The following is a 72,089-nucleotide window of genomic DNA, read 5'->3' on the forward strand; positions in this document are numbered from 1 at the left end:
TCTCAAATACCTAGGTAGAATTGTACCACACCCAGGAACAAATTGTTAACCCTGTTCTTAGATTGATTATCACAACCTCTGGTTCTATTCTGTGCTTTTAGGTGGTACTCATTGTTTCTGGAAGGTCTGAAAATAACAGCACACTAGGTCAGAGGTTCTGAAGTGCCTGTTTTCAACTGGATTAGTAATCACTGACCCTACCATCTAAGTTACAAAACTATAGAACACTCATAATAAGAAAATGTTGAATGTAAAGAGTGTTTTAGTAATGCTTTTAAGAAAACAGGTATGTCAGTATCAGTGTGATGGGTATACCTTCTTCTCATTGCTGAGTCTATCCTTGGTGTGATGTTTGACAATGGCACACGTAAATGATTGGTGGTTACTTTATCCAATCACCATTCTTCATTGATTGGTTCATCGTCACCAATCAGAAAAAGGGCAGGATCATTTTATGGACTTTTAAAAGCCTTATTAATGACATATATATGTGTCCATGTGTTTGTATATTACAATGATTAAAAATTAATTATAGGTAGATGTACTCCCAAGTTCTTTTTATTAGTTAAACCATAACCTAAGTATGATTCTACCTATTCCTCTCCACCAATTGAATGTTAGTGTGTCTTTCAACTGACGTATTGAAGAACCAGTAAATGGTGAACCTCTGTTCCTGTCTGCAGCTCTCCAACCGATTAGTGTGCAAATAAGAGATGCTTTTTGAGGTTGGTGGGCAGTAGGGAGGAAGGTTATTATGAGTGTTAATAACATTTAATTTATCATTATTGTAATGATCTCCTGTTTAGAAATCTTTTCATTTCAATATATTTCATTTGTAACTTGTGACAGATAGTTTAGTTCACAGACCCCCCCTGGTAAGTCTCTACAGACTTCCAGGGGTCCATGGACACAAGTTTGAGAACCCCTGCACCACGCTGACTGTCAAATAGATTTATTAAATAGAAATTGGTGGGTGGGCGGGGGCATGGTGGTGGGAGTTGGCGGTGGACTTCTTATATCTCTGGCTATAATGTTGGCAGAACTCCTGGAGAAGTGGCTTAAATGGTCATTTTTATACATTTACATCATTAGGCTGAGGATTGCACCAATCTTCTTCTGAAGTTATGGTGAAAGATTAGGAGAATTCTCCAGAAATTCCAGGCATAAGTGAAAAGTGGTGGTTAAACAACATATATTTTTGCAATGATTTTTAAACTCTTGTGTCAAAGAAAATAACAAGTAGCTCACAGCTGTGTTCTATATATGATATCAGTGATTTTTGCATGTAGTTGCTTCATTTCCTTTACCCAACATCTGGTATCTGGTCCAACTCATTCAACATTGCAGAAAGACTTGTTGATTTGAACAAGACCGGTTGACAAACACATTCAAAAAATAACCAATCAAACAGATTTCTTTTTAAAAAGCTGTCAAATTTAAAAGAAAACCATCAATCAATGTAAATATTGAGCAGAGTCCAAAAGATGCTTGTCTTTGAATTGACTTGCAGGACAAACTAATTATAATCTGTAACAATTTTATTGTTAACCTGGGCTATGATTTCTATGGTTTTAAGCCTAATGCACCATCATAGAATTAAGGAGGCCAAGACCATGCTCAATCACAGGTAAATATCCTTGATAAAAAGGCACTTTCTATTGTTATTAGATGAGTTCCAGTAGGCTCCACCATAATTACAACACTTTTTATCTCTCTGGAATGAATAGTACTTTTGAGTTTAATCAAAAAGTTACTGAATAGCCTCTTTTATACTCTAATAGATTTGAGAAAAACTCCCACACATTTTGCGGGGCATGTTGGATATTGACCTTTCTCAAATGAAAAGTGTGCCCATTTTAAATTGATTCTTTCTTTCTTTCTCTTTTTACATCCATGACGTCTCAGATCATTCCATGCTCTATCACCTGCATAAGTGACTTGCTCCTTGACCTCTTGGACTAGATTTTATCGACTTTGCAGCAGCATGGAATTGCATCTGCTTCTTGTCCTGTTGCGCAAACTTTGTATCAATAATTTGTCACTGTCCAGATTAGCGATAGCACAGAAAGCTTGAAATTTAGCATTATGGAAGTGGTAGGGGCAAGCATGAGGCAAATCAAAGATTTGTAAGGAATGGTTGATGATCTTCAAAGCCTAAGATCTCCCCTTAAGTCGTCAATGTGAAGGAAAAAATAGTATGAGTATAAAACATTAGGCTGAATTTTCACTATGGAGGATCCGGGTGGGTCCTGAACACACCCCAGGGGAAGCAGTTGCTCTTTGACATTTTGACTATGGCACCCTCTTAATTGGCATTAAGGGCAGTGGGCAGACTCTCGAAGCTGGAGAGCCAATCAGAGGCCTTCCAGTTTCAGAGAAATAGCTGGCTGTGGTAAAGGCTTGAACATGCACTCAAACAAAAATATGCCCTCTCAACAATTTTGTCAAAAAGGTAAGCAGGGATTTATCTTATTTTATCTATTCTATTTAATGGGACGTGGGCTTCGCTGGCTAGCCCAGCATTTTTATTGCCCATTCCTAATTGCCCTTGAGAAGGTGAGTTGCCTTCTTGGACTGCTGCAGACCATGTGGTGTAGGTGCACCCACAGTGCAGTTAGGGAGGGAGTTCCAGGATTTTGACCCAGTGACAGTGAAGGGACAACAATATAGTTCCAAGTCAGTGTGGCTTGGAGGGGAACTTGCAGGTGGTGGTGTTCCCATGCATCTGCTGCCTTTGTCCTTCTAGGTGTTAGAGGTCGTGAGTTTGGAAGGTGCCATCTAAGGAGCCTTGGTGAGTTGCTGCAGTGCATCTTGTACATGGTACACACTGCTGCCACTGTGCATCGGTGGTGGAGGGAGTGGATGATGAAGGTGGTGGATGGGGTGCCAATCAAGCAGGCTGCTTTGTCTTGGATGGTGTCAAACTTCTTGGAGTTGGAGCTGCACTCATCCAGGCAAGTGGGCAGTATTCTGTCACATTCCTGACTTGTGCCTTGTGGACAGGCTTTGGGGAATCAGGAGGTACTCTCTGCAGAATTCCCAGTCTCTGACCTTCTCTTGTAGCCACAGTACTTATATGGCTGGTCCAGTACAGCTTCTGGTCAGTGGTAACCCCGAGGATGTTGATAGTGGGGGATTCAGCGATGGTAATGCCATTAAATGTCAAGGGGAGATGGTAAGATTCTCTCTTGTTGGAGACGGTCATTTCCTGGCACTTGTGTGGTGCGAATGTTATTTGCAACTTATCAGCCCAAGCTTGAATGCTGTCCAGGTCTTGCTGTATATGAGTACAGACTGCTTAAGTATCTGAGGAATCCTGAATGGTGCTGAACATTGTGCAATTGTCAGCGAATCTCACTACAGGGCCCCCCACCCAGGCAGACAGGGAGAAGCCTCTGTACCTGCTTGGAGCATTAGCACCCTAGCCTGCCATTGGGTGCCTGCTCCAAGCAGTTGAACAGACCCCGTCACGTCAGGAAAATCTCAATCAGCCTCCTTAACTTAACACGAACATGACTCATGGGGGCAGATGGCCGTGCCAGGCCCTGAATCCACCTCCCCTAAAATGACCAGCATTGGTAATGGTGTCAGGAAACCAGCACACAAGCTGGCACCGGTATTTTCAGGTGCCTTACGCCTCTGTTCCTGATTATGGTGGGGCCCAAAAATTCTGCCCATTGATTTCACTCATATTAGTGACTGGATAAAAATACACCAAGGGGCCTGCATGAGGACTACAAAAGTGTTCACTTTTTTTGTACAAAGCTCCCTGTGCTATTGCAGTTGTCTGATACATTTGTAAGGTTTACTGCTCTGCTGCAGCAAACACTAAGGCAGTGACAATATACTTTTGGCATCAGGCAACATATCCATTTATCCTCTTTTTCATCATCCAGCTATGCAACCTAATGGTGAATGTTGACATCGTTTCTTCTTCAATCACCAACCCTGACTCTTCCCAGATCAAAATGAAAATTAATGCTCCCTAGGGATCCCTTCTAGTGCTTCAGAAAGTACTCTAGGATCAATTACTTACCCTTGGAGTAGTTTGGGGTTCTTTAGGCCTTCACAGAGCACAAGCTAGTGATCCATAAGAATTTGGTAGAAGAGAGCCAGCAAGAGCAGAAAAGGGCTACCTGTGATGTCAGGTGACACGTGTGTTAAATCCTGGTGTTTCATAACATAATGGATCTTTCAATTTACCTGGTGATGACAACAGAGATATGCTTAAGAGGCTGAGACTTAACAAGGAAACATATGCAGTGTTGAGCCTTCAGACATCCCTCTACATAGCACTGAACATCCACTGGCACAGACAGCTGTCATCAAAGTCAGCGTGACTAAAATGTTTTATGTTTTAAGCTCCTCTCACATAAGTATTGGAAACATCAGGCAATTACTTGCCAACAGATGTATCTAAGAAGCCACTGTTGCATTATACAGAGGGCCAATGACCTCATCACTTTCACTGCTGATCAACGGCAGCAACATGAAAGGGCAATAGATTTCTACAGGACCACTGGCTTTCTCAGACCCCAGGTGGCAATTTCCTACAATCATATTGGTGTTTGGATCAGGCATCTGTCATTTTAATTCTCCTCCCCAATCCCACTCTGACCCCTCTGTCCACAGCCTACTGCAGTGTTCCAAGGAAACTCAAGGAACCTTGAAGAACAACATTAGATTTGTTGATTAAGCACTTTACAGCCTTCTGGAATTAACAATCTGTAATCTGAATTACAATTTCAGATCCTAACTGTTGCCTCCATTTTTTCTTTTACTTTCCTGATTTTGTTTTTTTTGTGTACTGTATTTTTATTTTTGGACGGCAGCTGTTGGTGATGATTCTGCTACCCCATTCACACATCTTTTGGACACATGTTTTGTTTCTTTGCTTATCCCATTACCATCTCACTTTGCTTTGCACCATCATCTCTTTTGTCTTTTAATCTCTCCTGCCTTCTGTTGTAGGGTGTTGGATACCATTTGGTAGGTCTTAATGAAGTCTATGTAGTATTAAGTAGGTTAACCGAATGTATTTGTTAACTACAAGAACTATGTACATTTACATAGTAAAGGGCTCAAGTTAGGAGTTGTCTCCATGCTTGCTGGTGCACACAACTCTGTCCAACACTAGACTGACCCCTAGGTGCAGGTCATGTGTTCTCTTACATCGCTGTATGGCCAGTACTGTACTCAGTCCCACGTTGACCCTAGATGTGCCAGACCCTTATACTACACCTCCTCTCCTCTTCTAAGTCTTTATCCAATGTATTTCAAGTTATTCTAGTTACCAAATGTATTTACATTGTTATTACCATCCTATCTCCCCCCTTCAAGTCTCTGAATTCATAGGTTCAGGCAGTCTGGAAGCCATATAACCCTTCCATATCTCATTCAAACTACTGTCAAACTACCACACTCACTTCCATCTGGTGATACATTGGCTCCACACTAGTACCAGCAATGGCCACTGCACCCATTGGTGCTGCTGGTATTGGAGAGCTGCTGGCCTCTGATAGGGACTCCTTGGGGTAGGATATCCGCCCTATTGGTGGCTTAATCAGATGGGAGGCCTGATGCTGCCCAGGTACGACCCTGATTAAATAGCAGTTCCCCAACAGGTGGGTGAAACTCCCAATGCCCACATTAAATCTCAGCTGTTAACTCTATTTCTCTCTCCACAGATGCTGCCACACCTGCTGAGTATTTCCAGTATTTCCAGCATTTTATTTTAGATTTTCAGAGTATTTTGCTCTTGCCAATTGATCCACTGTGAGTGATTCTGAATCTTATATGACCCAGTATTTTGGTATGGACATGGTATATGTTAGCAGCACAGAGCCATGCAAGCCAATGTTTCCTTGGAAGCTGGCATGATGACTTCATTTTAAAACAATTATCTGTGTCTCCCTAATTTGAAAGGGAGTTAAGACTACATGACTGGCACCAGGCAGAAGAGGCCAAGTCTTGTCATTCAGCCATGTTAATGACACCTATGTGCAGATGAACAGAAGCTCCTGAACATATCCATGATACCTGGATAGACCAAGTACTGTCTGACGGTACAAGGTCCCTCTCAGCCTCCATAATCATTGGTGTCTGCCACATTTTCCACAATGCTCGCCTGAAAAGAGATCTGAGCATGCAATTTGATGACCAGGATGACAAAGCTGTGGCAGAGTAAGAGGTTGAAATCCCATTGACAAATTAGCAATAGCTAATGCCGTCCAGGACCGAAACTTTCATACCCTGTTCGCCAATCTCAGCTTTTGCTGGTCTCCTGTTTACAGAAATGAAATACAAATAAACACTCAGGAAAGTGTTCAAATTAAGTGTAGTGTATTGTACTTGGATAGCTAAATTTGATAGCTCCTGAAAATGGACACGGGGATCTTGATTCGTGAGTAACATGCGCCTGTTGATTGCAAGCATGCCAACTTCACGCTGCCCACTCATTTTGTTTCCTGCATTGTGTTGTGAGAAATTGTTGGAAGCTTGACTTGGCACAGTATTAAAATGGTTTATTTCACATGTGTGACACCTAACCTACCATTCCTAATAAGCGACTTCTTTTCCAAAAGTGTGAAATTAGTTGGCGGCAGGATTTTGCTTATATAGACTGATGGGATTTTAGTGACTCTAGACCTCTCCAGGTTATTCACCGCAAAGACTCTGCACGTGAGCCAGCTGTCTGTGAAACTTTGATAGCTGATTGATACCTCTTACTTTAAGCCAGTGTATCCCATATCTCGTATGAAAGGTAGTGTGTGTGTGTGCGTGTGGCCGGGGGAGGGGGGATGATGGGGGGTGGCGGCACAGTGGCCAGGTGTGAATAAAACTGGGGTTACATGACACCAGAGCGTATAGGAAAAATACATTAAATTTGCTTTAGTCATTATTATTCATATCTCACTTGTGTGAAAATAAATGTAGAATTTTCCATATAAATTCCCATATCAAATTAACTAAATATTAGGATTATTGCAAAGCCAGGAAGTTAGCAAGGATACAAGTGAGAGATTTAAAGCAAGAATCGTGTTAGATTGAATTTAATATTACAATAAACCTGTCAGGATTTTTCCTTAGTGCTTGCCCTCCCCCTCCAGCACTAGAAAACTATTTGCCACTAGTAATCCGATTCCAGCTCCTCTCTAATGTTTATATGTCTCAAGTTTGTTGTAAAATTCAATTTAATGGCAATCCTTATAGAAACGTCTCCCATTTCAGTTGGGGCACAGGCCAGGAGCGAAACAACGCAATGAGATAAGCCGAGGGAACAGGTTTGGATTCCTGCCAGCTGGTGGGAGTAAGAAAATGCAAGGCTCGAGGTGAGAAGGAGGTTGTGGTGAATGTGAGTCCCGCTGATGATAATTTATAAACATAAACCTAAAAATGAAAGTAGTGGGGGCGGAGACCAAAAAAATCCCAGGGACGCAGAGGTCACAACAATTTTAATAGGAGGACATCAGCATCTTTTGGAAATGCCCATTTCTGCACCGCAGCCAGCCGGATTAACAGGCTGCCTGGTAACTGCGGACAGGGGAAAGCCTGCGGGAGAAAACCTCCGCCCGGGACCAGTGGGATGGTTCCCAGCAATGAGGAGAGGTCATGTTCGGTTGTCAAGGGCTCGGGAGTTTGGAGCCCGACAATTCGGTGAAGGGAGGAGGGGGTTGTTCCAGGACAGGAGTGGGTGTATTGGCAGTAGAGTTGTTTGCTGAGCCGGGAGGAGCATGCGGCTTGTCCTGGACCACAAAGTGTGCTCTAAAAGCACTTACGAGGCAGCATCTCTCGTCACCATGTTGCTGCTGGGTTCTGAACACTGGGAAACCCAGCCTGCAGCTCGGAAATTTAACTCAGGATCTCAAATGCTCTGTAGGACTCGCACTCACCTCCATGAAATTGGCACAAGCAGGCAGTGGAGAGGTCAGAGCCGCGCTTCGTGATTTTGAGATGTTGCCCCCTCCCCTCCCAGACCATCTCTTTTCCGTTGTGGGGCGGGCGGTAGGGGGTTAATATCGACACCATTTCGGACAGGAGTTTGAAACACAAATGCCCCCAGTGCAGCAGCTTAAATTTTAAAAAAGTAACACATTCCAGTTTGTTTTAGGTTTAGGTTTAGGTTATCTTTTCACAAAAAAGTGCAAGGTCATGAATTGTTCAAGAACGGTAGTGAAAATTGTTCCTAGTGACGTTTCTTAAAGTAATTATGCAACACACATTTGTGAAGTTACAATGGGTTGCAATTTATCAGCTTTTATCTTTGGTTGAAAGTTGGATCACTCACTAATATTGTTAACTACATCTCCTTTGTGCATCTTTAAATAAAATTGTTATTTGAATGTTTTCTTTAGGTTCAGTGTAGATATCTAAAACCTATGCAACTTTCCAGGTTACAGTACTCAACTGACCGACTCAGACAATTGCCAGCTCTCATGTAGACCATTAGATGGCACTCCTGCCACTATTAGTGTTTTGGGTACCTATTTTCTAAAATTACTTTCTAAGTACATTATAACTTTGTCTGCATACTTGAAAAAGATTTTGTTTAAACTTGGCAAACCAGTTCTTAGAGAGTGGAGGAATGTATGGAACAGTTCATTTGATAGTGAATTTATATATTTACAGATAAAATAGTAGCTGCAACTTTCAGCTCAAGGTGAGAAGTTATTAAATTGCAAATACTGATATAATTTTACACATATATTGTGTAATCACTTTCTAACAGGCTTCAAACTAACACAGTATTAAAACAGAATGCATTTCAGCTGCTTTGGAAACATGCCACCATAACAATAAAAGCAGCCTAGGGCAGTTGGATGTGGTGTGAAAATGTGGATGGGGGTAAATGGGATATTCTGGACCCTGGATTCTAGATATAAGTTCCTTTAGTTATTCAGCCACTCATTGTCAATATAGAGAATAATGCATACAGGATATTAATTACCACTGTCAATATCGAATCAGATGATTCAGACGGTATCAGCTGTATTAATAACAATATTTTAAACTGCAAATAAGTCATTCTACTGACTCTTCTTCTCCTTACACTCCTGCAGTGTTGAAATGTCTTTATTCTAATCTAATCTTTCCCAGGACCTCAAAATTGTGAATCTCCCTATGATCCTTAATTTTCCCTTCCATCTATAACCACACATATTTTTCAATCACACCTTGGTATCTTTCCTTTTATTTTAAGCTTGGTGGTAACCAGTATTTTGGGTTTTGTCATTTACCTGGAAGTCTGAACCCTAGCGTTAAACAGCATCCTTGAAATCATTTCTCAGAATTACTTACAATTATTGAACATGTATTTTCAAGTTTATCTGGATTACAGCAGTGCTATTATTAGGAACCACAACAATGAGTGCCCTTCCAGTTTTGAAGCATAATAACTTATGCATAACAGGATGAACAATTGAGTCAGCAAGTTTTAAAACAATAATCAACAGCCATTACTGCAAAATTCTCTGTTCCTCTGTTAATATTATAATTGGTTTTAAGGCTCTGTGCCAGCCTCACAAAGTCAGGGCATTAAAACTCCTTTCAGTCACCTCTGCTTGGTTGTTGAGTAACCAACCAGGAAATAAAGAAGAATGATTATGTATTGATATCAAGTTGTATAATGTGTGTCTCATTCACCGTCATTGCTTTTCTACTAAAAAGCAAACTTAGGGTCAATTTCCTCACGGCTGCTCACACTCCACAGCCACAATTGTCAGGTATGCAGAGAAAACCCCACATGCATGCACAAAATGGAGTTTCCACGGCACATCAGCAAAGTTACAGCAGCAGAGCAGGAGGAGAAATTTCCTGCATCAGCACAACCAATACACTTCAAAAGAACAGAATTTAAATTGAAAGCACTGGCAAGCACTTTAGTTTTCTAGGCTTAGAAATTTGACAGTAATTAAAAATGCAATAGTTTCATAAGCTATTGGACTGACTTCAATATAAGGCCCATTTTCTCATCATCTAATTCTCCAAGTCCCTCTCCATCTTTATTGTTTTATTGATGTGGGCATAACCAAGGCTTTAAAGCTACATTTAAACAAATGCAATTTTTCCTTCAACTGGCCATTTGCTATTACAAAGTGAGTTTATATTTATCTCCATCATATTTTATTCAGATAGAGCTGCTATTACTCTGAAAGCCTCAATATGCCTCTCTGATGGGTTTGTGTAAAAGCATTATTTGGAATGGCACTGACCCATGAAGACCCAAGAAGACACATTTGTTTTATTCCTGACCAGTGCTGAGTACGATGATAGTAACTCTGGTAGTTGGAGGGGGCAAGGCAGGAGAGGAAAAGAGTTACAGATAGAATCAGTCTCTGGGATAACAAGAAGAAAAATAATCCACCAGAATTCTCTCTCTTGATTGTTAAATAGTGAGCCTTGTTGGATGAGCTTTTATCTGGAAACCGTGTAAAGACGTGATCAATCTTGACAGTGATGACAGTATAACCCTATGCCATCCATTGCCTAAGTTTAACATGAGGGATATCTAATCAGGTGCTGTTCCCACTTGTAGAACAATAGCACAGGATGGCTTGTTCCTGGAGAAGAGAGATAAACAAGGAAACTCAGAAAAAGGAGGATAAAAGAATGCCCTGTGTAATATGTACCCCGCAGCCTGGAAATGATGGAAAATTGTATAAAATCAACTTGTTTTCTTTAAATCATATCTATCCAATGCCCTCTATACTTAGGTGTTGCACCTTGGTAACACAGCATTTGACAGCAAATCTTTCTGGACTGAGGGAAGTACACTGAGCTGATAGCATTCATTTCATCTGAGACAATGCATACAGGCTGGATCCCATTCTTTGCTTGGCTGTCTAGAGTTTCTGGGGGTGAGGTGGAGGAAGTGAGTAATGAATCTTTGCTCCACTCATGGCGTGGGGTGGTATTCTCTAAGAAGTAAAAGTCTGCTTCCCTTTCTCCATGAGATGGTATGCTCTGACAAGAAACAGTTATGCTAAGAGCTGGCAGAACATTCTCAATGTTGACTTATGAGCATTAAGTTAGGCTGGAATTTGAAATACAATGCTTAGCTGCCAGAGTTAAATGCACAACTTTGAAGAAAACTCTGTTGGGATCAAAAATGAGCTAAGTTGGGTGTGAAATTGCTCCTTGGCTGGAGCACAAAATAACGAATTGGCAGCCTGTCTCACACCCCACCCAATTTTCCTTTTGGATGGGGTGTAAAATGGGCTGATTTGTTTTCGCCCATTTTGTGGTAGCATCAAAGTAATTTCACCCCCATGAACTTGTGAGGTGTAAAATCTTAAGGTACCAGTCGTAAGTACCAATTGAAAAGGGGACAGACACAAGGCAGGATTTTGTGGTGAGAACAGAAGTTTTTTAATCTGCTTTTTGACTCTTTTTTATGATTATCGTGTAAACATGATAGCAACACATCTCTTCTTGACTAAAAAGTGCTGTGCTACCTCATAATTATTTTATAAGCACCCATATTCAGATGAACAATCTTTATTTTCATGCATTCTCTGTGCTTTCTTTCAAGAAACAATTTACTGATTTTCATTCAGTTCTGTTGACTGTATGGCTTTGCTGGTCCTGAACTGCATGGAACCACTTCATATTTGTTGGTTTAAGAAATTAAATTTACTTTGTAATGTTGGTCTAGTGACACATGAGCAATCTATTAAAGCATTTGGGCATCATACCTTTTTTGGCCGATGTATAACTAACTATAAATTCAGTTTATAAAATAAACAGTAACATATTGGATGTATTTGATAATGCAGTATTAATTGCAAGTGAATTACACTTACAGTACAATCCTCTAGTTCCTGTCACATAACGAGGGAAGTCTTAGCTTATGAACCCTACTGGATATTTGCTTCCTTCTGACAATACCATTTTTAAAGCATTCAACAGAATTCACTTGTTAATTCTGCAACTTTTACAAAGGGCAAGGCTCTAATTTTGCCATTTGTATTTATACACATGGTGGTACTTGTCACAGCACATAACTGCCTGAAATTACTATTGGTCAGGAGGTTGGGGGAAGTGATTTCCCACTGATCCGAGTTTCCATTGACCTTCCACCAGGAGATTGGCAGAAATTTGGAATATTCTCTGCTATTGTCTTTTTCTTTGGGACATGTAATGGAGGCAATATCAAAATTAACATTTAAATTCTTATTTAAACATATTTCTGTTGTGTATTACTGTGAACACTGCACACTATTCCAAATTGTGTAAAGGGATAAAGTGGCTAAACCCCTCTCTTCGATTAAATAAAGACATTTCAGAACGACTCCCCTTATGTACTTAACATTCACAATGAAGAACTTCTCAAGGAAGCAAGCTTCTTCCTTGAACAGAGGCCTGAACAATCCCCATCCACCACTACTCTCCTCCGTCTGGCTGAACTTGTTCTCACACTGAACAATTTCTCCTTTAACTCCTCTCACTTCCTCCAAATAAAAGGTGTGGCTATGGGTACCCGCATGGGCCCCAGCTATGCCTGTGTCTTTATGGGGTATGTGGAACATTCCTTGTTCCAGTCCTACTCCGGCCCCCTCCCACAACTCTTTCTCCGGTACATCGATGATTACTTCGGTGCTGCTTCATGCTCTCGTCGGGACCTGGAAAAATTTATTAATTTTGCTTCCAATCTCCACCCCTCCATCATTTTCACATGGTCCATCTCTGACACTTCTCTTCCCTTCCTTGACCTCTCTGTCTCAATTTCTGTTGATAGGCTGTCCACCAATATCCATTACAAGCCTACCGACTCCCACAGCTACCTCGACTACAGCTCACACCCCGCTTCCTGTAAGGACTCCATCCCATTCTCTCAGTTCCTTCGCCTCCGTCGCATCTGTTCTGATGACGCTACCTTCAAAAACAGCTCCTCTGACATGTCCTCCTTCTTCCTTAACCGAGGTTTTCCACCCACGGTCGTTGACAGGGCCCTCAACCGTGTCCGGCCCATATCCCGCGCATCCGCCCTCACGCCTTCTCCTCCCTCCCAGAAACATGATAGGGTCCCCCTTGTCCTCACTTATCACCCCACCAGCCTCCGCATTCAAAGGATCATCCTCCGCCATTTCCGCCAACTCCAGCATGATGCCACCACCAAACACATCTTCCCTTCACCCCCCCTGGCGGCATTCCGTAGGGATCGTTCCCTCCGGGACACCCTGGTCCACTCCTCCATCACTCCCTACTCCTGAACCCCCACCTATGGCACCTCCCCATGCCCACGCAGAAGATGCAACACCTGCCCCTTCACTTCCTCTCTCCTCACCGTCCAAGGGCCCAAACACTCCTTTCAAGTGAAGCAGCATTTCACTTGCATTTCCCCTAACTTAGTCTACTGCATTCGTTGCTCCCAATGCGGTCTCCTCTACATTGGAGAGACCAAACGCAAACTGGGCGACCGCTTTGCAGAACACCTGCGGTCTGTCTGCAAGATAGACCCAAACCTCCCTGTCGCTTGCCATTTTAACACTCCACCCTGCTCTCTTGCCCACATGTCTGTCCTTGGCTTGCTGCATTGTTCCAGTGAAGCCCAACGCAAACTGGAGGAAAGGCACCTCATCTTCCAACTAGGCACTTTACAGCCTTACGGGCTGAATATTGAATTCAACAACTTTAGATCTTAAACTCCCCCTCCCCCCATCCCCATCCCGTTTCTTCCCCCTCCCCAGTTTTAAAAAATTTTTTTTATATAGGTTCTTCTTTTCCCACCTATTTCCATTATTTTTAATCTACAACTAATACCTTGTTAGTCTTTCCACCCCACCCCCACTAGAGCTGTACCTTGAGTATCCTGCCATCCATTCTTAATTAGCACTTTTCTTAGATAATATCACCACCTTCAACACCTCTTTGATCCTTTTGTCTGTGACATCTTTTGATTATCTGCTCCTATCACTGCTTGCTTGTCCCCACAACCACCCCACCCTCAACTTCTCTCTCCCCCCGCCCCCCACCTTAAACCAGCTTATATTTCACCTCTCTCCTAACTATACTTCAGTTCTGTTGAAGGGTCATGAGGACTCGAAACGTCAACTCTTTTCTTCTCCACCGATGCTGCCAGACCTGCTGAGTTTTTCCAGGTAATTCTGTTTTTGTTTTGGATTTCCAGCATCCGCAGTAGCTTTTAGCTTTTTGTTTTTAAACCCTTTAAGGATTTAAAGACCTTTATCGTTTGAGAGAAATTTAATTTAATTCTGAAGTGATGTTGAGCAAAACATAAAGCAGAACATAGTGACAACAAAGTCTGAATACTGTAGGCATGTTGGCTGAGAATTGAACTATTTTCATGGCTATAGACTTGAAGAAATTAAGTAAAATGGTAACCATTTCATTGATGTCTAACCTTGCTCATCTTTCTTCCACTTGTGAAATCTGATGAATCTTCTTAGTTAATTGTTCTAATGTGAATGCATGGCTTTGCATTGAACTCTATTTGTCGATTAGAAATTTCCACTCAAAATACACTGTTCTGATCAGGTGAGGAAGGGTCAAATTTTTGCCCTCTTTTCCCTCCTCTTTTGACCACACCAGGTTTTTTGTTTGAAAAGGATATGCTTGCCAATTCAGTGAATATTTAACTGTTTACAGGCTGTTATCATTAAAGAATCAATCAGGCAGCTTTTCTTGAGTTTAACAAAGAAAGAGGTTAGCTTTTTATACTTAAACCAATCTAAGTAAAATAATAAAAGATGCTCTGACTTCCGCACGCATATGTACACACACACACACACATACACAAAGCTCAAACACACATACAAATGTAGATACAGAGTGTAGAAGGATAGGTTGGTCAAATTAGAGTCCATAAAAAAAAGGGAATATACAGTCTGTAGTTTGGTGACTCAGCTGGATTCAGGTGGAATTCGATGGGCTTGATGTTTCTGATTTAAAGATAAGGACAACTGATTTGGTTGTTCTTCTGGAGATAGTAGTGCTGGGTTATATTCTTTTAATTATTTTATTCTCTCTGCAGTAGGGTGTCACTGGATGGTCACAGTCAGCAAATAGGGTTTGAAGCTTGCAAGGTGTGTTGGAGAGGGATGGAGGCAGGAGAGACCCCAATTGGGTCCTCTCTCTCAGCGTCTCAGCTTTTCAACCTCCGTTCTGCAGAGAAACTGGTGCTTAAACATACAAAGGGTTGGCTTATCATGTGATCTCCTCTCTCCAACTCCCCAGGGCATCCACATAAGGTCATTGTCAGTGTATTCCAAAGGTAACTTGATTGGATCATGTCTGGGAAGCTCTCCTAGCCAGGGTCCCATTGCCTAAGTGATTAGGCTTAAGGGTTCATCCCCAACAGTTGAATGCCTCAGGAGATTGCCTTAATGCCTTGCTGATGGGACATGAGGTGTGGGTCCTTCACATTCCCCTGAAGTCATTATCTTTGGGGGGTTTTGCAAACATTTTGTCCCCATTCAAATGGATTAGGATGTGAAATGTACAGTCATGCAAATTGTGGTAGCAATTTTTGGTTGCATGCTCAGTTCACCTTTAATCTCTGTGTTTAAAAAGTCTCTGGGCAGAATTGTCCCAGATTTGCGCTAACTGCGGTATTGCGCAGGTTTTACTCTCCATCTACAATAGCGGCTTTTCATGCTGTATCGTCCCAAACCCACCGCATTAATTATGCATTCCCGGGAAACGTGCCATTTCCATGGTGGGCAGGCTTCTCATTCACCTGCCACGCCATCACCGCGTCTCTTCTTTAAGCCAGGCACCATATTTAAAGTCCAGCCATGTGCACACCTCTCAGTGCTTCCAGCCCACTACTGCAGCAAAGAAGACATGGCCCTGAAAGGCAAAAATACTGCTGCCCCCAGGTTTAATGGCGCATCCCTCAAGCACCTTTTTGATGCAGTGGAGGCTCGCCGTGATGTCCTCTACCCCTGCATTGCTGCAGGAAGGGCAGCAACCTCACTAACCCGGCTTGGGAGGCGGTGGCAGTGGTGGTCAGTGCCAGCGCCCTTCAAAAGGGGACAGCAACCCAGTGCTGCAAGAGGATGAATGATCTCCTCCATTGCGCCAGGGTAAGTCACTCTTCTCATCACTCTCAACTCACACGCTCACAAACCCATCACACATTCATAGGGCCCTCACTCACTGCCGGTTCAAGGGACATCACCATTCACTCCCTCGCAAACACTTTCATTGTCCTCATCCAGTCCATGGGATCACTCACCACTTACATTTGCCAGGCATATTTATCATCTGGCCTGGCAGGCATCCTGCTTACACTCTCTCCACCTCTATTCATGCAGGGCAAGCTGGCACAGATCAAGAGGGAGAAGTCACAGACTGGTGGAGGAATGCCTGAAATCAAGGTCCTCATGCACTTTGTAAACAGACCCATCCAGTTGGCCAATGAGGACCTGGACTGCTCCTGTATTGATGGTGAGGTCGGCGCTGCTCTACCAAGTGAGGATCCAGCAGTGGAACATCCATCAGACAACGATGCTGAGAGTGATGTGCCCTGTTTCACAGGCCACTGCCATGCACTAATTATCTCCCCTTGCTTCTGCAGGCACATCTGCCAAACAGCCAACAGAGCCCATGATCCAAGGCCTCTAATCGAGTCCTGAAGAAACCTCTGAAGAGGAATCTGGAGGCACCCTCCTTGATGTCCTGTCACAGCGCTCACCCACACCCTCCACCAGTGCAAAGACACACATTTTGATGGGACCTAGCACATCGCACTGTCTGATCCACAGCAGGCGGTGGCAGGGACTTCCCTGGTGTCCGGCACTTGGAGGACTTCTGGGGCCTGAAATTTGCTGAATCCAAGTCAGATGATGAGCCCCTGGACTCGTCACAGTTGCTGGAGCTACAAAGGCAAGCTTGGGAACATCAGGAAGGGATGTCCACTGCACTCCTCAGACTGCAAGGCATGATGGAGGAGTCTGTCCACCTTCAGGCTGAGGCAATAGCACCGGGATGTAAACACGCCAGGTCAACACTGGTAGGATGGCGGTTGCCATGGGACCTTGGTCCAGGAGGTTGCTCCTGCATTGCTGCATGGGCTCAACTCCATTGTTGATACCATAGTTGGCCTCCAACATTGTACACACGAGAGGGGCGCTGGGCAGCTCAATCTCACTCCAGCTACCCCTCTTCCTCCTCAAGGAGTCAACCTGGGACCCCCGGGCACCCATAGGGAGGAGGATCTGCAGGTGCACACTCCAGGTCCATCCATCCAGGTGACTCCGAGAGTGTCCGGCCGTCCAAATCCCCTCTTCCTGTGACTTCAGCAGCTTCAGCTCCACAGGTTGAGGAGGGTGCCACTGCCACACAGCATGACTCCGAAAGCAGGCCGGGGCCCTCCAGGTCTCGGATCTCCAGAGGACGCCTGCCACGGTCATCACAGACAGGGCATCACAGTCAGCAGGCTGGCCCCACCTCCATGTGGATAGTCGGGGAGCACCAAGACATAACGGCTGGGTTAGGAACGTTAAGAAGATGTACCTCTTTTGGAGTCAAACAATTAAACTAAAGTAACAAAACCAGCTACAAATTAAACGCAGACCCTAAGTCAGGGTCACTGCAAACCCAAAGACAAAATTTAAAGGAAACTTACAAAATCAAACCAAAATGTGATCAACAGGGTCGATAAAGCACCCAGCCCCTGCGGTGCACACCGGGCACGGACGGCCTCGAGAGTGCCGGCAGACACCGCATGCTCCCTCTTCAGGGACACCCAGCTGTGAATGTAGCCGCGAAAGAGGGGCAGACAGTCGGGTCAGATGACCCCCTCGATCACCCGCTGCCTGGACCTGTTAATGGCCAACTTGGCCAGGCCCAGGAGCTGGTTCACGAGGAGGTCCTCCTCCCTCCTGGCCCCCCTCCACACCGGGTGCCCGTAGATCAGGAGCGTGGGACTGAAGTACAAACAAAACATTAATAAAAGGTTTTTTAAATAACTGAACAGGGAGTGCAGCCTATCACTATATAAGCATGGTTCACGGACTCCACAAGACCACAAAAAGGGCAGGTATCCTGGGAGTCCGTGAACCTACACATTCTGTGGTTATACGGGACTGCTGCGTGCAACACCCTCCACCCCAGGTACCCGATGGAAAGTGGGAGGACACCTCTGTAGAGGGTCCCCCAACGGGGACCTCCTCTGCCGGACAGCAACAAGGCACACCACGGCGTGTCTGGGCGGTGGGAGAGGGCAAGGAATTGAAAGGTGTGCAGCAGCAGTCTGTACAGGAAGCCCCTCCGCGCCGTGCCAAAGGGCACGGAGGGCATTTCCTTGAGGCAGCTCATATTGCGGGGCACTGGCTCCCGAGGGAGGGTTCGGGGCTTGGGGCCAATGTGGAATTCCGTTCGAACAGGGGAACGTTCAGACGGAAGACCACCACGCACCTGAACCACCTCAAGGCCCAGTATGACTTCGGGTCCGAGCACGACCGTCCTGAGGTCTTGAATGGCATCGGCCGCGAGCCGGACGCTCACAGACGCATGATGCACCAACTCCTGCGGGAGCATCCAGCCCACTCCTCCGCCACCCAGCATGTCCCCGATCCTGGTCAACCCGGCAGTCAGAGCCCTCCTCTCCGCCAGCCACTGAAAAGGATGGAGGGGCGGATTCTGAGCAGCGGCTCTCTGACGATAGCCGCTACTCCTGACAGGGGAGAGCTGCGTCGCAAGGCGACCATGTTCCAGACTTTGATCAGGTCCTGGTAAAAGATGGGCAATGCCTGCAAGGAGCCACGAAGGCCTCTCAGATCTATGAACAGGAGCTGCACCTCATACTTCAGGCTGTGCACCTGGCGGAAAAATTACATCACCAGGGCACGCCATCTCAAAGAAGATGTAACTCTTTCGGAGTTAAAACAATTAACTAAATTAACAAAATAAGGGGTAAATCAAGCACAGCCCCTAAGTCAGGTCAGCTGTAAAACCAAGGACAAAGTTTAAAGGAAACTTACAAACATTAAACCAAAATGTGATTAAAGGGGTCAACAAAACACCCCAGTCCCCGCGGCACCCACCGGGCACGGAAGGCCTCGATGGTGCCGGCAAACACCGCGTGCTCCCTTTCCAGGGACACCCGGCCGCGAACGTAGCCGCGGAAGAGGGACAAACAATCGGGCGGGACTCCCTCCTCGATCGCCCGCTGCCTGGACCTGTTAATGGCCAACCTGGCCAAGCCCAGGAGCAGGTTCACGAGGAGGTGCTCCTCCTTCCCGAACCCCTTCCACACCGGGTGTCCATAGACCAGAAGCGTGGCACTGAAGTGCAAACAAAACAGCAACAGAAGGTTTTTTAAATAACTAAAAAGGGAGTGCAGCCTATCACACCCTATATAAACGTGGTCCACGGACTCCACAAGACCGCAAAAAGAGCAGGTGTCTTGGGAGTCCGTGAACCTAAACATCCTTCTATTGTAGGGGACTGCTGCATGCAACACCCTCCAACCCAGGTCCCCAATAGAAAGCGGGAGGACACCTCCATAGAGGGCCTCCCATCGGGGGCCTCCGCCGCCGGATGGCAACAAGGCACGCCAGGGCGTGTCCGGGCGACCGACAAGGGCGAGAAAATGAAAGGTGTGCAGCAGCAGTCCGTACAGAAAGCTCCTCCGCACCGTGCCAAATGGCACGGAGGGCATGTCCCCGAGGCAGATCATATTATTGCGGGGCACCAGCACCCGAGGGAGTGTTCGGGGCTTGGGGCCAATGTGGAATTCCGTCCGAACAGGGGAACGTTCAGCCGGAAGACAACCGTGCACCTGGGCCACCTCGAGACCTAAAATGACATCGGGTCTGAGCATGACCATCCTTAGGTCTTGGATGGCATCGGCTGCGATCTGGACACTCACTGACGCGCGACGCGCCAACTCCTGCGGGAGCATCCAGCCCAGTCCTCCGCCACCCAGCACATCCCCGATCCTGGTCACCCCGGCAGCCACAGCCCTCCTCTCCGCCAGCCACTGAAAAGGACGGAGGGGCGGATTCCTGAGCAGCGGCTCTCTGACGGTAGCCGCTACTCTTGACAGGGGAGAGCTGCGTCGCGAGGCGACCATGTTCCAGACTTTGATCAGGTCCTGGTAAAAGATGGGCAATGCCTGCAAGGAGCCACGAAGGCCCCTCAGATCTATGAACAGGAGCTGCACGTCATACTTCAGGCTGTGCACCTGGCGGAAAAATTACATCGCCAGGGCACGCCATCTCAAAGAAGATGTAGCTGTACAGCCTGGGCATGGGTGTTAATCACTTGTACACACTGTTCACTTTGTCAATAAACTCCAAAGAATGTCTCCCTGCCTATGGCTCCTTGTTCTGATGAGTAGTGTTTGTGCCACTCAGATGTGTCTCAGCCCAGGGCCTCTTCTCTGTGCTTTTTGCAGCCTTCAGATCAAAGTGATGGTCCAGCCTCACACTCCCTGGACACATTACTGATGCCTGCACCTCGACGGTGCTTGTCATGGCTGCCAGAATGTAGTGTGCAGGTGTCACAGAGTGTAACTCTTTAAGTCCCTAATTCTCATTCTCTCTATGTGCTCTCAGCACCCTTAAGGTGGGGCTGGCCTCCATCTCTTCAGCATCTGTGTCCAGTGACGCTGTGCTCCTGAAGGGGTCAGTGCTGAAGGTGGACAAAGGATCCGATGTTTTTAAAGTTTCATGGTTGCATTTGTACGATGTGACCTGATCACAGGGTGCAAGCGAGCTGCCCTTGGCCAGACAGGAATTAGGCATTCTCAGAGGCTATGTGAAGATCTATAGAGTGTCCTCACTACATGTTGTCATCATCCTCCTGCTATCGAGCGACTATTAGGGCCTGCACTGCGTTTCCATAACAGAAGCATTCTCACAGAGGGTATGTGCACTTGCATAAGCCGGACTGGAGTCAAATGTTTACAGATGCAATGTGAGGAACTATGGGGTCACCTCACTGCATGTCTTCACCATCCTCCACAAATCTAGCAGCCCTGAGGGCCTCCTGAGCGTGCCTGCCTTGTCTGGCCAGTGCGAGGGCCTCATCACTGTCATTGTCGCCTTCAAGGACCTCCTCACCCTCATCCCCATCGGCGGCGTCCTCATCGAAGGAGACCTCCAGCTCCTCCATCTCCTCCTCATCCAGCTCCTCTCCCTGTTGCAGTGCCAGGTTGTAAAGGGCGCAGCAGGTGACGACGATGCGTGACACCCTCTGCAGACTATATTGCAGGGCTCCACCAGACCGCTCCAGGCACCGGAAGCTCATTTTCAACATCCCGATGGTCTCCTCCACCAAGGTGCGAGATGCTGTATGAGCCTCATTATACCTTCACTCTGCTGCAGTCTGAGGCCGCCACACGGGTGGCATCAGCCACCGCCTCTACAGGTAGCCCTTGTCCTTGAGGAGCCTCTGTAGATCCTGGAAGACTTCTGGGATCTGTGGCTGAGAATGTAGAAGTCATGCACACTCCCTGGAGACCGTGCACAGACCTGCAGGATGCGTTTGTGGCGGCCGCACACCAGCTGCACATTCAGCGAATGGAATCCCGTGCGGTTGACATAGTTGACTGCAAGTTGCCACAGAGATCTAAACGCCATGTGAGCGCAGTTTATTGTACCCTGCACCTTTGGGAAACCTGAGATCTGGGCAAATCCAATTGCTCTTGCTTCCTGGCTGTCCTGGTCCCAGGTGAAATGCACAGAGTTGTGTGCCTTCCCCAAGATGGCATCCGTGACCTCATGGATGCATTTGTGGGTGGAGGCTTGTGATATCACACAGGGATCACCTGTGGAGCCCTGAAAGGAGTCACTGGCATAGAAATTGAGCACCGCAGTCACTTTCACAGTCACTGGCAGTGGATACCCTCCATGTTCCTGAGGCGCCAAATCCTGCAGTAGCTGGCAGATGTGACTGACCAGTTGCCTAGACATGTGCAATCTTCAGCGAAACTGGTTCTTGGTCATCTGCAGGGGTGAAAGGTGGCTTCCATAGACCCTGGGTGTCGCTAGGGCTCACTGTGGCTCTTGGCCAGCGTGTGCAGGAGCCCCAGCCGCCCCTTCTTCATGAGATTGCTGCTCCTCCCTCTGCACAGCCAGGCTCCTCAGTCGCTCTCTTCTCAGTCTTCTTCACTCTCTGTGAGTCATGAGGCGTACAGCTAGGTCACCAGGCTCCATGCTCTTGATGTTGTACTCCTGCAGGATGAAAGAAATAGATGTGTGGATTAGCATGGGTGTACTAAGGACCTCTCTTGGTTAAGTCTGAAGGCCCCTTAATGGAGAGTGCTGGCCATCATTTGGATGGCTAGAGTTTAGTGCGCTGCACAGCTGCCCAAAACCTCACCCGCCTCCACACTCCATCCGACCGATTTTTGGCAGCTTTGTCCACTGGACTGCATGCTGTGCTCTCAGCTCAGGCACAGGCATTCTCCTAAACCACGATGCAAGGCTGCACTGTTAGCTTGAAAAATGAGGGAGACTGGTCCAAAGCGGGATGATGACATTGCAAGTTGCTGTGAGCACCTTCACCAGTGTCTGCTCCATGGCCAGCTTTAGCAAGGAGATTGTACAATGTGCCCAGTCGTCCAACTGTTCTGCAGTCCACTAAAATGCTCATTACTTTGCAGTCTGTGCCCGAGGGTTGAAAAGCCCTTGAGCACTTGGTGGCTCTTTGATGCTTCTGCATTACTTGAGTGAGCAGATATATTCAAATCATATCAATGTGGCTGCGTCTGAACTGTCTCAGCTACAAAGGAATGGTCACTTTATACAAGGGTGCCCTAATGCATGGCCACTTCATTCGCCCTCCCCCCAACATGTGCTTGTGCGCTATCTTCAACCACAAGGCAGCCAGTGTCCCCCTACCCCAACAAGCCTCAACCACTTCGAGGCACTTGACCCCCCCGCAATGCGCCTCAACTGCAGGGCAGCCCTCCCCCCGCCCCACCAATGCATCTCAACCTTGAAGTCCAGCAGGTGACCCGGGCGAGTGCTCCGCAACATTACTGTGTACTCACCCCCAAGTTCCCCTCAAAGTGCAGCCTGTGAAGTACATGCCTTTTATATGCTGTTGTGAAACATGTCAGCATGCAATCACACTGACGTGAGCGGACAATCCAGCAGGGGGTGTAGGGAGACGATTCCGGTGGCCCAGGCTTATAATAATATGAATTGTATTATAATGTTTTTCACGACGTCCGATGGCGGGAAACATGGCTCGCCATTGGCGGGCAGAGAGGACGATTGCAAACTGGTTTCACATCGTTGTGAAACCTATTTTTGGCCTTCTGGCCATATTGTCCGCTCACACCACTGAACACGCCCGATGCCAGCAAGCACGGAAAATCCCGGCCTCTGTTTTCAAAAGTTCAGTTCAGGTTTCCAGTCGATAGATTAAAAAGCATTATTTGACATAAAGCACATTTTCATGAAAAAATGCTGTCTTCTTCCTGTATAGTTCCTTTAGTGCATTCTGTGTTTTTTTTCTAATTTTCCCTACTCTTTCTCTGTTCCTCTCCACCACCTTCCCTGCAGTCCTGAATTTGTTGACTGTTATTAACGTAGATGTTCATGAGTACATTCCAATGCTATGACCAGCTGGCCTTTCAAAACATGGAGCCCAACTGTAGCCTTGTGACACAGGTTGAGATCAGCTAACTTGGCATAAAATGAAAGTTGAGTCTTCTAGCCTGTGTGGCTCAATAGCACACCCGACAGTGGGAGCTTGCTTGTGTGATTTTTAACTTTTTTTTGTAAAAGATGAATAGTTTTAAGTTGGTTATTTATAATTTTCTGTTGCTACAAAGGGTGCCAATAAGTTACACCAAAGGGAAGCAAGTTGGCTATATTCATGGCAAAATGTGTCAGTTGGATGCTTAATATAGTTCACGATCCTGGATAATAAAGTTGATCCAGAGCAGTGCACTTTAAATTAGATACAAACTTAGTTGCCTTGGGCCAGAATGAAAAGAATTGTTTTTGGTAAAAATACAGCTTCAATATGCACTAAAAGTGTGTTGATGAGATTGTGGAACGTTTAGTGTCCCAAAAGCATTGCCCAAAGTTTTATCCTCATGTATGATAAAAATTAAAGATTTTGTCTCATATATTGTTTAAAGAAAGAAAAGGTCTCTACAATTGGTGGAACCAGATTCAGCAAATAAGGCAAATGGATCGTTAATTAAAACTAAATGTTATCAGATAATATTCGGGTGACTGCCACTTAATTAACAGATTCAGCCACTCCTTTACATAGCTTGTGATGTATCAAAATGCGAGATTAAATTCATCATAATCTCAATGTCATTTTTATAGCCACTCCAATGTGTCAATTTTTGCAATTATACCAAATATTTAAAAAAGTCAAATTTATTTGTTTAATAGGAATGCTTACAATCACTAGAGATAGAGATAGAAAATCTTAACCGCATTTATTCTGTAACTGAAACATTGGATGGGATTGAATGAAACTCATTAGCAATTTTGGGTGCAATTGAAAATATTTGTGAACTGCGACATTTTTTAGGACAATACGATTGTCAATATATAATCCACGAAAAGAAAGAACTATTCTCAGATTACGATCTCTTAAATCATGCTTTACAGAGTGAAATGTTAAAAGGTGGGTTTGCTTTTTCTGCTCTGCTGAACACAAAAGGCATCTGATTGAGTGCACAACACAAGTAATATGAGTAAACCCCAGGAGTCAGCATAGGGTAGATCAATTGCTTCATGTGTTTTAGATCTATAGTTACCAAAACATGTTTAAAAAGAAGGTCTCTATCTCAAGATGAATCAGCATAGCTGTCTAGCTAAAGAACATTACAAAGGGTTGTAATGTCTGAAAACAGACCCTGGCTATAGTTTGGGTACAGTGTTTCAGTGGCTGCTTTTCTGGGACATGGTAGAGTTCAAATTACAACTGTTTGGAAAAAAACATCTAAATTTCTGACATGTAGATTGTTTTAAAAAGCAGTAGTGCATTGTTTTATTCAGTTATACAGTCTGAATGAAGAACATGGTAAAGTGAGATCTATTTAGCCAAACTCTTTGAAACAAATAGCATCCTGTTTAACATTTTATAAAATGTATCAAAGTATGAATTTTCACAGGGAGCAAGAACTGGCATTGCTGCATCAAAATTTCAGGGGGTTTTGAATCAGTTCATGATGACACTGATTTTAAACTCTTAAGCAAGGCAATTGCAGGGTACAAATCAAAGTGAGGGTGGTGAGAAAAGTGATTCAAAGTTACACTGTGAATCCCCATATTGTAGTTAAATAATTTCAGCCAAACAGTTAGGATATATCTGTTGAAAATAAGGAACCATGCTGTCTACCAAGACAGTCCTTTCTGTGGATTTTGAGGAGGAACAGGCCACAAACCACTGTCCGCAAACAGGACTGTCCTGGTAGCTCTATCGCTTCAGCCTGTTCCTGCCCCACTGAGCTTATTTCTTCCTATTTTGACTCTATGGCTGGAATTTTCCAGTCCTTCAGGCCGGCAGGATCTTCTGGTCCCGCTCGTGAGAATGGAGACTTCAATGGCTCGGTTCCCCCTGGCGGGGCCGGAAAATTCCGGCCTATGTTTTCTCCCCTTGTCCAGTCTCTTCCCACTTACATCCGTGACTCTTCTGATGCCCTATGTCCTTTCAACAATTTCCAATTTCCTGGCACCTCCTCTTCACTATCGACATTCAACCTCTTTCCCTCCATCCCCTACCAAGACAGTCTGAGGCTCTCCGCTTCTTCTTTGAATGGAGGCCTGAACCATCCCCATCTACCACCAGCCTCCACTGCCTGGCTGAACTTGCTCTGTCATTGAATAATTTCTCCTTTAACTTGTCTCACTTAACCCAAATAAAAGGTGTTACTATGGGTACTCATGGGTCCTAGTTACCCCTGTCATTTTGTCGGGTATGTAGAATATTCCTTGTTCCAGTCCTACTCAGTCCCCCTCCCCCAACTCTTTTTCTGGTACATTGACGACTGTATCGGTCCTGCTCTCATCCGGAACTGGAAAACTACTTTTACTTTGCTTCCAATTCCCACCTTTTGCTCACCTTTACATGGTCCATCTCCAAAACTTCCCTTCCTCAACTTCTCTGCCTCCATTTTGGGACCGTCTACTAATATTAATTCTAAGTCTGCCAAGTCCCACACTTCCTCACACCCTGCCTCTTATAAGAGCTTCATTCCATTCTTCCAGTTTCTCCATCTCTGTCACATCTGTTCTGATGATGCAGCCTTCCACAACAGTGTCTCTGAAATGTCTTCCCTTTCCCTCATCCAAGGATGGCCTCCACTGTGGTTGACAGGGCCTTCAACCATGTCTGACCCATTTCCTGCATTTCTGCTCTCACCTCTTCCCCTCCTTTGTGATAGGATTCCCCTCGTCCTCAATTTCTATCCCACCAGCCTCCAAATTCCAAGGATCATCATCTGCCATTTCCAACACCCCAGCATGATGGTCACCACCAAAAATCTTTCCCTCCCCTCCTCTGTCAGCTTTCTGAAAGGACCGTTCTTTCCACGACACCCTGATGCACACCTCAATCACCCCCAATACCTGAACCCTTCTCATTCAATCGCAGGAGGTGTATTTTACACCCTTCTGAACTCAACATTGAGTTCAACAATTTCAGACCATGAGCTCTGCTCCCCATTTTGATTCTGTTTTCTTGACATGTTCCTCTGGTTTGAATCTTTTTTTTCATGTTTTTGCTTTTGGACAGAGCTGTTTGTTATTCTGGCATTTAAACTCAATCTGGACAAATGATTTGTCTTTTTACAATGATTACCATTCCCATTGCAAAAATAAAAATACCTGGAAAAACTCAGCAGGTCTGACAGAATCTGCAGAGAGGAACACAGTTAACGTTTCGAGTCCGTATGACTCTTCAACAGAACCAAGAGTCATATGGACTCGAAACGTTAACTGTGTTCCTCTTCACAGATGCTGTCAGACCTGCTGAGTTTTTCCAGGTATTTTTATTTTTGTTTTGGATTTCCAGCATCCACAGTTTTTTGCTTTTATCTTACCCTTCCCATTGCCTTTTGTTCCTTGGCATCTTTGCCATTTAATTTCTCCTGCCCTCTACCCAATCCTAAACCTCCCCTTTTGTTTTTCGTACCCCTCCCCCCTTTCAACAGCATATAACCCATCACATTTCCACCTTCCTTCAAATCTGGGGACGAGTCTTATTTGAACATTAACACTTTGTCTCTCCACAGATACTGCTGGAACTGCCTAGCATTTCTAGCACTTTCTATACTATGTTTAAACTATGTTCAATGGTAAGAAATAGGCCATACAACCCCTTGAGCCTACTCCTCTGGTCAATAAAACCACGACTGTTCTTCAACCTTGACTCCACCTTCCCACCTGAACTCATATGCCTTGATTCGCTTACAGTGCAAACGTCTATTCATTTGAAAAAGTCAATGACTAAACACTCACAGCACTCTGGGTTAGATAATTGCAAAGATGCACAACCCTCCAAGCGAAGAAATTTCTCCTCGTCTCTGTCCTAATAGCTGCCCCTTATTCTGAGGTTATACCCATGTCCCAGAAAAGCAGCCACTGAAACACTGTAGCCAAACTATACCAAGAGTCTGTATTCAGACATTACAGCCCTTTGTAATTTTCTTTAGCTAGCCAGCTATGCTAGCTCAGAATATTACGTTTCAATGAGATCACCGCACATTCTTCTAAACTCCACAATCAATAATGAATACTTATTAATGAATGAAAGTACTTTAATTGACCTCTGATATGATATTGAACAGTACTGTATTTTTGGCAAGATTCATCTCAAAAGGATAGCATAGCTTCAGCATGGTTGGGGGATTTTTCAACTGCTACTTGTTGTTCACCTGAAAAATAAACGACTGGTAAAGGAATATCTGGTAGCCACCTTGGATGTTCATTGCCTGCTTAATTAAACATTCAGGCAAGCCTTCAAACAGAATGCCATCTGTTTAAACATGTAAATTGGGGTTGTAGCCTCGTTATAGGTACCATTTTAATTTATGAAGGGGTGGAACATGTGCTGTGCATGCTAGTCCCAGTTGTACTGGGAATTGAGCGGCCTAACCAGTAACCCAAAAGGAGGCTGCTCAGGAAAAGGTAATTTTTTTGGATTATTAAAGGAATTCTATGGAGCCAGCTGAAGCGGCCTTCATGTGCCCCTTGGATCCAGAGCAATCTTCCGGTGTGCTGTTGGCCTGATCTCTGCTCTCCTTGTATCATGTCCCCCTGTCCCGCTTCCCAAACAGGCCCTATCTGCTGCCTGGCTTTATGCAGATGCCAGCCAAATTTCTGTCATCCAAAGCCAGTAAGGTGCAGCAGAGTGCAGCATCCACACCTCACTGGTAAGATACAAATATGACCCATAGCTGAATATAGTTTGAACCTCCTGACATAGGCTTTGCACCTATGGGGCGGAATTTTACGGCCCTGTTTTGGCGGAGACTAGGCCGTAAAATGTGGCAAGACATTATAATCCCCATTGACTTCAGCAGGAACGTAAAATCCCACTGTCATAAAATTCTGCCCATGGTGTGCACCACTAACTCCATGCCTGTTTTATGCTGAATGTTTTTAATGTCGAAAATCCCCTCCATTTCCCCATGACCTCTGTTTATGTGATATGGAAACAGAGTGCTGAATTAAATTTTGAAGTAGAAAGGTATGATAACTGGCTGGCTTCCCTCTTGGGAGTGTCCCTATTGCCAAAAAAATGAGAATTAACCCAATCAAGGATATAACTTAGGAGCCCGATCGTTCTAATAAGCCACAAAGATGAATAAAGGGGTGCCCTCCAGGAAGGAAGGAGCCCAGCCATATGGTGAAAACAAGAAGGACCTGGCTGATGTAATGAACTCTGTAGTGAAGAGCAAAAACTTCATCTGGGGTTAAACAAAAAATTGGGGATTATGCTAGCATGTCTTAAAATATCCAGTTGAGAGTTGTTTTTGTTGCTCAGTTGTTATGGTTCAAACACAAGCAATAAATTATTCATCTCTTCTGTGGCATAAGGCAGGTCCTTGGCATTTATTTACTGAACCATGGCAAAGTACTGTAGGTTTTTTATTATGGTTGGGATGTAGGGGGCAGTCCCTGAGTCCATGTCAGCATGAATGGGATTTGAACCTTGTACTGTTGGTATTAATCTGATCCACATGCTAGATGGTTGGTCAACTGAGCTAATCAGACCCCAAACAATTGCTACCCATGTAATAAATAAATGAAACATCTCCTAAATAGAACCGAGAAATGTCAGGAATACACAGCATCGGTGAACATCTGAAAGAGGCAAAAGATAGGTCAATATTTCAGGCATGTCATTTTGAGCCTCTCTTAATTCAAACATTTTAGCTGCCTAAGTTATTTTGCTATTAGTTGTACCCTTGTGAAAACTGCAAATATTAGTGTTAGTGCCAGTACTAATCATATCCATAGAAACTGCTGATCTTGAATTGCGCAATGAATAGCTTTGACATTTTAATTGTTATTTTGACTTTACTCTTTCTACCTTACAGCACCCCCCACAAAAATCCAATCACACACTGCAATATCTGAAAGCACAGTGCCAGAGTATCAATAGAAGATGTGCTATCATGACACTCAGAGAAAGGTGCCAAAAAAGTAATCAAATTATAGGATGATGTCAGAAACAATCAGAGATGAATAATTCTCTGCATGCTGGCTTGAACTACCCTTCATGAATCAGTCTGATTAGTCCAGGAATAGGTACAAATCCAACACTTTTTTTTTTAGCAATAAATGAGTTAAGGTTTTCAAATGATGATAACTCAGTTAATGGAAGGTCTTAAAGCCATTCACATTATCTTGTTCTGAAGTTTGGCAACCAGTGAATACATTATTGTTCCATTGCTTTGCTCTTTTGCCAGAGATCCTTCCAGATAACAATAGGATCGCTGTTCCATTTATGCTCATTGATAGCTTTTATTACTAATTGCAGGTAATAGTGAATGAATGTGTTCAAATACTGTCTCATGATCATCAGTATGATGCTATAATTTTAGCTATATATGGTTATATCCTTCACATTTCCCACATATACATCAATAACAGTTTTAGAATTATTTAGAATGACTAGGATGTGAAAACTGATTTTTCTGCCCCTATTTAATATGTAATTGACAGATTATTAACATAAAATACAAAGAGTGGATTTATCCAGTAAAACAGGCCGGAATTTTCCGTCCCCATCAGCTTCGGGTGTCATGGTGGGCGTTGGGGAAGCAATATGGCGAGAAGGCCAAAAATCAGCTTTATGCTGTCGTGAAACCAGTTTGTGATAGTCTGCTCCACCTGTCAATGGTTCCCACCGCCACACGTTAGGAACCTAATTTCAATACTTTATCATCTGATTACAAGCCCTGCTTGCTGGAATCAACCTCCCACACTGGATCATCTTGGCACGCCAACGTGTTTTACAACTGTACATAAGCGACATCTACCTGGTGACCTGCACTTTCCTGGGACATTCGAGATTTGTTTGCCTACCTTGCTTCGGGCAGAACTCGTGGTCATCAGCGCCAGGCTTCACAGGCAGCATCGCGTCACTTTTAGAGGGCTCACGGGCAGGTATCTACCTACCAGACTAGCTGTAAGGCGGCAGTGGCTTTTCAATGGCTGCAGAGCTAGAGCTTGCTTGGGGGAGGGGGAGAATTGGTTCTCAGGTAAGGGAAGAGGCTGCAGGGCGAGGGCTGTACTGGGGAAGGGGGGTATCTCAGAGTGTGTGTGGGGGCACATGTTGATCTGTGCAAGTGGCCTCAAGATAGTGAGGGCTGAGGAGGCAGTCTCTAGAGGAGATGAGGCCAGACGGAGATGTGAGGGTATGTGTGAGAGAGTGAGTGGTGATATCCTTGAGCTGGTAGTGAGTGAGATGCCAGTGAATATGTAATGGGCTTGTGAGTGGCTAAGTTTAGAGTGACAAGATGGTTGCCTTACCCTGGCGGCATGGATGAGATCATTCATCCGCTTTCTACCTTAGGTGGCCAATCTCTTCTGTGCAGTGTTGGTATTGATCACTGCTGCCACTGCCTACCAAGTCCGAATGGTGAGATTGGTGTCTATCTAGTTTACATATTATATTTAAACTGTTGCTTCTCGATAAACCACTTATCAAACTCACTTATGAGCTTGACCCACTTGTTTTGGTTATTCTGTGACTCCTGAACTCAAATCATACAAGCTGTTCAATCATGAAATCTACATGATGCAAACAAATTGCACCACACTTCGCTTTCTCTTGCAGGACAAGATGGCATGCAACCAGAGGCAGCAGGACCTAACTGGATGGGGAGAAGTGCACCTGCATATCCTGACCCCCTTGGAGGCTATACTGCCATTATTGGATTGGCCATTGCTGAGGTCATGGCCATGGAAGGGCTCAAACCTCTGAAAATGATGGTATACTCATAGCTAATCCTCCTTCTCACATGTCACCTCTCCCTAATCACATGCTCTCCTGATTTATGAACTGCAGATCTTGTATGCATGCATTTCTTGCCTTCTCTGCTTCCCTGCTACACAATCTTACCCATATGCCTTTCTCCTTTAAAATACCCAAGTAGTGGAACCTAGCCAGGAAGTGGAGGATTAGCAAGAAGAGTATGGTGATGAAGACACAGCAACATTACTTGATTTCACACTCTCAGCCCCCAGCTCAGATACTGACACTGCATGTAATTTAGAGCAGCATTGTTCAATCGGACTTAGATGTTCACCAAACTTGTGGCAATCAGGTCACCATATTTATCAATAGTACAAAATATGTGCAATTTGTTATGATCCCAGTGGCGACCAGTAACTTTTAAAAATAAATTCAAACTCCCAATTATTAACTGAAAGAATTATGCCACGACATTTCCCATTCCAAACAAAAACTTTTACTGTACAAGAGTTAAACAAAGCATGTGCTACCAACAACATTATATTTCATAAACACTTATACTTTAAACCCAAAAGTCTCAACAGAACATTCTCCATTATACTTTTGTTTGCACCCAAGAGTTCCCCAAGAGTTTTGAGAGTTCCTTCACTTCTTCTGGGACTGAACCGAAGTGTGCCACAACTCTCAGGAATTCACTTTGTTTCTCTTCAGTGTTCCTGCTATTCTCAGAGGTATGAGATTTCTTAGGGTCCTTCCATTAGCAGCCAGCTATGTGACCCTCCAACTCTCCTTCAACACCTCACAATTGTGGTCTCCCCAGCTCAAGTATGGGCCTCAATGCATTCTTGCTAGTGACTCCAAATCAGAAACACACCTGGTTTCTGATAGCCTTCTGCTTCTGGTTACACAGATGGTTTACACATATTCTCTCTGCTTGTTTTAAATCCACTCCCAGGCTGACTGCCCATTTCAAAGAAAAAAGACTCCCAGATAAAACCCAAAACCAAAGAAAATACCTCTCTGAAATCTATCCCTACAGCAGCATGGCATATCTGGGTTGTCCCAGTTGGAGATCTTATATAATTATCTCTCATTCCCAAATCTCTCCTTTGTTTTGGGCAACCATATGAATAATTCAAACCTCTTCCATTGAGACAACAGTAGACGTCTTGTCTCCACCAAGAAGCCCAGAGAGATAGCAATTGTTTAGTTTCCAATACTTCCCATTATGACCTTATTAAATAAACATAGGCCACCCATTGATTTGCAATTACTTTAGCTCTGTTTACCAGCTTCTCAAAACAAGTGTTTTCATTTATATTACATTTAAAAATTTCAATTCCCAAGCTAAAAATTATACTCCTTAAAATATATGAACCATGAAATTAAGTATTCTTAACAAATATTAATAAATTAAAGTAAAGAAGACTCCAATGGGAAAAGAATTGACAAATCTCTATGTATTGGCTTCTGCACTCTCACTCATGCCTTTCCTATGCTCTGCTGCCAGCCATTCTCAACGCAGCGTCTGAACATTTAATAAACTTTTGGCTCATGATCAACCTCCTGTAATCTCTCCTTTTATGCCAATACCACCCTATTCCTTTCAATTGCTTGTTTGAACAGATATATTAAGATGAAGACCGAACACATTTGAATGTTGCTGCACTGCCCAGCTTGCCAAAATTGCACATGCAGCATTGTCCATTGCTCACGCACTTCAACTGTTTTATAAAAACCGCCAACTACCAGCTAACCAAAACCAAATTCTTCAGTTAGCATCCCCTGTGTCACTGGATGCCCCAAGAAAATTTTGAGACTGCTGTCCTTCCAAAGGTTGGCCCTGCTTTCACAACACTATTTTTCTTGTTTCATTGAACAAGTGATCCTACAGCTTCCAGGTCACTAGAAATCCAGTGTTTTATCTATGTTATGATAAAAATCACTGTGGTCTTTTTAAAAAGAAAGGAATCCACATGACACCAGTGGAAAGAAAACCACTGGACAAGATCTCACTTTTAAAAATTTTATTGTACCAAACCAACTAAAATCAACATAACTGAAATGTTAATTCACAGGTGAAGAGTATTTAAAATAAAAAGGTAAACTTTACTTCTGTACAAATATGGCGTCATGTGTAACTCACAGTCTTTCCATCTTGTCCTCTGTTTTTTAGGATTTCTCACTTTCCATCGAATCAGCTTGGCTCTAGAGTCGCCTCCATGCGCAACCATATTCCATCGCAGTCCCTGGATGCAGTGACCACTGACAAGGCACAGGTCTATGAACCCTGTCTCACTTGAGTCACAACAGTACTGATGGCAGAGCGCTCAGAGACTGTCTTCACCGACTCCTTTAATGGTCTGGTGGGCTCTGGCATCACTTCAACAGCAGTAATGAGTACTGTCCAATCCATAATCTTTTGCTTTTCCTGTGTTCTGTCCTTTCCAACTGTATGACACGCACAGTAACTCAGTCTCTGTTCTATTTTCAGAGACCTGCTTTAGCACCAGGATTTGTTTGAAGGCTGCCAAATAGAAAGTTGGTCCAGTTGAAGTTGTTTTCTCTTTGTACAAATTCCCCATGTTCTGAACTTCCAAACAAAACAAAGGCTGACCCACAGCAATATGGTTGACTCTTCACTGCCCTCTGAAATGGCCTGGCAAGCCTCCCAGTTTAAGGGCAATTAGGGATGGGCAACAAATGCTGGCCTTACCAGTGATACCCACATCCCATGAAAGAATTTTTAAAAACTACAATTAGCTTTCTATTTACTCTTTGCCTCTTAGCTGTTCATCCCCACGGCAACCCAAGGTCACATGGGCATTTCTTAGAACCTAATGATGTCATATAATCAGGAAACTAACTAACCCCCTTTCAAGATACTCTCCAGCACATTTTTTTTCTTAAAGAGACATCACTGTAAAGAAAATACAGGCTTTTCCCAGTGCATGGGTCATCATAGCACTAATGCATTCATTAATATGGCACCTGGCATGACTCACTCAAAAAGTGTCTGTGCATGCTGTAGATGCTGCCAATCCAAATTTCACTCCTACAGACTTTATCGCTTGAGGTTTGTGGGGTGAGGTGCAGGGACTAGGCAAATTTCCTAAAAATCTTGGTTCATTACCAACTTAGTACCAAACAGCAACATTTTAGATCCATAATTATGCTGCAGCACAAAATGTCAAAGACCAGGTAATACCAGGCATGTGGCAGTTCCACAGTGATTTCACACTATAAATTGGCTTTGCTGAAATTGGCAAATTTACTGCTGCTGCTCAGTTTTAAAATAGAAAGCTCAAACTTTGCAAATCACAATCCATTTTCTTGGGAACGCTGTCTGCAGTAGAGTCAGCAGTAACTCAGAAAATGCAGAATATTACTGGTTAAGTGTTGGAAAATACCATGTTACAATATGCATTAGTGGCACACTCAGCTCAGATCACTTGGTAGACTATTTGGATTTGTTTGTGTGCAACTAAATTTTAGAGTTTGTTAAATAGGGTTCTTCTTTAAACATTAAATATTGCACATTGCATTCTTACTACTGTGAGCCACTAGGAAATCATATATAACTAATTGTTTCATTAGCTACTGGGAAGCTAAGATTCAACATGATAATAATTAATTTGCGTTAAGCATCTGCAGTGGCTGTGGCCTCACTAGTCTAATTATTGTTAGTATGTTTCTTCTGATATCTAGAAAAATGTTGCAATAATTAAATGTTAGCTACTGTTAAAAGGTAAAAGTCAGATTGGAATATGTCAGTTAATTTATTCCAATCTGTAATGTAACTATAACATATTCCAGTGGCATTATCATTTTGCATTGATACATAGCACAGAATTAATTTTGTGTATAAATATAAATTGTGCTCTGCATGAAGCGTAAAGCAATGGCTAGGGTTGGTTGAAGAGAGTCATCAACCCTGTGTGTTTAGTCCCTGGAGATAGTTTTTGTCTTCAGCTTTGATAAGTATTGATGTGCTAATTAAGCCAGGATGACTGTATGAGAGTTGTGAATGACTCTCCCTCTCCTGTGGTTCATTTAACCTGGAAACGCGACTATCCAAGAAATTACTATGCAATCAGGTCTGTAAAATCAATCTGTATTATTTTAAGTCTACTTGAAATTCATCCCGCATTTCAGGCAGTTCAAAGGCTATGGAACATTAAAGCACTAGTTTGAGAGATTAAATGGAGAGGAAGACAGAGGCACAAAAGCGTGGGAACCAGGGTGGTCCTGCCTGAAATGAAACTGAAGAGAAATGTTGCTGTGTGTTACAGACTATTGGTTAAGAGGTTCTGGCTACATTCACTGTTATTGTCAGCGGAGTATAATTTTAAAAGTTCACTGCACACAGGCTTGTGGTGTTCTTTACGTTTTTAATTTCTGTAACTACTCCTCGTTAGGTAATTTAGATTCTGAATCCTAATCAAGTGCAACGTGTTAATAATACCTTCTGAAGGGATTGGTAGAGAAATAATGTGCAGTGGGCACAAGCAAGCTGGGGTTGTGAGACTTCTAAAGAATATGATGTCGGTTCAGGAGCTAAGAACTGCAGGGAACTGCTCCTTAGAATATCCTCAAACTCAACATACCACTGGCAGAAAGTTGTGAAAGATATTTATCCCATCATAGTAACAGAGAAAAGATCTCAGTAGTCTAGGCCCTAAGCCCTGGAATTCCCTCCATAAATCTCCCTGATTCTCCACCTCTCCACCTCTCTGTCCTCCTTTAAGATGCTCCTTAACAAAAGTTTTGGTCACCTCTCCTTATAGATGTATAAAATTCTGAGGGGGTAGATATGTTCCGAGGCTGTTTCCCTTGGCTGGAAAGCCTAGAACTAGGGGTTAGGATAAGGCGTTGACCATTTTGGACTGAGAAGAGGAGGAATTGCTTTGTTAAGAGGGTTGCAAATTTTTGGAATTCTCTTGCCAAAGAGTTGTGGATGCTTAGTCCATGATATATTCGAAACTGATATTAATAGATTATTGGTCTCTAAGAATATTAAAGGATGAAGGAATGGGGTGGAAAAGTATACAGTTGATGTAAAAGCTCAGCCATGAGCTTACTGAAAGGTGGAGAAGGCTCAAAGGGTCATATGTCTTACTCTTGCTGCCACCTCTTATGTTCCTATGTAGCTCGGTGTCAAATTTTGTTTTATCACGTTTCTGTGAAGTGCCTTGGGAGATTTTACTGTGTTAAAGGTGAAATATAAGAGCAAGTTGTTGCTTGTTGTTGAAGCAATTTATTGTTATTGAAATGGTAGGAGACCATTAGTCTAACAAATTATAAGAGAAGCAAAGAGAGAATATGAGAAGAACCTGGCAATTATAATAAAAGGGAATCCAAAAGCCTTCTATAGGCATATAATAGTAAAATTATTGTAAAGGGAGAGGTAGAGCTGATTAGGGACAAAAAAGGGATTTATGCATGGGGACATGAGGTACAAAATGAGTACTTTGCATCTGTTTTCACCAAGAAAGAAAATGCTCCCAAAGCCTTAGTGAAAGAAGAGATAGTTGAGACATTGAATGGGCTAAAAATTATCGAAGAGGACAAAGTAGAAAGGGTTGGCTATACTTAAAGTTGATAAGCCATCAGGACAGGATGCGATGCACCTGAGGATACAAAGAGAAGTAAGAGTGGAAATTGCAGAGGCACTGGCTATAATCTTCCAATCCAGGGATGTTGCCAGAGGACTGGAGGATTGCAAATGTTACATCACTGTTCAAAAAAGAATAAGAATAAGCCCAGCAACTATAGGCCTCGGCGGTGGGAAAATTTGTAGAAATGATCATCCAGGACAAAATTAACCATCGCTTGGACAAATGTGGATTAATTAAGGAAAGTCAGCACAAATTTATTCAAGGAAAATCCTGTTTAACTGATCAAAAAATTTGATCAAGTTAGTTAATAGAGATGATTGATGAGGGTAATGCAGTTGATGTGGTGTATGTGGACTTCCGAAAGATGTTTGATAAAGTGTCACAAACAGGTTTTGCCAGCAAAATTAGAGCCCATGGAATAAAAAGGACAGTGGCAGCATGGATGTCAGGTTGGCTGAGTGACAGGAAACAGAAAATAATGGTGAATGGTTGTTTTTTGGACTGGAGAAAGGTATACAGTGTGATTCCCCAGGGGTCTGTTACTAGGATTACTGCTTTTCTTGACCTATGTTAATGATCTACACTTAGGTGTGCAGGGCATAATTTTAAAAAGCTGCAGATGACACAAAATGTGTAAGTATTGTGAACTGAGGATGATAGTGATTGACTTCAGGAGGATATAGACAGGCTGGTGGATTAGGCAGACATGTGGCAGATTAAATTTGATGCAGAGAATTTTGAACTAATACATGTTGGTATCATGAACAAGGAAAGGAATTATAAAATGAAGGATACAATTCTAAAAGGGATGCAGGAGTAGAGGGACTAGGGTTATGCGGGCACAAATTGTTGAAGGTGGTAGGGCAGGTTGAGAGATTGGTTAATAAGGCATACAGGATTCTAGGCTTTATAAATAGTGGCATAGAATACAAAAGCAAGGACATTTTGGTAAATCTTTATAAAAGATTTATAACTGGCTCAACTTCAACTGGAGGAATGTGTTCAGTTTTAGGCACCACACTTTAGGAAGGATGTGAAGGCATTGGAGAGGGTGCAGGTAAAATATACGAGAATGGATGCAGGGATGAGGTACTTCAGTAACTTGGCTGGAGTGAAGCTGGGGCTGTTCTCCTTAGAGAAGAGAAGGTTCAGAGATGATTTGATGGAGGGGTTCAAAACCATGAGGTGTCTGGACAGGTAGGACAGAAGTGTTGGTAGGGTCGAGAACTAGAGGAGACTGATTTAAGGTGAATGGCAAAAGAACCAAAGACAACATGAGGAAAGGATTTTCCAGCACATGGTTAGGATCTGGAATGTACTGCCTCAGAGTGGGGTGGAGGCAGATTCAACCCTGGCTTTCCAAAGAAAATTCGATAATTATCTGAAGAGAAAAAAGTTGCAGGGCTATGGGGAAAGGGCAGTGGAATGGAACTAGATGAGCTCTCTTGCAGAGAACTGGCACGGACATGAAGGGCCAAATGGACTCGTTCTTTGCTGTAACCGTTCTTTGATTCTATGGGCAGAATTTTTCCCCTTGGTGGTGCGGGATTGGCGGGGGCGGGCGGGGCGGTTGAGAAACCGACTGCTGCCCGCGATCGCCAGAGCTCCGTGATTTTATGCGGGTGGGCCAGCCCGCCCAGCGTGATAAGTGAGCAGCAGCGCTGAGCACTGCCTGTGTGGGCTGGGGGCGGGGTGAGTGCGAGCAGGCCTAGTGCGAACTTCGCGCATGCGCACGAGAGAGCACAGAATAATCTCTTTGAGGCACGGAGCTGCCTCAGGGAGATGAAGAATATATTGAACAAATTATTGGACATCAGAAAAATTTAATAAAACATGTCCCCTCATATGACTGTCACATGAGCAGGGACATGTTTTTTAATTAAAAAATAAAGTTTTTATTTTATTTGTATGTGCTTTTGGAAGTCTCATCCCGCCCGTGGATGAGGTTTCCAAAAAATGCAAAGGCTGCTTGGCCTTTTCGCCTGCCTGCCAAATGTAAGGTTGAACAGACAGTGAAAAATTAAACTCAATTGATAACTTAGTGACCTTAATAGGCCTTTTAATTGTTAGCGGGTCTGCTGCCCGAATTATTGCGTGACTGCACATTGACGTTGGCATGCTCGGCTGACGTCATCGCACGTCATTCAGCGCTCGGTCAGGACAGGCGCATGCCCACCCGCCGAGCTAAAACTTCTGGCCTATAAATCCTGAAATCTTGGCCTGTCTACACTATCTGTTGGAGTTTAAATATATTGAAGTGTGGTCTACAGTAAAGGGTAGGGCAGAGAAAACGGAAGCCCTAAATCTGACTGGAAAAATTGATGTAACTTGATGTAAACTGATCCTGCACCAATTGAATGTTCATAAAATGCCATTCAGCATACCCTTTATGATGCTGGAAGTAGTGATTAAATTCAGGGCCATTCTTTCGCATATTGGTAGAGAATAGGTAGTGTATGTGAATGCTTTCCATGTTTCTACCGGTACTTTTCTTTCCAGTTTTTTGTTTATTCATACAAGTCATTACAGTTTCTGCTTGTTAAAATCTTTGTAAGGCTACATGGTCAGGATAAGGCTGGCAGATAAAACAAAGACAAGAAAACACAGCAGTGATATTGTTTTCCTTAATAATAACTTCATGCTTATTATACAAAACTGATGAAGGTTATTGGATACCTATAGAGAAAATTACCCACTAAAGTGTGTAAACTCCTCATAACCTTTATTCAACTATACCACTATAGTATTTATATGGCTTATCTAAGAGACTGGGAATTATTAGACAGGAAACTACATTTATTGATGCAAAAAACCTGAAAATGATGACTTACTTTTATTCTCACATTGTTCTTTCTTTGAAATTTCATGAACTAAATACCACTTGCAAATGACAACATAGAATCAAACTTTCACTTGTTGAATGTGTTAACAGCCTACTCAGTAAAATTACAGTGCTGACGATCAGAACAAGAGCCTCTACTTCTGAACACATGAAACCTTTGTTAGAAGACCCTGGAAGCTAAGAATAATTCCTTCATTACATCACACCGTAGTTGGGCCAGGTTATAATTATGTATTATACACATTGTTCTTGTGCTGGATTAGAAACAAAACTTCTTAAATGCTTATTTGACCTCATCCATTGTAAAATGGAATATCCTAACGGACCTGCTATTGTCCTTACTGGAAGTTGTGATAATTATAGGTGTTGCCTAGGAAAGAGGGTAAAAATGGCCCTAGTAATAATGTTGAATGACTGTGTGACTCATTGGCCTAGGAATTCCTCCAGGCCGTTTTTAAAGCACCAAATGTGCATAGGGAACGATCCCTGTGCCTGAAGGAGGAGGCCCTTGGATGTCAGGACAGAAATTAGTTCTTGCTGTGCCTGTTTTCCATATATAAGATGTCTAAGATAGACTAATTTTAGACTGCAGAGTGTTGCAACCCAAGGGAGCTTGAGAAACATCTGCCACAAAATTGGGAAAATTAAATTTTGAAGTCAGTCTAAAATGGGCAGTAGGGCCCTTGTATTTTTTAATATATGTTCATGGGTTGTGTGCATCGTTGTTGCCCAACCCTAATTTCCCTTGAGAGTGAGTGGGTTTCCTTCTTGAACTGCTACAGTCATCTGGTGTAGGCCCACAGTTCTGATAGGAAAAGAGTTTCAGGATTTTGACCCAACGACAGTGAAGGAACTGTGGCATAGGGCAGAATCGTCCGCTCCTGTTTGCTGTGGGTATCATAGCAGGTGGGAGTGGAAAATATCGGGAGAACCCAAAAATTGGTTTCACTACATCATAAAACCAGTTTGCAATCGTTCGCTCCACCCATAAATGGCAGGCAGGGCTTCCTGACGCCGCACGTCAAGAACCTAATTTCAATATTTTAGCATCGTGTGATTGCACGCCAAAGTGTTTCACAAGTGTACATAACTGACGTGCACCTGGTGAGCTGCACTTCACTCAGGACTTCGAGGTTCATTTGCCTACCTTGCTTCGGGCAGCACTCACGGTCATCAGTGCCAGGCTTCACAGAGAGCACCACATCACTTTTAGGGGGGCTCACAGGCAGGTCTCTACCTACCAGGCCAGCCATAAGCCATATGTGGATGGCTTTTCAATGGCTTCAGGGCTAGGGCTTGCTTGGGGATGGGGGAGAAGTGGCCTCGGGCAAGAGAAGAGGCTGCAGGGTGAGGCCTGTACTGGGGATGGGGAAGTATCCCATGGTGTGTGTGCGATACATGTTGATCTGTGCAAGTGGTCTCAAGGTGGTGAGGGTGAGGAGGTGGTATCCAGAGGAGATGAGGCCAGATGGAGATGTGAAGGTGTGTGTATGAGTGAGTGGTGATGTCCCTTGAGCTGGCAGTGAGTGAGATGCAAATGAAAGTGTGGTGGCCTTGTGAGTCTGTGAGTTTAAAGTGATGAGATGATTGCCTTATCCTGGTGGCACAGATGAAATCATTCATCCCCTTTCTGCACAGGGTGATGAACCTCTTCTGTGCAGCATTGGCAGTGACCACCACTGCCAACACTTTCCAAGCTGTAGTGGTGAGATTGCTGGACCTCCTGCGGCCAGAGTGGAGGTGGAGGACATCATCGTGGGCCTCCAAAAGGCATTCCAGTAAAGGGCCACTGAACTCTTCGTGGCTTTCAGGGCCATGTCTTCACTGGAGCAGTCTTGGACTGCAAGCATTGAGAACTGTGTGGGCGGCTGCAGTTTAGATTTGGCATTTGGAGTGAGGAAACTGTGAGGTACTGGCGTGGCAGGCGATTCAGAGGCTGCCTGCCAGAGAGATGGCGTGTTTCCTGTGGCTGAATAATTAATGAGGCAGGAAGTGGATAATATGGTGCAAAAACCTGCCATTGCGGCCAGCAGGTAAAATATCTTTCTTCACGCTCGCTACCGCATTTGGTACAATTCTGGGACGATTCTGGCCATAGTTCCAAGTCAGAATGAGGGGAACTTGCAGGTGGTGGTGATCCCATGCTTCTGGTGGTAGAGGTCTGCAAGTTTGGAAGGTGCTGTCAAAGGAGGCTTGGTAAGTTGCTGCAGTGCATTTTGTAGATGGTATGCACTGCTTCCACTGTGCATTGGTGGTGGAGGGAGTGAATGTTTAAGGCGGTGGATGGGGTACTGATTAAGCGGGCTGGTTGTCCTGAATAGTGTTAAGCTTCTTGAGTGTTTTTGGAACTACACTCATCCAGGAAAAGGGAGAATATTACATCACACTCCTGACTTGTGCCTTCTGTTAATCACCACAGAATTTCCAGCCTCTGACCTGCTTTGTAGCCACAGTATTTATATGGTTGGGCCAGTTAGGATTTTGTTCAATGGTAACCCCCAGGATGTGGATGGTGATGTTTGTCAAGGGGCGATGGTTAACTTCTCTCTTGTTGAAGGTGGTCATTGCCTGGCGTTTGTGTGGCCACTTATCAGGCCAAGCTTGGATGTTGTCCAAGTGTTGTTGCATATGCACATGGACTGTTTCAGTATCTGGGGAAACAAAAACAAAAATAGCTGGAAAAACTCAGCAGGTCTCACAGCATCTGCGGAGAGGAATACCGTTAATGTTTCGAGTACATATGACTCTTCATCAGAACTAAAGAAAAATAGAAATGAGGTGAAATATAAGCTGTTTGAGGTGGGTGGGACAGGTAGAGCTGGATAGAGGGCCAGTGATAGGTGGAGGCAAAGAAGAGATTGCCAAAGATGTCATAGACAAAAGGACAAAGGGGTGTTGACGGTGGTGATATTAGCTTAGGAATGTGCTAATGGTGACATGAAGGGTAGAAAGCAGGATGAGCAAGTGACAGATAGCCCTAGTGGGGTTGGGGTAGGGGAAGGGATCGAAATAGGCTAAAAGGTGGGGGTAAAACAATGGATGGAAATAAATTTTAAAATAATAGAAATAGGTGGGAAAAGAAAAATATATTTTTTAAAATTATAAATTATTAGAAAAAAGGGGGATCGGAAAGGGGGTGGGGATGGAGGAGAGAGTTCATGATCTGAAGTTGTTGAACTCAATGTTAAGTCTGGAAGGCTGCAAAGTGCCTAATCGGAAGCTGAGGTGCTGTTCCTCCAGTTTGCATTGAGCTTCACAGGAACATTGCAGCAGGCCAAGGACAGACATGTGGGCATGAGAGCAGGGTGGTGTGTTGATGCCCACATGTCCGTCCTTGGCCTGCTGCAATGTTCCAGTGAAGCTCAACGCAAACTGGAGGAACAGCACCTCATCTTCCGATTAGGCACTTTACAGCCTTCCAGACTTAACATTGAGTTCAACAACTTCAGACCATGAACTCGCTCCTCCATCCCCACCCCCTTTCCGATCCCCCTTTTTTCTAATAATTTACAATTTTAAAAATATATTTTTCTTTTCCCACCTATTTCTATTATTTTTACATTTTTTTCATCTTTTGTTTTATCTCCACCTTTTAGCCCATTTCGATCCCTTCCCCCCACCCCACCCCCACTAGGGCTATCTGTCACTTGCTCATCCTGCTTTCTACCCTTCATGTCACCATTAGCACATTCCTAAGCTAATATCACCACTGTCAACACCCCTTTGTCCTTTTGTCTATGACATCTTTGGCAATCTCTTCTTTGCCTCCACCTATCACTGGCCCTCTATCCAGCTCTACCTGCCCCACCCCCCTCAAACGGCTTATATTTCACCTTATTTCTATTTTTCTTTAGTTCTGATGAAGAGTCATACGGACTTGAAACGTTAACTATATTCCTCTCCGCAGATGCTGTCAGACCTGTTGAGTATTTCCAGCTATTTTTGTTTTTGTTTCAGATTTCCAGCATCCACTGTATTTTGCTTTTATTTCAGTATCTGGGGAGATGTGAATGGTACTGAACACTGTACAATCATCAGCGAACATCCCCGCTTCAACCTTATGATGGAAGATGGTTGGAACTCCTGCAGCTGGGACTGAAATAATTGGGCTGTAACAACCACAACCATCTTCTTTTGTGCTAGGTATGACTCCACCCAGTTGAGTGTTTTCTCACATTTCCCATTGATTTAAATTTTGCCTGGGCTGTATGATGCCATGATGCCACTTTTGCTCAAATGTTGCCTTGATGTCAAGGACTGTCACTCTCACTTCACCTCCTGAGTTTAGCTCTTTTGTCCGTGTTTGGACCAAGGCTTTAATGAGATAAGGAGCTTTGTATAACCCAAACTGATTATCAGTGAGCAGGTTATTGTTGAGAAATTGCCACTTGATAGCACCTATGACGATCCCTTTCATCACTTTGTCGATGATCGAAAGTAGACTGATGGGATGGTAATTGGCCAGATTGGATTTGTTGGATTGATGCCAGCGTTGTGACTGCACTGGAACAGCTTGGCTAGGGCGTGGCAAGTTCTGGAGCACAAGTCTTCAGTACTATTGCCAGGATGCTGTCAGAGCAGAAAAGAGGTCCAACACTTGTTTAAAGACTCTGAAAAGAAAGTATATTGCCCTGTGATAAGCAGATCTTGGGTTATATTTTTGGGATGTGGCTGTGGTCTAGCAAGTGATCATCACTGAAAGGGTAAGTGGATATTTCTTTTTAAAATTTCCATGGGACTAGGAAGTTCAGGCATTGTTCTCCTGGCTCCACAGTATTTCCAATGGCGTTCTGGTAGCCACAATAGGTCCCCCTCTTGCTCTTCTCTACCTCACTGGGATTTATATATAGGGTCTTCGGGTGCAGCAGACAACCTGAAATTGCATGTTTCCGTTGGCCGAACTGCTTATGAAGCTGTACAGATGATAACAACTCACCTTGCACATTAAGTGCATGCCCATAAACCTTTGAAGAATCCATAAACAGGTGTCACATTCTTACAAATAACAGGGCTCACCACCTGTTTTAGGTCACTACACCCTTCCTAATAATGAACTGCCTAATTTTGGTTCAAAAATTTTTCAGGCATATTTTGGCTGCAGGATGGTGTACCACAAAATTAATTTACACCTTTAAAATAAGCCCAGCAAAGACTAATTTTTATGCCATCATGTAGGACCAGGGAAGTCTATATTTTCCTGATTAAATTGATCTTATTGAATGGCGGAGCAGGTTCAAGGGGCCGAATGGCCTACTCCTGTTCCTGTTTCTTATTTTCTTATGTTCCTTTGAGCATGTTCAGGACCCATATGTACTTGGGGTTTAATAAGGATGGGTTGTTTCAGGTAGGGTAATAGAGAGTCTTTGGTAGAATATCTTTCTTTGTACTCGCCATGAACTGTTTGACTCAACAAGTCCATACATATATTCCTAATTCATGATTAGGGTACATCTGATACACAAGTGTATTGCTGAAAGCTATTGAAGTTCAAGCAATGATTTTGTTGCTGATTGTGCTCATTTTATAAGTAATATCTTAATTCTAGGTAAGCCTATCAAGAAATATAGGCCCTGATTTTGCGATCAGTGGTGGAGTGACAGCAATCATCACTGACCGTAAAGAAATCCACCCACAGAGATATAACGATCTCTGTGATGTGGATTTCCTCTCTTCTTGGTGTTAATTTGAATCTGGCGTCAAGTCAAAGGGATGTCCAGTCATCCAACAACAGTGATGTCATTATGCAGGATAAGCAGACAATCACACTGAATTACTCTTATAGACAGCAAAGCAGAAAGTAAAATGCACTGATTACTCTTCACTTTTTAACATTACTTTACAGAGAGTGAAATAAATGATTCAGTCGAAACTGAAATATCATAAACAAGCTTTAAAAATGCTGTTTTAGAAATTTGTGGAATTTGTTTTATCATTGTGGAGCAATTTGGCTTTCCAGAAACATAAAATTCATTTTTCATGACCAGAGAGGTCTTTTAGCAGAAATTATTAACTCAGTAATCATGAACTCAGTAATTCATTGAAAACTCAATTATCCTCATTTAACAAGGTGTTTTCTAATTGGTTGCAGGTGGGGGTGACTTCAACAGAACACCCTGTGGAGAAGTACAGAATCACTGACAGCAACTTCTGGATTTCCATTTTAACAATGCATACATGAATTCCAGAAGTTGCTGTTGGTTTCATAGGAGTAATAATGGCAAATACTGACAGTTTTGCTATTATTTCTATCCTAAAATCTGGGCTATAATCTTTTTAGTGTATTAACATGCTGCAGCAAAGATTATTGACAAATGGATTTGTACCTGGGACTTCCCCATTACAGGTATGTCACTTTGTGATCTTGGCTAGACCATCGAGAGAGGTACTGAATAAAAGTTGTTTTTGTTAGCAGGAGAATGGGGAATAACTCGATGGAGCAGACAGGTTTCAATAAGAAACAGATAAGCTTATAGAGAGCTTTTTAGGTGCTACATGCTCAATCAGGACTCTCGTCAGGAAGACCCACCCCCCGAATTGTCTGTGTTTAGGGCTCATTGGTTGGAGCCTCAGAACATCACGTGACCCCTGATAGACAGCAGGAGAGGCTATACCCTCAGTTACTACAATTCCACCCCCTTTAGTTTTTTTACAATTTCTAATTACAGGGAAACGTTTGAATATCCAACAACATATACATATATACAACTTCAGGTGATTAAAGATCAAGTCTCTGAGGTGTTCTCCTTATACGGCTAGAGCGGTGTAGCTCTACCGTTTGAGGGTTCTCAACAGAATTCACAGGATCTGGAATTGCAGCATAAGACACATCATCAGAAAGTGCCAGTTCTGGGTTTGGCAGCTGTCGAGAGACATTGGGCATGTATATTCTAGGTTGATTGGTCACCTCAGGAATTGACGGTTCGACGTTAATCACTGGTGGAATAGCTGGTTGTTGGAATGTTTCCCTAGCACAAATATGATCTACGTGCTTACAAATGATTCTATCTTGCACTTGTACTCGGGAAGGTAATGGACCAGTCTCTGAGACAATGGTTCCAGGAACCCAAAAAGGTCCACTTCCGAAATTTTGCACAAATACTGTGTCACCTATACTGAATGTGCGAGCTTTGCTGTGTATATCATGATTAAATTTTTGATTACTCTGATTCCGCTCTACCATCCTCTCTAAATTTGGAAACACCAGGCTTAACCGTGTATGTAGGTGGCGTTTCATCAATAATTCAGACGTTGTTGGACCTGTAGTCAAATGTAGCGTTGTACGACCACAGAGAAGAAAGCCGGAAAGTCGAGATTCTAGAGTACCTTATGATAACCTTTTATTACCAGAGTTAAAAGTTTATACAGCTCTCTTGGCTAAACCATTCGATGAGGGATGGTAAGGGGCTGTTTTAAGATGTCTGATTCCATTCAGATTCATGTATTTCTGAAACTCTGTGCTGGTAAAGGCTGTACTGTTATCAGAAACAATGATTTCAGGTAGGCCAGGTGTGCTAAAACGGTGACGCAGCTTCTTGACAGTTGCGCTCTGTATTAGTGATTTGACTTCGTATACATCCACCCATTTAGAATGTGCATCTACAATCAACAAAAACATGGCACCTAAGAATGGTCCGACATGATCGATATGTAGTCTAACCCAGGGTCGACCAGGCCACTCCCACAGACGCAGGGGAGCTGAAACAGGCAACTTCTGTTGTTGCTGCCAATGGAGGCAGTGCTTGACCGTGCTTTCAATGTCAATGCCTGTCCACCAGACATAGCTTCACGGAAGTGTCTTCATCTTCGATATGCCTGGATGCACACTATGAAGTTCTGTCAAGCGTGGTTCTCGACCTTGTGATGGGACGACAACTCTTGATCCCCACAACAAAATTCCATCTTGACAGCTCTGTGTTTCTGGCACGGAATGATCTCAAATCTTCAGATACAGGTGAATTTGACCATCCCTGCAAAATAAAGTCTCTGACTTTTGGCAATATTGGATCTCTGTTCATCCAATTTCTAATTTGCTTTGCGCACATAGGCAAAGAATCCAAGAAATTCAGTAATAGCACAACTGTTGGAACAACTAGTGGAACAGGAACATGTGTAATGCTATCGGTAACTGGAGACGACTGAGTACGTCCGCATTTGCAACATGCAAGTCAGGCCGGTACATAAAAGTATACTCATATGCAGATAGTATCAGAGCCCAACATTGTATTCTTGCTGAGGCTATTGGCAGAATGGCTTTATCCTCACTGAATGAGGATAATGAGGTTAAGCCTGTGAGTCTCTCGTAGCACTCTCCATGGTGAGGGAGATTTCTTGGGTGCGCTTAAAGTTGATGTCGACCTCGGCCAGTAAATGGTGCTGTGTAGCATCGCCCTGAACTCCACAAAATAATTGGTCCCGCAGCATCTCATTTAATGTGTGCCCAAAGTCACAGTGTTCTGTCAACTGCTTAAGGTTCGCTATATAGGTTGTGATGGACTCTTCTGGGGCCCTAACTCTGGAATTAAATTTAAAATGCTGCATTATTATGGATGGCTTTGGCTGGAAGTGCGTTTTCATGATGTCCACTAATTCATTATAGGACTTAGAATTGGGCGTGCTCGGGACCGTCAGGTTGTGAATGAGATTGTATGTCTTACTGCCGCATACACTCAAAAAGATGGATTTCTGCTTTTCCTGTGTGGTAATTTCGTTCGCTATGAAATAAAATCCGAGGCACTCTACATACTGGCTCCAGTCTTCCATAGTTGCATTAAAAGGATCGACTCTGCTGAAGAGTGGCATGACTGGTGAGTAGTCTTTTCATTTTCTTAAGATTCGATGTACTCATGGTAACAAGGCAAGGTGCAGCGTCGGAGCTATTTTACCCTCATCGCCACATGTAATGACTCGACAGAGCAGTCAGGTTTCAACAAGAAACAGATAAACTTTATTACAGAGAGCTTTTCAGGTGCTACATGATCGATCAGGACTCTCGTCAGGAAGACCGCACCCCTGGATTACCCGCGTTTAGGGCTCATTGGTCGAAGCTTCCCAGAGCATCATGTGAGCCTTGATAGACAGCAGGAAAGGCTATTCCCTACAGATTACTACAGATTTGTACCTGGAATTTCCCCATTATAGGTATGTTACTTTGTGATCTTGGCTAGGCCATTGAGGGAGGTACTGGGTAAAAGTTGCTCTTGTTAGCAAGAGAATGGGGGAAATTGTGACAAAGTGTCCCAGGTGATTTTCAGGTGCTTCCCATGGAGTCCGTTTGTTCCTCCCTCTCACCAGAGCTTCTCCTCCACCAGTGCCATGCCTCCAATTCATTTAATTGCATGAAAAGAAGATTTCAGGTGGAATCATCCCAGATTTGCACAAAGTGTGGTGGCGGGCGGGAAAAAGGACGTTTTAACTGTTGGCCGCCATGGCGGTTTTTTGTGCCGTATTGTCCTATTCCTGGCGCTTCTCTCCTCATTAATAATTAATTCCTGGGCAACATGCTGAATTGCTGGCGAGGCCTCTGAATTGCCTGCCCTGCCGTCACCTCAGGCTTTCAGTAATCCGGGTGCCACATTTAAAGGGCGCCCCTGCACAGAGCTAGCGCTCTCTAAGGGATCAAAGGCTGCTGCAAAGTCATGGCTGCCAAAGGGAGGAAACATGCTGCCCCAAATTTAGCGACGCCTCCCTCAGGCACCCACTGGATGCCATTGGTGGCCCACCATGAAGTCTTTTACTCCTGCTCTGGGCGAAGACCAGCAAGCAAGCTGATCAATCCAGCATGGGAGGCAGTGGCAGTGGTGATTAGTGCCCATGCCCTGAAAAAGAGGACAGCAACCCAGTGTCGAAAGAGGATGAGTGATCTCCTCCATTCTGCCAGGCTAAGTCACTCTTCTCATCACTTTCAACTTACACGCTCACAAACCCATCACATGTCCACAGGGATCTCACTCACTGCCAGTTCAAGGGACATCATCATTCACTCTTTCACGCTCACCTTCATCTGCCCTGTGGATCATGTCCTCATCCCGTCTATGGCACCACTCACCACCCACAGATGTTAGGCATCCTTCACATCTGGTTGGCATCCTGCTTACACACTCTCCATCTGTCTTCATACATGATAAGCTGGCACACAACAAAAGGGAGAGGTTGCAGACTGGTGAAGGAATGGCCAAAATCAGGGTCCTCACAGATTTTGAAAATAGAGTCATCCAGCTGGCCAGCAACGATCTGGACTGTTCCTGTGCTGACGGTGAGGTCGGCTGTGCTCAACCAAGTGAGGATCCAGCAGTGCAACATCCATCAGACAACCATGCTGTGAGTGAGTTCCCCTGATCCACAGTCCCCTGCCATGCACTAATTATCTCTCTTTGCTTTCACAGGCACATCTGGGAAGCAGCTGAGGGGGTCCACGAGCCAGGCCGTCGACTCAAGCCCCAAAGACACCTTGGAAGAAGAATCTGATGACCCCCTAATTGAAGATCCATCACAGTGTTCATCCATACCCTCCACCAGCGCAAGGACGTGCACCTTGGTGGTTCTAGAGTAGCCTCAGGGTCACAATCAGGTGAGCACATCGCACTGTCTGATCCACAGCAGGGGGCAACAGGGACTTCCCAGGTTCCCGGCACTCGGAGGACTGTTGGAGGCCAGAAATCTGCTGAACTCTGGACTCGGTCATACCTCAGTTGCTCAAACTGAGAAGGGAAGCTCAGGAACATCAGGAAGGGATGTCCGCTGCAATCCTCAGATTGCAAGGCATGATGGAGGAGTCCGTACACCTTCAGTCTGAGGTGATAGCGCTGGCATGACAATGCACTGAGGTCAACACTGGTCAGATGGCGGCCATATGGAGATCTTGGCACAGGACTGCACTGCTGCATGGGCTGAACTTCATTGCTGATGCCATAGTTGTCCTCTGACAGTGTCAATGCAAGAGAGGTGCGGGGCAACTTGATTTCACTCCAGCTTCCCTTTCATTTCAAGGAGTCAGCCAGGGGCCCTTGGGCACCGATAATGAGGAGGATCAGCAGGTGCGCACCCTGGGGCCATCCACCCAGGATGTCTGGCCCATCCGAATCCCCTCTTCCTGTGACGCCCGCGCTCCAGCTTCACAGGACGAGCAGGGTGCCACTGCCACACTGCAGGACCCTGAAAGCAGGCCGGGGCCCTCCAGGTCTCGGTTCTCTAGAGGATACCCATCAAGGTCATCACAGATGGGGCGTCACAGTCAGTAGGCTGCCTCCCTCTCTGCTGTGGATGTCGGGAGAGCACTAAGACATAGTGGCAGGCTTAGAAATGTTAAGAAGATGTAGTTGCAAAGCCTGGGCATGGCTGTTAATGACTTGTGCTTAATGTTCACAATTGTAAATAAACTCGCAAGAATGTCTCCTTGCCTGTGGCTCCTTGTTATGATGAGCAGCATTCGTGTCAGTCAAATGTGAAACCTTGGTTCCTGCACAAGGTAAAGGCAGGTTTCTCAGTCCAGGGCCCCTTTCCTGTGCAGTGTGTAACCTTCGGACCAAAGTGATGTTCTGGCTTCACACTCACTGGACACATTAGTGATGCCTGCATCTCGATGGTGCTTGTCATTGCTGCCAGAATGTTGTGGGCAGGCATCACAGTGTTCCATCATTTTCTCTGCGTGCTCTCAGCACCTTTGAGTTGGGGCTGACCCCCATCTCTTTAGCATCTTTGACCGGTGATGATGTGTTCCTGAAGGGGTCAGGTGCTGAAGGCCGACAAAGGACCAGGTGCATTTAAATTTTCATGGCTGCACCTCTATGATATGACCCTGATCACAGAGCACAATCGAGCTGCCCTCAGCCAGACAGGAGTCAGACATTCACAGAGGCTATGTGAAGATCTATGGAGTGTCCTCACTGCATGTCATCATCATCCTCCTGGTGGAATCTAGTAACTATTGAGGCCTTTGCTGCGCCTCCATGACATGAGCCTGAACACTGAGGGTATGTGTGCTGCCATCAGCCACACAGGAATCAAACATTCACAGAGGCAAGGTGAGGATGTCAGGACTGTTCTCACTGCGTCTTGCCATCATCCTCCACAGATCTTGCAGCTATGGGGGCCTCCTGAATGTGTCTGCTTCATTTGGCCAGTGCGATGCCCTCAACGCCGGCATCCTCACCTTCGAGGATCTTATCATCCCCTTCGATGTCCTCCTCATTGGAGGAAATGTGCAGCTCCTCCATCTCCTCCTCAGCCAGGTCCTCCCCCCCTTGTTGCAGCGCCAGGTTGTGGAGCGCGCAGCAAGCGACGATGATGCGCGACACCCTCTGGGGACTGGATTGCAGTGCTCCACTGGACCTGTCGAGGCACCAGAACCTCATTCTCAAAATGCTTGTTTGCTCCATCAAAGTCTGGATTGTAGCATGAGCCTCGTTATACTGTCGTTCTGCTGCAGTCTGAGGCCCCCGCATGAGTGTCATCAGCCACAGCCTCTGCAGGTAGCCCTTGTCTCTGAGGATCCAACCCTGCAGCCTCTCAGGTCCCTGGAAGATGTGAGACCTGCTAAGGATGTAGGAATCATGGACGTTCCCTGGGAATTGGGCGCAGACCTGCAGGATGCATTTGTGGTGGTCGCACACCAGCTGAACATTCAGTGAGTGGAAGCCCTTGTGGTTGACATAGTTAGAGATCTAAGCGCCACATGAGTGCAGTTGATGGCACCCAGCACCTATGGAAAACCAGAGATCTGTGCAAATCTCAGTGTTCTTGCTTCTTGGTTTTTCTGATCCTGGGCGAAATGCACAAAGTTCTGAGCCTTCGCAAAGATGCCGTCCGTGACCTACTGGATACATTTTTGCATGGAGGCTTATGAGATCCCACACAGGTCACCTGTGAAGCCATGGGAGGAGCCACTGGCGTAAAAATTCAGCGCCGTGGTCACTTTCACGGCCACTGACAGTGGATACCCTCCATGTCCCCGTGGCGCCAAATCCTGCAGTAGCTGGCAGATGTGACTGACCAGTTCCCCAGACATGTGCCGTCTTCGACACTGGTTCAGTCATCTGCAGGAATGACAGGCACCATCTATAGACCCTGGGTCCAGCGAGGCGCCTACGAGTGACGGCTTGCTGCGGATCTCCAGCTGTGTGTGCAGCAGGCCCTGCCACCCCTTCAGCTTGAGGGGGTTGCTCCTTTTTGCTGAGTCAGGCGCCTCCGCCGCTCTGCACTTCTTCTGCTCTGATCTCTGTCAGCCATGAGGCATAATACTAAATCAACAGGCTCCATGATCCTGATGTTCTTCTCCTGCAGTATCAAAGAGAAATGCGTGGGTTAGCATGGGTGAACTCGAACCTCTCTTTGTTAAGTCCTTCATGCATGCAGGAGAGTGCTGGACACCACTTGGATGGCCAGTGTGTACTGCGCTCATTGGCTGTCTGAAACCCCAGCCACATTCACCCCACTCCACTTGATGAATTGGCAGCAGCTTTGGCCATTGGACTGCATGCTGTGCTCTCAGCTCAGGCGCAGACCTTCTCCGAACCTGCACTGCAAGGCTGCGCTGTTAGCTTGAACTATAATGGATGCTGGTTCAAACCTTAATAAAGACATTGCAAGAGGCTCTGAGTGCCTCCAGCAGTGACTGCGCCATGGCCACCTTTCACAGTCAGCCAAATGTCCTGCTGCCCCTGAAAATGCACATTAATTTACAGCCTGCGCCGAAGGGGTGATAAGTTCTGGAGCATTTGGTGACACTTTCATGCTTTTGCATTCTTGAGTGGGCAGAGAAACTTCAGCGGCCCGACTCCAAGCATGTCAATGGAGCTGCAGCTGAACAGACTCAGCTGCTGAAGAATGCTCACTTTTGACAAACTTTTCCAAGTGTGTGGCCACTTCCTTCACCTCCCTTCCCCCACCCACCCACGGCATGTGCTTGAGTATTTCCTTCAGTCTGTGCTGCCTTGTCCCCAACCCCGCCTCCCCCGCACCCCTTCACCGACCTGACCTGCACTGGAGCCCTTGCCCTAGTGCCATGCCCACCGGGAAAAAGTGACTTGCCTGTGCCCTCCGCGAATGCGCGGCGCCTCTTCCTTGATGCTCACGAACACTACGCAAGGTTGTGTGCACTCACCTCCGAGTTCCCCTCAAAGTTCAGGTCACCAGGTGCATGCCTTTTAAAGGCAGTCATGAAGCACACAGTTCTGAAGTCACGCTGATGTGAGCGGTAAATTTAAATTTGACGTGTGGGGGGGTGGGGGGGGGCGGTGATTCCGGTGAGCGAAGCTTATAATTAGATGCAAATGTATTAAACTAATGTTCCCGATGTGCAGCGGCAGGAAACGTGGTCCGTCATTGAGGTATGGAGTGGATGATCGCAAACTCGTTTCATGACAGTGTAAAACCAATTTTTGGTCTTGCCATGTTGCTCCCACCTGCCTGCCATGACGCCCAATGCCAATGGGGCCGGAAAGTTCTGGTCTTCATCTTTGTGCTCTTGCAAACTCATTTATCTGAAGCATTTGTGTCATCTACACAGTGCAGAGAGTATGACCACTGTGTCTCTGTGTCTTCAAAAAGAGACTTGCATTTATATAGGGTTTTTTACAATTGACATCTCAAAGCACTTTACAGCCAATGAAATAGCCTAGAAATGTAGTCACAAACGAACGTTACAGAAAAGCATTGACAAATATCTGGAGGCAGGCTCGATATTTGCCCTGTCAATATACTTAGCACAGGAACTTAAAGATGAAAAAAACAAAATGTAGGTTGAATATCGAATTGAGAAAGATTAGGATGAACTGTTATATCTCCATTCCTGTATAAGTCCAATTCAGCGAAGCCTATATTCCATAATCAGTTTCTGGATGGAACCAAACCAGTATTTGTCTCATTTCCTCCAAATAAAAGGTGTGGCAATGGGTACCCGTATGGGCCCCAGTTATGCCTGTCTTTTTGTGGGATACGTGGAACATTCCTTGTTCCAGTCCTCCTCAGGCTCCCTCCCACAACTCTGTTTTTGGTACATCGATGAATCACAGAACTGTTACAGTGCAGAAGGAGGCCATTCAGCCCATTGTGTCTGCACCTGCTCTTTGAGCATTTTAACTTATTCCCAAGCTCCTGCCTTTTCCCCCTGCACTGTATCGATGCTGCTTCATGCTCTCGACTGGACCTGGAAAAATGTATTGATTTTGCTTCCAATTGCCACCTTCACATGGTCCATGTCCGACACATCCCTTCACTTCCTTGACCTCTCGATCTCCATTTCTGGTGATAGACTGTCTACCAATATTCATTACAAGCCTACCAACTCCCTTGACTACAGCACCTCACCCCCTGCTTCCTGTAAGGACTCCATCACATTCTCTCAGTTCCTTCGCTTTCGTCGCATCTGTTCTGATGATGCTACCTTCCAAAACGATGCTTCTGACATGTCTTCCTTCCTCCTTAACCGAGGTTTCCTCCCCCACTGTAGTTAACAGGGCCCTCAACCGTGTCTGACCCATCTCCCGCACCTCTGCCCTCACCCCTTTCCCTCCTTCCCAGAACCATGATAGAGTTCCCCTTGTCCTCACTTTACACCCCAGCAATCTCCACATTCAAAGGATCAGCCTCCGCCATTTTTGTCAACTCCAGCATGACGCCACCACCAAACACATTTTCCCCTCATTCCCCACCCCCACCCCATCAGCATTCTGTAGGGATTGTTCCCCCGTGACATCCTGGTCCACTGCTCCATCGTCCCCAATGCCTCATCCCCTTCCCAAGGCACCTTCCCATGCAATCGTAGAAGGTGCAACAGCTGCCCATTTACCTCCTCCATCCTCACTGTCCAGGGGCCCAAACACTCCTTTCAGGTGAAGCAGTGCTTCACTTGTACCTCCTTCAATTTGGTCTACTGAATCTGCTGCTCCCAACGTGGTCTCCTCTACATTGGGGAGACCAAACGCAGACTGGATGACCATTTTGCGGAACACCTTCCTCAGTTCACAAACATGACCCATACCTTCCTGTTGCTTGCCATTTCAACACACCACCCTGCTCTCATGCCCACATGTCCGTCCTTGGCCTGCTGCAATGTCCCAGTGAAGCTCAACGCAAACTGAGGAACAGCACCTCATCTTCCGATTAGGCACTTTGCAGCCTTCCAGACTTAACACTGAGTTCAACAACTTCAGATCATGAACTCTCTCCTCTATCTTCACCCCTCTTTTTTATCCCTTTTTAAAATTTTATTTAATTTTTAAAAAAATGTTTATTTATTTTTATTAATTTATTCATTTTAAAAAATCTTTTCCCCCCCCAACCACCTCTCCCCCCACCCCCTTCCCCACAGGGCCCTCCGTCACTTGCTCCATGTTGTTCTTTCACAGAGTGCTGACCCTTGTCTGCCATTAACACATTCTGCTTTCTTACATTTACGTCGGTATCAGCATCTTCTTTAGTTTTCAACACTACCATTAACACTCCCTTTGTCTTGTGTCCATGACATCTTTGTCAATCTCTCCTTAGTCCCCAACCTATCCCTGATCTTCTATCTTGCTTGACCTGCTCCACCCCCCTTAAACAGTATAAAATCCATCACATTTCTGCTTCTCTTTAGCCCTGAGGAAGAGTCATACGGACTGGAAACATTAATCCGTTTCCCTCTCCACAGTTGCTGTCAGACCTGCTGAGTTTTTCCAGCATTTTCTGTTTTTGTTTTGGTATTTACATGAATTGATTTTTAATTAAGTTGAAATGCACGTAAGGTTATGCTGTAAACCCCAAACAGCAATGATGATTAGATTACGGTCAATTGCCAAATCCAAGTGTAAAGAGCAAATAGCAATTTTTAAGACTTCAGAATATAATTTTTCAAAAGTTCTGTTTCAAAGTGACTTTAAAAGTTGCTGGCAGGAGAGAGTAGGATCCCAGACAGCTAAAAAGTAAATGGAATTCATTTACATAATAGTCTGGTTACTTTTTCTAATGGTGTGCATGGTAGTTGATATAAACACAAAGAAAATTATATATTGTGCCAAACAACTATTAATATGGAAAGCCAATTGAATAAAGATAGCTCTAGCTCTATGTTGTCTCCAATGAAATTTCTCACCTGGCTTGAGCTAAGACTGGAGAAAGATGAATTGAAAATTGTTTTAAAGTTTTTTCTGGTAAGGTGTTAGTGGCAATTAGACAGAGAGCTGGGCATGGATCGACCTCCTGTTGGTGGTGTTCTGGTAGGCGTGACTTTCACCTGCCTGTCAGATGTTGCTGGAAACCTGACCCACTTCCCAGGGTTGGGCTCATTCTACATGAATGCCAGGCTTCTGGTGGAACTACTAAGAGGGTACCAGGGTATTGCCTGGTTGCAAAATCCCAGTGCTGTTGCAGCAAGATCACTGCTGCTGTATTGGAAGAGGTGGTTGGGAAGATAAAGGAGCAGAACTGACCCGAGGATGAGAAGGCTGACATTCTGGTAAGCCTCAGAGGAGATCTAGACTTACAAAAGAAGGTAGTTGGGGATTGTGGGGAGTGGAGGGGTCGGCAGTGCAGCAGGGAGGGAGGGTGGGCAGAATGGAAGGAGTGGAAGCCGCAAGAATGCTTTCTCTCTTTCCACTCGGGAAACCTAGTAATGTTGCCACCTGTTTCCTGAGGCTTAGCACCGCCCACTCTTTGGTAACTCCAAGCAGCAGTAAATGGGGCAGACCTTTTCCAGGGACCCAGGCCCCATAACCCCACCACCATTTGCAAATGGCCAGCTGTATGTCACCAAAGGCAAGGGTAAGGAAATCCCAGTCGAGGTAACGTCAAGATGGTCAGCTTCACGATCAAAATTTTCTATCACTCTCTGCCAGGATTGTGGATGAAAGTTCCAGTTGTAGTGTCCTGTGTCTTCATAAGGGACCTTTTGGAGTAAAGTTTATAATTTGGGTCATAGTTTCCCTCCTCTCTAGTTCTAGAAGGAAATATTCTGTTCAAACTCCCAGGGCTGTAAAAATAGGTGAATATATGTTATAGCTTAAGTTAGATGACAGTGCAGTAATTTTGCTAGTTGTATCATAACCATATTTTAAAATGTCACATATTATGACCAGGTAATGTGCTCCTTGTGTCCATATAATTCAGAAACAATGGTGCAATTTTACCAATTTTGATAACTGTTTGATAGGAGAGCTACTCAGACAACTGGCAGTACGGTGTGATAGTCCTGTCTCCAACTTACAATCACTTTGAGTACAGATCCTACTGAGAGCGTGGGAGTGGTGGACGTACCCTATACTTTTCCAAATGCTCACTTACTCTGTCTCTGATGATGGATTCTAGCAATTTTCCCACTACTGACACTAAAATTATCAGCCTGTAGCTTCTTGGTTTTCTTCTTCCTTTTTTGAAAAAGAGTGTAACATTTGCCAAATTTCAATCCTCTGGTATATATTTTTCTGAATCTAGAAAGCTTTGGAAATTAGAACTAATGCAATCCCAGCTTTTCCCGTTTCTTTTAAAAAGCTCTGAAAATTGGCTAAGCCTAGCGATTTGTCTGTCTCCAGTCCAATTATTTTATCTTATCTATTCTTATTTAAACTAATGCCTAATTTAAACTAATCCCCTTTACTAATCTTCAGTCTTCTTTGTATCTCTGATACTGTCCACTTTTTGCTTACTCTGAAGGCCAATACAGCATATTTGTTCTAGAATTCCAGCATTTCCTTGCTCTCGATTATTGTCATACCTAAATCTCTGTTTAATGGGCCCCACTTCCTCCTTTACCATTTCCTTTACCTTAGTATATTTATAAACACCTGTGGTGTTATCCTTCATGTCATCTGCAAGTGTTTTCATATTCTTTTTGTCATTACTTTCTTTATTAGTTTCTGTAATATTCCAAGTTTGCATTCTTGAAAATAATCTTCATCGTAACATAAATCTTTTGGTTGCAAGCATAGTCTCCATAGTGCTAGTAGTTTTGGCACTACAGTTGCTATTTCAGCACCATAATGGTTTGCCGCAGCACTATCACTAACCTCTAGTGCGTCACGCACCGAATGGCACCTTGGTGAGGTCATTAGTGCAGGTGTTACGAGCTTGTGCTAGAAGTATGCAGCGGAGGCAGATTGTGACATCAGTTAGCATCTAATGCTGAGTTGACATTTGTTCTGCCAATTTGGAACCCGCTGTTTTAGTTAATGCCTGCTCTTAAACATGCTTAACTTAACAAATGTAACGATGTTTTAACACATGTTCAGGAGCATGAAGGACTTTCCACCTGCACTAGGTACAGTCTCAGTAGTGGCCAGCGCTGTTGAGACTACTGAGCTGCTGGTCCTTGATTGGTGGGCAGCTCACTGGGCTGGGCAGCTGCCTTTTCTAGGGTTGGTAGCCCCAACAGCAACTAATTAGTTGCCTGACACAGGTAAATGTGGCTCGGGGTTCCCATAAACAATCAAGGTGACACATGGCTTTCTGGACTTTCGTCAAGACCCGCAATGCAACAACAAAATTCAGCTTGATCAGGGCCAGAATTTTACATTGATTGGCCAGTTGCGCGTGCCTGACCCGAACGCGCATGAAATTGCGCAAAATGACATTGGGTGTGCGTCCTGACATGATCACGCATGTGAACAATATCGAGGTTGGCATGTGCGTGCGGGATTTGGAGCCGCGTCCGCCAACAATTAAAAGACCAATTAAGGCCATTAAAATCCCGATTGTCCATGATTTTAGATTGTCCGTGTGATTTTGCGCTCGTCACATGGGCAAAATGGACAGGCAGGCAGCCCGTTTTTAACGAAACCATTTCCAAGGGCGGGATGAAATGGCTGGGGTGAAGTATAATAAACAAAGATAGCTGGGGTCTGATGTTTTTTGAATTCCGCTGTCAGGTGCTTGAGTGTGCTGCATAGACACAGTTTGGTGCATTTTCTTCTTGCCATTTAATCTGTCCGGGTCTGCAGTTCCCAGAGACAGCCCCGCAGCAGCTGTCTGCCTTCAGGGAGCTCGCTGGAAGCGCCCACCCGCACCCTCACTTTTGTTGGTGCCCACCCTCTTCCCACCCCCCATCAACAGTGCTGAGGCTTTCTCAGCACGCGTTTCATGCTTTCTGGCCATTAATTGGCCAGCCAGCATGAAATTGCATTCGGGGGTCGATTGCAGGCGGAACTGCATTTCACGTCCACTTCCGGGCCAGCCAACTTAGCGCGCACGCCAAGCGTGAAATTCAGGCCCAGGTGTAGAGCCCGTCCCTATGCTACACTCTAAATTATATTCTGTGCCTATATCTGAGCTGGTGGCTTGTGAGCGTGGGATTGAGTGAGTGTTTCTTTTTCATCAATCCGTTTTCATTTAGTACTTTGGCCTCCTGTATTGTTGCCTGGCCAGGTGTCAGTTTCTTCCTATCTGAAAGCATAAAGCCACAAGGACAGCTGGGGTGAGGAAGGAGGGAAAACTAAGAGGTGCAAAGTTATACCATTTACAGATTGTAAAATACAGAATGAGGGTGAGGAGTCACGAAGGAAAATCGATTAGATGGGAACACCTGGGAATGCTTGCCACTGCCTTAGTCACGGCCACTCCAATGATTTTCAACACCGTCTCCTCCATGGTCGTGATGACATTCAGCCGGGTCTTCCCACTGATTTCTGCTGTTGTCTCTAGTTATGAGGAGTGAGGGAAGTGTGTCAGTGAGTGTGGTTCAATGTGTTTGGGTGACGTTCCTGCTACAGTTGAATAGCTGGCAAACTGTGAGATGTAAGTGTGAGACTTGCAGCAGTGCTGAGTGTATGAAGGTGAGTTGAAGCTGTGAATGTGATGCATGAGTTGCAGTTGCTAGAGATCATTGGTCGGTGAGTGAAGGGAGTGTTGTGAATGGAGCAGCGTGTGAGATTAGTGGTGCAGTTGGTAGGACATGACGTGACAATACATTCACTGACCTTGACCACTCATGTGAAGCCACTGAACTTTTTGTGGCACTGCATTCAGTTCTTCTGGGCTTGACTGCTGGCCTTGACCTCTACAGCTGCCTATTTGCATTGGCTTCTTAGTATCTGTCTAGAGGGCCTCCTGGCCCCTTGAGGGAAGATGACCTCTTTGCTTCTCTCCATCCCCTGCACCAAGGACTCAGTGCTGTCTTGGAGAACCTTGGGGCATGCTCTTTGGCCTGTTGTGCCATTGTTGAAGGTTCTTGCTGTTTTTTAACTCCTCCTTCGATACTTTTAGTCCAGGCTGCAGCCAGAATATACCTCGCTTTTGAGAAGTGCAGGCTATGAACTTAGGCCCCTTGCTTGGGACATGCAGTCACTCAGAAGCGCAGTCAGTGCTGGACTGCACATCACAATCATAATTAGCAGGCAGCACAAAACTTGTGTGCTGCCCACATCACTTGGAACGAGCACAGGTTAAGCGCATGTCGGATCCCTGTGTCTGATTTCGGGGGCTGTCCCGTATAGCCTCTTTGTCTTTTGTTTAATTCTGGTCCAAGTCACTCGTGCTGTCTATGGCTAGATTGTCCCATAAATATTTATTTTGCCTTTCAGAAATAAGTACATGGTTGTAACAAAGGCTCCCCATATTTTCTAATGAAAGATAATCACAATTACTATTTGCCTGTTCTTGTGAATATCTTTAGCTATTCCAATGGATAACCATAAGCTCTAAGGTGCTGTGGTATCATTTGTGATTGCTCTGTTCCATTTCATCAATCATTGCACAAATTCTCCAGGCTTTCAGCGTTTAACAATTTCATACGACACCTGCAATCATTACTGTTCCTTCCAGTTGCACTCTGCAGTTACAATATATCAAAGGAATTTATTTGTGAAAATTAAGTCTTTGCCACCTCCAATTAATTACTATTAGCATAACCACAGCAAAATTGAGTTTGGCAGCTTCTTTATTAGTGGGCAAACAACAAGCTAGAATTCAGATACTCAATCAGCTCATGATATTACTGCCTGGATAGGAATGCATTAATTAGTTCCAATCTTGGGGTGGGGTGGGGTAGGGGAATGTATTTTTAACTTGCCTGACTCACCCAGAGCAGGGGGCCCCATGGAGTGTGGAAAACCTGGAATCTATCCCCACATGCTGTAGAGTTTTAACTCCACAGTGTGTGCGTGACATCACTGACTGATCCCCCACCCAGAAGCCAGCCTGATTGACTCGCTTGGCTTCCAGTTGGGCATGGACCAGTCCAGAGGAGGCTGCAGGACAAGGCAGGTTCATGCCCTGACCAGAGGGAGGATCTGAACATGGGGCCCTAAGAGGGGTCTGATCCCGGGGGCAGGGAGGCAGGGGAGCGGGGAGGTTGAGTGGCGGACATCAGAACCCTATGGGATTAGAGGCTGCAGCTGGAGGGGTAGGTTGGGGTGGAGCAAGGATCAGAGGCTTCAGGAAGAGATTGGAGACCCGGAGGGATGAAGTTTGGAGATCTCTAGGGGGATGTTGTAGGCCTGGCTGGGTTAGGAGATGGTTCAGTTAGGCGCCTTGCGGGATCCCGGAGGCCTATGGTGGGGAGGTTGGAGGACTCATGGGGGAGATCAGAGGGGGGAGATCAGAAGTGTTGGGGAATTGGAAAGGCACTTACCACATGATCCAGCAGCCCCTTGCTTCGGTTTAGCTGGCGGGTTTCCTGAAGCCAGGGAAACTTGGCCTACCAGAATTAAATTTCAGAAGGTGAGTTAAAATGAGTCACAGAGCCTCTTTATAATATTTAAAGTGCCAGTCCGCCTCCTGGAAACAGGTTGTCTGCCCGCACCCATTCGCATCTGCATCTAAACTGAAAGTGACAGCTTTGGATGCATGTTGCAGTTGGAATTCAGGCTTTTAACACTTTAACACATGACCCAAATCTACTAATTTTTATTTGGATTAGAATTTACCCCTATGTGTTTTTTAGGTGATGTGCTCATTTTTAAAACAACAATTGATATTGATCCTTTTTGTAGCTGAACATTTTTTCAAAGTCCATTTTTATTACTTCCGTCACTGAAGGTGTGTGTAGATAATGTTTTCACCCTGTTAGTCTGTTTAAACTAGTGGATAGATTTCAATGAAACCTAGTACCCAGATAGGGTACGGCCCAAGGGAGAACTGATTTTTTTTGGCGAAGATGCGGATCCGAATCTGGATCCAGACCCTGGAATTTTTTATAAAGAATCTGTTAACATTGGGAGATAAGATGAATTGACCTTTTTTTTAGAATGTTGTGGGTTGTTTGATTTAGGATGTTGTTGATTGCTTTAGAATGTTGTAGATTGTATCAGTTGCTGTGGTGGAATTTTTCACAGCTGTTAAAAAGTGAGCAGGGTTTTCAGAGCAGGTTGTTGCATGTGGATTGATCTGAAGCCTCCTCAGTGAGATGGAATTCCTTAATAAAAATATTTATTTTTTTCAGCTTTTCTGTTGCAGAGCATCAACCAGGCAGGGAAAAGCCTCAAGTAAGAACTGCATAATTGTAATAACATTGATTTAATGCAGTGTGGCGGAGGTATGCACTCCACTGAGTGTCCTTGTTTAAAAAAGGTGCATTGATTGAATTATCAGATCTTTGAGAATTACTCAATTTCTCAGTATCAGGGAGTGAAGTAGCACTGCTACGATGATCATTAATTGAGAATGTTTCAGTGGTTGCATTATTTCAACAACCTTTGACTATTGGATTCGGTATTGCCTCCATGTTAGCTTACCCACTGATGTCATTAGCATTTGGTGTTGGCAGGGACATAAGGGACCAGTTCACTATCTTTTTCTCTCCATGCCTAATGTCCACATTGTGAGTAACAAATGACGAAATGCAAATAAACAACTAGTTCCTGTTTGACTTTTAAAAGATAAATAATGAGTTAGTGAACGATGAATAAGTAACTAGTTACTTGAATCTAAGACATTGATGAATATGTAATGAGTCACTTATTTCTTGATTTTTTTTTCCTAAGGAACACATGCACTGAATTAGATTACTCATTGAGTGCATTAAAACATCGGATAGAAAGTTCAGAGTGAGGCGGGGGTGGGGGAGCAGGGTTAGGGGGTGAGGGGGTGAGGGGGCGGGGGTGTGGGGGCAGGTTGGGGGGGTGAAAGAGTAGGAGCAGGAGTTGAGTAGAATCTGTAGTTGTAAAACAGGAGTTATAGAAATGCGGGCCGTAACTTCCTTGGAGCGGCAATCAGCGTCGGATTGCCACTCTTGTGCCCAATTACTTGGGTGGATTTTTTTCTGAGCCTGTCTCGCTCAAACTTCCAACTCAGGTAGGGCAAGATCCAGGCAGCGATGTCCATGAGGCCCAGCATTAAAGTCCAGCTCCGTTGAAGTGAAGGAGGACATGCCCTGTTTTTTACGGCACAAGGTGCCGTAAACCAAGAAGGTTTAAAGGTCTCATGGAATGTAAAGGCCAGGGAGAAGGTAAGTGTCTAAGGTAAGAGGATAGGATTTGGAGGGTGGGGGGATCAGAATTTGGGGCAGTGATCGGAGGTCGGGGGTGGGGGTCGGGCCCCGGGGTGGGACCTTGTGGGGGTGGCACTTCAGGAAGATCGAGGGTTAGGACCTCAGGGAGGGGTTGGGGGGGCAGACTTCATGGGGAGGATCGGAGGTCGGGGGGGATTGGGCCTTGGGGTGGGGTGAGGGTCTGGGGCGTTGGGGTCTCGGGTGGGTGTTGGTGGTGGGGGGTGGGACCATGTTGTGGGGGGTTTGGGCCTTGTTGGGGTTTGGACCTTGTTGTGGGGTGGGGTTGGACTGCAGTTAGGGAGGATAGGGTTTGGGACCTTGGCGGTGGAGGTATTGCACCTCAGTGAGGAAGTGAGTTAGTCTTCTGGAGGGGTTTGGGGGGGGTTGTTGGACCTTGGCGGGAGAGTGGGGGTTCAAATGTCGTGGGGAGGGCTGTCGGATATTGGTGGAGGATTCGGACCTCGGGGTGTGGGTGGGGATGCCAGTTCTTAATTGGGGGGGGGTGGTGGTTGGGTTGTAGGGAGAATTGGGCCTCGGGTGGGTGTCAGAGTGAGAGTCAGGCCCGTGGGGGGAGGGAGGAGTCCCATACAGGTGGGCGAAATCCCAGGCGGGGTGAGGGGGTGGTGGGAAGTACTGTGGGTGTGGTTAGTCGGGGGTGGGGGGAGTACACTGGGAGTTGGAGCTGTGGAGGGGGGAGTCCCTTGGGGGGGTCAGTCTGGGTCTTTACAATAGTTACCCAGGAGTTAGAAGAAGTTTTAATTCTTCTAACTTTTTCTGAGTAACTATTGGTGTAACCCAGTTGGAACCATCTAAAGCTTGCGATTTAGATCACATTTTTGGATGGTTCCCAGTGCAGGGCAATTGCCCAAGGGAAATATGCACTTCTGGGCAATTGCCGTGCAAACGTTACCTGTGAAGTTCCAAGAGGGGCTCCCCAATGCATCTTTGGGGTACCACCCCCATTCAATGCTGGGGAACTTGGAAGTTACAGCCCGCGATGTAAAAAGTTAAAGACATGGTTTCATATTGTTGTTAAAAAGTAGATAGTGTACTTAGGGGGAGGCATAGCGTAAGGGCTAACAGAATGGATATGCTTATGAGTGATGTAGATGATGAAGTATCACTGACATCAGTCAGTCATGTGCTAGACTCGACAGAGAGAGGGGTTGGAACACACTGTACTTAGGAGTGATGTACCTACTCTGTAACTTATTTTTAGATAGTGTTAATGAAGTAGTTTAAAACAAGCACCAAAGTATGACTACAGTCTGTCTAAGGGAAGATAGGTCATGCATACCCATAACCAAGAACCACACTGAGAGTCCACAGATCAGAAGGACCTCCAAAACAGATTGAAGCTGTGACTATTTTAACCCCTGGCTGTTGCTATGCTGTTGGTCGACATCCCACCTGGAATGTGTGAGAAGGGATGGGAATTGGCTGCTAACATGTGGAAAATCACCTGGCCCTTGACTTCCCACCAGCATGAGGGTGGGTGTGGGATAGGGGGCCCTGAGAGGGTGTTGAGAGAGGGAAAGAAAGGAATCCAGGGTGGGGGGAGTTGTTATTTCCTTGTGGAGCTCACCAACTCTTCCTGGACTCGACAAGGAAAAACTTCCCTATTTGGAACTCTTCATCTGCTTTCTCCAATCTTGCAGGAAAGATACAGAGACATGCCCATTCCCAACCTATCTCCTTAGGCCTGAGTTAAAATCATAGTCAGGGCCTGATGACATCACTGAACCCTGAACTGCATATTTAAAGAAGGCTTTGGGTAAGTGAATTTGCTGCCCATACCGAAGCCTGAGTAAATATTGTGGTCAGTGAGATCTGAGCATCTCTCTGGTGGGTAAGTAACCCACTGCATTTTAACAGACCACTTGCCTGGCTTCTACCAGGCGGGTAGGGTTAAAATCACCCTTCAAATCTTGCCAAGTATAATGTCTACTCTGTTAGAGGAATGGCCACCTTAAAAAGGCTTTACTTAGCACTTGTTAAAATCAATAATCAGCATCTACAGTATAAGTATAATATTTAAGCTGAGACTCAATAGTAAATTAATTTATGTATAAATACATTTTGCCTCACAAAATCTGGGCCTGAATTTTACCCTCGGGGCGCACCCAACATTGGTACGGCTGGAGGTGGATGTAAAACCTGCCCCCAGCAGTCGCGTTTCATGCTGAGCGGGCCTAAATTGGCCACCCAGCACTGTGAATGTGATATTTTGCTGGGTGGCAAATTTAGGCCCGCCCAGCGTGAAACATGGCTGCTGGTTGGTTTTTCTGTGCACGAGGGTGGGAATGTGTCTGGCGCCGGGTCCAATGGGGACCCAGTGAGGTGTTCAAAAACAGAAGAGGCAGCTCCCCGAAGGCTGCCAGGAATTGTGGGGGAGGCTGAGGAAGCTGTTTTGAAACTAGTGAAGAAGTGTCTTAGTGTGTAGTCATTGCCTCAGCACTTGGTGGTCATGGAAGGCGGTGGGTGCAAGTCGAGTGGGCACTCTGCCTCCCTGTTTCTCAGATGAGCTCCTGGGAGTGCTGGTCGAGGAGGTCAGTGCCAGGCAGCGTATCCTACTGCCCAGGGATGGCAAGAGAAGTCCACCCCAACTGACCAAGAAGGTCTGGACAGAGGTCGCCGCCCAGGTCAGTGGGCACGACGTGGTGTGCTGTACATGGCTTCAGTGCCACAAGAGGTTCAATGATCTTTTGAAGCCAGCAAGGATAAGTGCAGAGATGGCATAGACCTGTGCGGAGAACTTTAGTCAGGTGCTCAGAACGTTCAGGGGTTTAAGAGTGTGTATGCCAACTGGTACTGGAGCCTGCCCTGCCAAGGCTGGGATGTCAGCACGACTGGCCTCAGTGCATTTCAGGATGAGATGTGCCACAGTGACATGGCCCGCTTAATGCCCGGGAGGGCAGGTAGTGGGAGGGGGGTGGCAACCAGGAAAGGACCTTCAGGGAGATGAAGCAATAATGAGGTTTTCTATTTTTCCCTGTCAGGAGAAGAGCTGTCATAATGCCGCAGAACAGGTGGAGGAGTGCCAAATCTGTGCATCCTCACAAAGCACAAAAGCATGCACTGGAACTGGAATGCCACTGGCCAGCTCGCTCCTCCAGTCGCGGTGAGGCGGGGGTGTCAGATGAAGGTAAGAGTGCAGGTGACAGATGCATGTGCGGTGGGTACTGGAAACATAACGGACCCCTCTCATCAGAAATTGAACTGTCGTAGCCAGAGAGCCCATTGAAGCTCCAATGCAGGTAGCACCATGCAGCAGGTCTCCACTGTCTCCTCAGCCCGCCTAGCATACATAGTGACTACGATGATTGAATATATTGATCTTTTGCCTTCCTCCCGCAGACACGCCATCCACAGGAGCCACCAGAGACCTCGAGGATCCCCCATTGAGCTCCGAGGAAGACATCACATCTGCACCAGCATCATACTGTCTCTCTGAAGTAGGCACCAGCGCAGATACTCACACATCAGTGGGCATTAGTTATTTGGTTCTGCGGGTAGTGCACAGTGGTGTGGGCACATCACATTCACATGAGGAGCTGGCAGAGGCAGAGAGGTCCCAGGCCGCCGACAGTGGGAGCACAGCTGGAGACCAGGATCATGCTGTGTCCAAGGCAGATGACAAGCCTCTGGAGTTGTCCATCAGGTGGAAGATGCTGGATGTCCAGTGGGATGAGCAAGGAGAACTGGTGGAGATCCATGAGGGTCTACGTGCCATGGTCACCGTCATGGAGGAGTCCATGTGGAGCATGAGTTCAGCATTGACCCTAAACACCGAGTGCACAGCCTCCTACATGGAGAGAGTGGCAACTCTCATGGAGAGGCAGCTTCAGGAGCAGGCTCAGGGGTTCCTGGGGTTGCACTCGGACCTGTAAGCCCTCACACAGGCAATGACCTCAGGAGGTCACTGCCAGTGTGAGAGATGGATGAGGCACCTAGTATCGCTGCTAGGTCCCCGTCCATCAATGGTGAGCAGGGAGGTGTGCAAGCGCACCTCACGCTGGCAGACGAGCTGCCTCTAGTCTCTGTGGGCTTCTCTCAGGGCGCTCTGGATGAGGGCACCAGCTCGTCCGCCCCTCTGCCAGTGGCCGCTATATCTGATGATGCCGTGACAACTGAGGAATGCCCAGCCATGTGGCTGGACACACCTCCCCAGGCGGAGCCTGCTCAGGCTCTGGTGGCCAGAGGATGACCGCCAAGGTCATCAGGGCCTCCAGGACAGCAGAGTCAGCAGGCTGCCCCCAACGCCACGGTCAGTGAAGCGTGGGTGGGGGTACACCAAGAAGCAGCAGCCGCGGATGTAAGTTGAAGGCACTGTGAGCACAGCAGGGGGGTGTCACGGGTGCCATTATTTGTGTTGGTAATTTTGATGTTTTTGTTAGAGATGGACACTTTGTTTGTTCTCTGTTTGTTCATATGAAGTAACATAAAATTTATTTGGCGTAAATGGGCTGAGTTGGCTGGATGGTATGAATTAGTGCCAGATGCAGCACAGGCTTGTAAAAGTATGGTACAGTGTGGAGCTGGTGTAATGGGTTGGGTTCTCATTTATTGATTATTAGCAAAGGAGACAGTGCCATTGGTTTGACAAGGCATCGACGCTTTGGATGCCTAGCAGAAGGTTCGCTGGATCAAAGCAGCCCTGGTGTCCCTGCCTCCATGAGGGTTCCTGTCGTCTGCCTCGAGGCCCTCACCCTGCGCTCACCCAGGCTCTTCCTCTGAGCCATCACTTGAGTCATCTTCCATGGTCTGTGGAGCTGCCTTGCTTTCCTCAGCCTCCAGTGGGTCCCCCCTTGCCAAAGCCAGGTTGTGCAGGGTGCAGCATGCGGAGACACACTCTGGAGGATACTGTAATGCTCCCACTAATTGGTCCAGGCATTTGACGTGCATCTTTAGCAGCCCAATCGTCCTCTCCTCCCTTGTGGAGGTATGACTCCTGTTGTATCTCTCCTCGGCCTCAGTACTTGGGTAATGGATTAGGGTCATCACCCACGTCTTCAAGAGATAGCCCTTGTCACCCAAGAGCCATCAATCCACTCATGCAGGAGCCACAAACAGCCTTGGTACCGGTGAGTGCCGCAAGACGTAAGCATTGTATGAGTCCCCAGAGTAATGGGCACAAACTTGGAGAATCTGTGTCCTGTGCTCACAGATGATCTGAACATTCATTGAGTGGAACCCCTTTCTATTTACAGAAGATCACGGCTCACCTGCTGACGCCTTGATGGCCATGTGAGTGCAATCTATTACACCCTGGATGCGGGGGAACTCAGCCATCACAGCAAAGCTTTGTGCTCTCTTTGCCTGGCTCATCTCATCTGTCTTGAAGGTAATGAATGTGTGGACGTGTCTAAAGATAGCATCAGTCACCAGCTTGACACAACTGTGTGCAGCTGATTGAGAAACGCCGTTCAGATCCCCCACTGAGCCCTGAAAAGAACCGGAGGTATAGAAGTTCAGGGCCACTGTGACCTTCAAAGCTGCCGGCATGGGGTGTCCGCCCACACAGTTGGAGGCGATTTCCGGACCTATCATGTGACATATTGCTGTCACTGTGCCCCTGGAGAGGCAGAGTCTGCTGCGGCACTGGACCTCAGACATCTGGAGGTAGTTGGATCGCTGCCTGAACAATTTAGCCACTGGGTAGTGGCATCTTCAGCGTACCCTCCTGCCTTCACTTCCCTGCTGGCCCTGCACCAACTGAGCCCATGCCTCTGCTCTTAAAGGTCTGTCCCTGGGGCGCTGCCTGCACTCACCTGGGCTCCTCTCCCTCCAGCCCCTCTCTTCCCCTTCAGAGGAGGTTCCACCAGCAGAATACACTATCCCCATTAGATGGGATCAGAGGAGCAGTGCCTTGAAAATGAAGGAAAATTGTGCTGCAATACTCAGGGGAACCTTCCAGGGAAGATGAGGACATGAGATGCTGAAAGGCAGGCTTGACAATCAAACGAGATGCCGAGAAACTCTAGAACAACTCTGTACTCACACAACAAAGGACTGGCAATGACAGAGGAAGTGCTGCTGCCCCAGGGGCCTTTTATCCCATCCGTGGATGAGGAAATGATTAAAACGTGATTTCCGCCCACGTGTTTTGCCCGTGCGATGAGCTAAAAATCACATGGGCAGCATAAAATCGCTGCCTAAAAACAAAAAGCTAAAAGCTACTGCGGATGCTGGAAATCCAAAACAAAACAAAAACAGAATTACCTGGAAAAACTCAGCAAGTCTGGCAGCATCGGCGGAGAAGAAATCAGTCAACGTTTCGAGCCTCCATGGCCCTTCGGCAAAACTGCAGCATAGTTTCAACAAGGGAGAAATATAAATTGGTTTAAGGTGGGTGGGGGGCGGGAGGGAAGAGACACATTGAGGGTGTGGTGTGAGCAGATAATAATTATCTGCTCACACCACACCCTCAATGTGTCTCTTCCCCCCCGCCCCCCACCCACCTTAAACCAATTTATATTTCTCCCTTGTTGAAACTATGCTGCAGTTTTGCCGAAGGGCCATGGAGGCTCGAAACGTTGACTGATTTCTTCTCCGCCGATGCTGCCAGACTTGCTGAGTTTTTCCAGGTAATTCTGTTTTAAAATCGCTGCCTATTGGCTTATTAATGGCCTTAATTGGTCCTTTAAATATCAGCAGGCGCAGATCCGATTCACGCATGCGCCCGCTGACCACAAAATTGAGCACGTGCGCGATGACGTCAGGAAGCACGCCCAAAGCCATTTGATGATAGTTTACATTTGCTCAGGTCAAGCATGCACCCGACCCCCAAACATAAGATTTGGCCCTGGTATATTGAGGCCAATGAGAAGGTTGATATCATAAGAACAAAGAACAAAGAACAAAGAAAAGTACAGCACAGGAACAGGCCCTTAGGCCCTCCAAGCCTGTGCCGATCATATTGCCTGTCAAATTAAAACATTTTGCACTTCCGGGGTCCGTATCCCCCTATTTCCATCCTATTCATGTATTTGTCAAGCTGCCTCTTAAATACCACTATCGTACCTGCTTCCACCACCTCCTCTGGCAGCGAATTCCAGACACTCACTACCCTCTGCGTAAAAAACTTGCCCCGCACATCTCCTCTATAGTTTTCTCCTCTCACCTTAAATCTATGTCCCCTAGTAATTGACTCTTCCACCCAGGGAAAAAGCTTCTAACTATCTACTCTGTCCATGCCACTCACAATTTTGTAAACTTCTATCAAGTCGCCCCTCAATCTCCGTCGCTCTATTGAGAACAGTCCGAGTTTCTCCAACCTCTCCTCATAGCTAATAACCTCCAGACCAGACAGAATCCTGGTAAACCTCCTCTGCACCCTCTCCAATGCCTCCATATCCTTCTGGTAATGTGGCGTCCAGAATTGCACGCAATATTCCAAGTGTGGCCTAACCAAGGTTCTATACAGCTGCAGCATGACTTCCCAGCTTTTATACTCAATACCCCTGCCGATGAAGGCAAGCATGCTATATGCCTTCCTGACTACCTTACCCACCTGCGTTGCCACTTTCAGTGACCTGTGGACCTGTACACCCAGATCCCTCTGCCCGTCGATGCACTTAAGGGTTCTGCCATTTACTGTATAATTCCTACCTGTATTAGACCTTCCAAAATGCATTACCTCGCAATTGTCTGAATTAAACTCCATCTGCCATTTCTCCGCCCAAGCCTCCAACCGATCTATATCCCGTTGTATCCTTTGACAATCCTCTTCATTATCTGCAACTCCTTCAACCTTAGTGTCGTCTGCAAACTTATTAATTAGCCCAGTTACATTTTCCTCCAAATCATTTACGTATACTACAAACAGCAAAGGTCCCAGCACTGATCCCTACGGAACACCACT

At 45.4% G+C, this 72,089-nt stretch overlaps 1 long non-coding RNA gene across 1 annotated transcript; it reads left to right on the plus strand.

Annotated features, from left to right (window-relative positions):
* Positions 1-7,248: 7,248 nt before the first annotated feature.
* LOC144694179 (uncharacterized) lies at positions 7,249-35,595 on the plus strand. The gene is made up of 3 exons (XR_013579669.1): positions 7,249-7,348; positions 31,237-31,391; positions 33,551-35,595. It is a non-coding gene; the product is annotated as an uncharacterized LOC144694179 (long non-coding RNA).
* Positions 35,596-72,089: the final 36,494 nt, after the last annotated feature.

This window comes from Cetorhinus maximus, chromosome 19, assembly GCF_964194155.1.
Source record: "Cetorhinus maximus chromosome 19, sCetMax3.hap1.1, whole genome shotgun sequence".
NCBI lineage: Eukaryota > Metazoa > Chordata > Chondrichthyes > Lamniformes > Cetorhinidae > Cetorhinus > Cetorhinus maximus.